This window comes from Argiope bruennichi, chromosome X2 (assembly GCF_947563725.1).
Source record: "Argiope bruennichi chromosome X2, qqArgBrue1.1, whole genome shotgun sequence".
NCBI classification, from domain to species: Eukaryota; Metazoa; Arthropoda; class Arachnida; order Araneae; family Araneidae; genus Argiope; species Argiope bruennichi.
Window position 1 is genome coordinate 41,940,763 of NC_079163.1, and position 72,089 is coordinate 42,012,851.

Here is a 72,089-nt window from a genome sequence, read left to right on the forward strand (position 1 = left end):
TATAACAAGTGCAATTAAAAGTTCTGAACACATGCTTGACCGAAGATAATTCTTTATTAATTTTAATTTGCTGAAAGAGCGCTCAGCACCTGCTATAATTACTGGCAACGTAAAAAAAAGTTTTAACACAGTTAATACATTTAGAAATAACTCCTTATAATTATTATTTAGTATGTATTACAATATGTCTTGTGCATTATTTATATCTATTTCATTCAAAATAAATCCCGTAACAAACAAATTTCCTGGATTAGTTTTTCATCTACATCTTTGTTACATTTCTCTTGTTTGCTACATTTCTTTTTCAAACATTTCTCTAATTAATGTTTTTCTGAAGTTTTTATATCAGTGATTAATTTGAAAACAGAAATAATATTTGGTATACTTTTAAATCCATCTTCTATTTGTGCAATAACAGTTTCAATTGCAGTGTTAAAAAAGTATCACCTAAATTCCTCTACCGGGTTTTTTATAACTTCGTCTTCTGGTAATTCGGAATATAATATTTTCCTTTTTTGAATTCGTTTTACAGGAAAATGTTTTGAAATGTTCAAATTACGTATTAGCACTTTTGCTTCGTCTAAAAATGTATTAAATTTTGTTCTTAAATTTTGGATTTCAGTTTTAATCTTATTGACTAAATTGAAAGCCGAGTCAAGAACAGTTGGTTTTGCTTGAAATAGATTAATGATAGTGTTAATTTTGGACAATATTGCAAACTATGCTATTAAATATAAAATGAATGACATTTCTTGCATTGCATCCAATAAACTTTTAGCTTCGAATACCACTGTATTATCGCTACTTACATCAATAATTTCTTCTAGGGCATTATAAATTTGTTGAAACTGTGTATATGTTACAGTGAAAACCCGAAATCAGTCAAAACGCGAATTCGCTAGGGAAAACGCGTTCTAACTGATTGCGCTAGGGAGAACCCGCTATTCTCTAGTTATTTCAGGTGTTATCAGTTAAAATCATATGAATCTAGATTTCTTGCTTGTAAAATTTTCAAAGTCATCTAGTTTTATTCATTCTGGAACGTATTCGTGCTGTTGATTTAGTGAAGAAAATATGAATGTTCTTTATGCCAAAAATTGGAAGAATAAATTTCTTGGACAACTACAGTTTTTTACATAAAAAAACAATAACATAATATCTTTAAAGATATTACACACGATGCATACAACAATCACTTATCTGAGGTCGAAGAAGCAAAATCTGGCGTAGCAAGACTTCATTTCAGTACCGCAGATTAAAAAGGTTTAACATTCTTGAAATCGGTGGAGTAAAAAATGTTGGTTTCAACAAATGAGCCCATAAAATATTATTTACCAGTTGAAGAAATTTTTGATGCTATCGAATTTGCATGTATGGCCATAGGACATGGGGATAGATACAGACTTAAAATTGAAAATTCAAGAAAATTTGGTAACATAACTACTGATACAATTTTTTTATCGATGTTTGAAACAGGCCAACAGAAAAAAATAAAAAATAGGAAGAGTTTGGTTTCTAAACCTATTATTCATTCAGAAATGAATAGACGTTGCCAAGCGAATTTGATTGACATGCAATCTCAGGCGGATAATGAATTTAGGTTTAATATGGTTATCAGGAACAATTAACAAATTTTGCGTTGTTACGACCACTTCAAAGCAAAGGAATGGAAGAGGCTGCTTTGCAAGTACTTGATATCTTTTTGATATTATGGGCTCCTGCAATCTGATAAGGACAGAGAGTTTGTAAATTTCGTTATAGAGCAGTTATGTACGTATTGGCCAAAATTTAAGATCGTTTATGGGAAACTTCGTCACAGCCAGTCACAGGGTTAGATTGAGAGGGCTAACCAAGACTTAGAAAATATGTTGGCTTCATGTATAAGGGATAATCAAACTATAAAGTGGTCCAATGTTCTTCGTTTTCTTCAATTCATGAAAAGCAGAGCTTTACATTCAGGAATTAAACAATCAACATATAAATCTATGTTTGGGATTGAACTAAGAGGTGAAATGACAACTTCAACCTTGCCATCAGATATTATAACAAATATCGAAGACGAGGCTGAACTTCAGAAAATTTTCCAGGACATTAATGCAGAAGAGCAAGAAACTGAATAGCATAATCAGGGGAAATATGTTTGTTATTAAGTCTACCAACATTTTTCTAATTAGGGAGGAAACGAAAGAAACCTTAATAAAGCAAACCAAACGAATGAAAAAGATCACCGATGTAACACATCCCGAGTTTGATATTGGAGCAAATCCCGTTGTTCCCATTCCAGATGTTGATAGAGTAAAAGTGATTTGTGAAATCTCATCAGGGTAGTGCTTGAAAAAAATTAAAAGGGCCTATACAAAATTAGCACGAAAGATAGAATTCTAAACAAAATGTATTCGAAGTAAGAAATGATATTTAAACTTAATTAGTTCAGTATTTATTCAATAAATATATGATTATTACTTATTTTAACATTACAAGTATTTATACAGTAGACTATAGCTAATCATGGTGCAAGTTTAATACAAAAATTTACTATATTCACTGATTTTCAGATCTTAATTCGATGTATCGCCGCAAATTTTCTTGACTCAATAACGAGTACCGAATCAGGAAATTTCGCTGAGAAAGGCAGCAAGAAAAGGAACTGTAGGAATTGGACAATGGCTCGCCCGCTGTTTTTGTAAAAAAGGTTTTTCTTCAAAGTGATGTTTTTGCTTGAAAAAATGGTTCTCTTTGCAATTCTAAGTGTCACAGCAGTTTGCCATGTCGAAATAAACAATTTGTAATAATGGTACTGTATTAAACAATATTCAAGTAAAGTATTTTTTCTTCGATGATATGTTCTTCCCTTAAATACTATTAGTAAATATAGCTTAATACAATTATTTTGGATTAAATTATATTGTTTAACAAATCAGTTAAAACAGGAATAAAACGGGTTCTCCCTAGCGCAATCAGTTAGAACGCGTTTTCCCTAGTGAATTCGCTTTTTGACTGATTTCGGGTTGTCACTGTAACATATACACTACTTTAACCGAATCTATTTTGGCTTCCCAACGAGTATCATATAATGGTTTAAGAGTAATGTTTAAATGCTTTTGTAGAATTTCCCATCTTTTTGTAGATGCAGAAAATGTTTCATGTTGCTACCGTTGTCGTATGCTTGCCCTCTACAATTCATAATATCTAAATCAAGCTCACTTAATCTTTCCAATAGAGTTTTTGCTAGTCCTTCTCTAGTTACATCAGTTATTTCAATAAACCCTATAAATGACATTTATAGGGTTAGCCTTTTCTCTTCAAAATTTACATACCTAATAATGATTGAAGTTTGTTCCTTATGGAAAATATCAGGAGTACAATCCATTTGGATTCTATAGCAATAATTTGTTCTCGTGACCTTTGTGCTAAATGAGGCACAATTCTATTTTTAGAATTTATTATTTTGTTTAAATGATCCATTAGCACAAAGTCGTATTTACTTAATAATTCGATTAAATTAAAAAAATTACCATTATTAGGCGTACCTATTATTTCCTTGGTTCCTCGAAGTGGAAGATTATTAGACGCTAAAATAGAATCATATCTTCAATTCTTTGAAATAGTAATTTGAGTCGTGCCGTTTCTTACTTATATTAACTTGATTTATTTTATCAATAGTCGAACATAAATTTAGTCGTTTTAGTCATTCTTTCCAAGCAATAAAATGACAACTAGAATGCTCATGATCTTGGATTACAGTCGACCACTTTCTCCTATAGATGGTGTAGTTATATCGATTATAGCCACCTATAAATCGTGTAATTTGGTCATTTCCTCTTCTTTTGGAAAACAGTATACAACAAAAACAAAATGCGGAATCTTGCATTTTTGAATAAATTAACTAGCTGCGAAATTGAGTTTCACTGTTTGGATTTTTTAAAAGAAGTATGTAGTGGAAAATGATCTACCTTCAGCATTTTCAGTTCCTGTGTGTTATACAGATCTGATTTTAACACAAAACATTATAAATTCATCAGCTATAATAAATGGTCATAAACCAGGATCATTTATATTATCTTGATCATATTTGTTATTGTCATTTTCGTCAGTTCCTGATTCGGTCATATTTGTATGAACACACGGTTCTTCAACAAATTTCACCGTTTCAACATTTTCATTGCAAGACTGTGTACTTTGCGTGGAACTTTCTTTTCCAGTTGAAGTTTGAATTGTAACTTCTGAAGTCGAAGCAATTTCTTTGCCAGAATTACTTCGTAACTAAGAAAACAGATCTACTTGTGATTTCATGAAGTTTAAATTTTCTTCTTTTACACCCAGAGAGATATTTCCTTGACATGAACATGGTTACATCTAACAGAAATAATTTATAGAATGAATTTTTAAATTACTATATGCTATACTATACGCTATTACTTAGTAGGTGAAGTTAAGTGACTGTAAATATACTTACCTTATATTTACAATATTTTACACACTTGTACTTGTAATAATAATATAACTATAATATTAACTGTAAACTTCGTATATTTCCAAATCCGTCGACTGCTCCATTTAGACTTCTTCCTTAATTCTTTTCATTCCGGCCGTGGCCTGTGAAGCATTAATGCAATGTGCATTGTTAGGAGTTGATCGTTTAACTCAGCGATTCTCAACATGTGGGGGGCGCCCCCCTAGGGGGGCGCGAGCACACTAGAAGGGGAGCGCGAGAATATCCAAGAGAAAATATTATTTAAAAAAGGATTAACTGACTGAAAGGAAAGCACGCATACACATAGAAAACAAAATACATTTCGACATATTTAAAAACTTATTAAAATAAAACAACCTACTAAATAAAAATTCACTTAATCAAACCATACTAAATTAAAAACAAATTTAATAATTATTAGTGACTTCCTTGGGCCTGCCTTGCAAAGCAAAGTTTTTCGAAGGAAGGCTTAGTATCAGAAATGGAGATCTATTATTTGTCTCCAAAGAAGCCACAACAGAAAATCCAGTTTCTTCAAGGTAGGATGTTGAAAATGGTAATAGAATGCGAAATGCCCTTGTTTTTAGTGCAGAAAAATCATCCTCTACTCCTGCCCAAAATTCAAATACTGATTTATTACTAAATTGTCTTTTAGTTTCGCCATTTGTCGTGAAATCTATGATTTTTTTCTCTCATCAATTGAGAGTCTTTCGGGAGTATAATGAAATGGATCCCTATCCCACTCGTAACTTGCGATCAGTTTGTCGTCAGCAAGAAAATACTTTTTAAAATTATTTGCTAGCATGGCTAAATGATTTTCAATGGTTACAAAAACAACTTTTACATATTCTTCTTCAGCCTTGTAAGTTTTAGTACAATCATCTACATTTGCAAGCATTGTTAGGTTTTTTTTGCTTTAAATTTCTGCTTCACAATTCTAGTTTTCTACAAAGAGCGTTAATCTTATCACTCGTATCCAACATATGTATATTTGCTCCTTGGAGTTGAAGATTCAAGTTATTTAATTTCTCGAATATGTCGACCAAGTAGCTCAATTCCATCACAAATAAACCATCGCGAAAATTCTCGGCCTCCGGTCTGTTTTCTTCTTCCAGGAAAATGGCGATTTCTTCTCTTAATTCATAAACACGTTGCAAAAATTTCCCACATGATAACTATCTTGCCTCGCAATAAAATAGTAACGCTGAATGTACTGAACTCATGTTTTTACAAAGTGCGGAAAAGATTCTCGATTTCAGGGGTCTCATTTTTATATAATTTCCTACGGTTATAACCCTAGTTAACACAATATTCAGACCAGGACTCATTTTTTTTCGAAGCCAAAGCTTCTCTGTGGATCACGCAATGTGTCCAGACGCCCTGAGGCGATTTTTGTTTTACAAGTGCTTGTATACTTTGGAATCTTCCGGACATTAAACGAGGACCACCAGTACATATTCCTACGCAATTTGTCCCTTTTATGTTTGCCTTGTTCATAAAATCATTTAAATTAGTAAATAATGCGAGCTCTGTGGTTTTGAGTTGAGTTCTATTGGTTTGCAGAAAAGTAATTCTTCTACTACTGACATATTATTACAAAATCGAACATAGGCAATTAAATGATCGTCTTTATTACTATCTGTTGCTTCATCAAGCTGTATTGAAAACAATTTGTCACGTAACTTCGAGAAAAGCTAACACTGTGCATCTTCAGCTATATCACCACTTCGACGAGCAACAATATCATTTGAAAGATGTATGGATTGCAATTGTTTTGAAAAATTATCTTCAAACCTAGTTTCTACAATCTCAATTGCTTCTTCTTCTTGCGTACAGCCGACCACCCCGCCACCACTGAACGTAGCAGTATCGACAGGATTTGTTGTGGCCGACTGCTATCTTGAGTATTGTCCATCCTTTCATTGACCGATTTGTCAAACTGACATTCTCCTCTAGGTAATTGGCCACAAAGTGGTCAATTATTGTCCTTCTGCCTTATCTACAAACTCTCAAATAGTTGGTAAAAAACTGACAATTTTTGACATCATGTCCTTCAGAGTTTTAAGATTACCTGGTACCATCAGTACTGTACTTAAGTCATTATTTATAATTTTCAGATTTTTTCTTAACTCCGAAATTTCAATACATTCCTTTAAATAGTGGTAAACAGTACCGATTCCTCCACAAATGCATTTATTGTCCTGCATTCTTCCAAATCTTTGGAAATATGCAGGAAATCTCCCATGTCCTGATATAATTTGAATTATCAGTGGATGGTATCTTCTTATTTTTATTTCTGGATTAGGAATAAAATCGAAAGTTACTCTTCCGTTCTTGGACATATACCATCTGTCAAACCATTGCAGCTTTATTTCTTCTCTTATTTCCCATTTTAAGACACCATTTGATTTGGGGACAACCATATCAACACCCTCTTTCTGTGCCGCCAACTTTGCATATTGATCCGCCTTTTCATTACCATAGATCCCAATATGGGCCTTAACCCAATTCAACTCTATCCACTTGTTAGTTTTTACACTTTTTATCTTTTCTTTTATCGTCCATATTTCCTTATTACAATTGTGAGAAGATTGTATGGCTTGTAGGACTGAGAGAGAATCTGAAAAAATTGAGCACTTCTGTCCGTCCTCCACCCTTTCACAATATTCAATGGCCATCTTTAAAGCTTTCACTTCTGCCTGGAAACTTGTGGCATGGTTCGATAATTTCACAAGACTTTTATCGATCTCTTTCCCATAGTAGTATACTACTATTGCTGCTCCTACTTTATTTTCATCTTTTGAACCATCTTTAAAAATTTCTATTCCATCCATATCTGGGATTTTAACTTGAAAACCGTGAATAAACCATTCTGCAGGATGTTGTTCGAATTTGTCAAAATACATCTCATAATCATTTTTGCTGAAGCATTTGTTTCCTATTTTAACTTTATTACTAGAAGTTCTTATTTGAAATTTAGTGAAAATTTCCGTTGCTCTGAGGTCCATTGGCAAAATTCCCGTTATCACTTGAAGGGCTTCTGTAGAAATGGTTCTATAAGCCCCAGACATAATGATGAGAGGGCGCCGTTGGATTGAATTTAATGTTTCTCTGATTTTCTTTAGATTTAGCCGATGTCCCCATGCTCCGTGCCCGAAAAGAACAAATGGCTCAATGGCCCCAGTGTAGATTCTTCTTAGATGGTATTTCCTTTTTCCATAAAATTTATCCGCAACTGTCACTAGTTTATATGTTAATACATCCACTTTTTTCTTGACCTTATTAAAATGTGACGTAAATGTTAATTTACTGTCCCATGTAACTCCCAAGTACTTAATTTGATTTGACACATTTATGTTGTTATTGCCTATTTTTATGTTAGGCGGATCTGTTAATTTTAAACGTTCTCCAAATGTAATAGGCATTTGAATTGTTTTCCTTTCATTAAACTCAAGTTTATGAATTTTGCCCCATTTTACTAGCCTATGAATTATTTGTTTTCCTTTAATTTCCAGTTCATCTTTTGTTCTTCCCGAGATTATTAGTAGCACATCATCGGCATACGCCTGCATAAAGCAGTTCACTGGAAGATTGATTTTAAATGCAGAATTCATAACCAAGTTCTAGAATAACGGTCCGCTGCACGAGCCCTGTGGCACTCCTCTATCCATTATAAATTCCCAATTATTCTCTCCATCTTGGTAAATACATTTCCTTTCATTTAAGTAATCTTTAATCAATTCAAAAAGATTGCTCGGGCAATTCATTTTTATAAGGGCATATAAAATGCTTTTCCTCCATACGGAATCAAATGCTACAGCTACATCCAAAGATATAACTGTTGTTTTTAGTTTTTGATTCATCGCACCTTTTATTTTACTCCATAGTGCATTTTGTGCTGTTTCACAAGAGTGGTTATATCTAAAACCATGTTGATCATGATGCAGTCTATTTTGTGCCGTTAATAAGTGCTGTACTCTTTGAGTTATCAGTTTATCCAAGATTTTACTTGCTGTGGTTAGCAAACAAATTGGTCTATAGGATTTAGGATCCTCTAAGTCTCTATTCGTTTTAGGAATTAAAATCAGTTTTGCTACCTTCCACTGATTAGGGAACGCACCTAATTCTAGGCACTTGTTGTATAACTCTAAAAGTATGAATGGATTCTTTCTGTTAATTTCAGCAAGCATCTCCATTGGGATGTTGTCTAATCCAGGTGTTTTCTTTTTGGCCATTTTATTAATCGTTGTTCTTATTTCATTTATTGTAAATATTTTATCTTTTTCTTTTGTTTTATATAACTCAATACTTTTCTTCATTTTTTTCTGCTTTTTACTTTCTTGTTGGAATTGTTCCTCTTTGAAAAGGCATCTCACAATAGCTTCTATAATTTCTTTTGTATTATTGGTTTTTGTACCATCCTGTTTTTTGACACCGTGCAAAACTGTTTTCCTTTTCATTTTATCTGCCGCTAATTTATAAGGTAGCTCAAAAGGGTTCATTCTCGTTATTTCGCTACATAACTTTTCAAAGCATTCAATACTTTTCTTTCTTAACATCCCTCTGTATATTGATTCATTCTTTTTATAAATTTGTCTTCTCTTCATTCTCTCTTCAGTGTTTTTACATCGTTGGTATCTATGCCGCAAGGCTCTTGTCAGTTTTCTTTGTTTCTCCAGTTCAGTGTCCCACCAGGGGACCCTGAGGTGATTTGTCTCTTTACTGTTCGATCTTTGGCTAATTCCTTGAATGAATTCTGTAAATTCTTCTACCCATACTTCTAAATCTTTTTTAGTCTTTATCCTTTGCATTGTTTCTCTTATATCAGCATATTTTTCAGCCACTTGAAAACTAATTTTTCGAATTTTCCACTTGCTTAATTTAAATCTTTCTGCTGAAACAGCTTTGTCACCCATATTAATTTGAAAATCCAAAAAGCCATGGTCACTCAAAGTACTTTGGATTACCTTCCAGCCCATCACTTTGTCATGCAGGTCTTTAGTTGATAAGATGACATCAATCCAGCTTCTTCCACGTGCAGATTGGAACGTTGGCAATGAGTTTGGATCATTCCAAATAAAAAGGTTCTTCTTAAAAATGAATTCTATAAACGTGCCGGCTTCATCTTGTGGTCTATGATCGGGAATTTCATTTCCCCACAGTCGACTATGAAGATTGAAATCTCCTCCAATAAGTATGGATGATGTCCCCAACTGTTCAAACAGATTTCCAAGTTCTCTGCAGATTTCTTCTTTATTGTGAGTCGGTGGGAAGTATGCCGATACCATAGTAATTTCACTATTTCCCACTGATAAATTGGCTGCTACTATGTTTTCGCTAGTAAATCTTGTCAAAACAGAAATATCTTGGTTTCTTACTGCTATAATCGCCTTCCCGTAAGGGTGAGAAATTATTCTCCATCCTAGGGGAAGTCCTATTATTTTTCCTTTCATTGTATATGGTTCTTGTAACAAGTAAACATCTGGAATATTGTCCCCAAACAAATTTGGGAGTTCCTTTGTTGCATATTTACCCCGACCTATATTATGTTGAATAACACGCCAAGAGTAATCATTGAAAGGCTTATTATACATAGTTCGTCTGTTTAATCAACTGATCTCTCTCCCTGATAAATACAGGGCAATGCTCCGATGTTGCAATATGATCCGTTCGAATCATAATTTTTGTTCTTTTGCGATATTCTTTACAGTTTCTGCATTCTGGATTTTGCTTTGTGCAATTTTTATAGTTATGCATTTCCAAGCACTTGGAGCAGCTATCTTCTTTTTTGCATACATTTAGATCGAACATGCCCAAATTTGAGACATTTGAAACATCTAAGGGGTTCCACAAATTCTCTAAATCTATACGATCCGAAACCACACTGTAATCTTGCTTTATCTTTAATTATTCGGAACGCTTTGGGGTCCAAACTTATAACCCAGTGAGACGAGCTGCCTCTTCCTTTTTTCCTAAATAGAACCCGCATATTCCCTACTATGTCATTGCTTAGCTTGATTTGATTGAGAAAATCCAATTCCTCCTCCTCCCTGGGTCTCTCACTCTTTTCCACATCATATATAATGATTTGAGGCATTCTTATCTGTGGAGTAGTAGCCTTGCATACATTTTGCAAATTTGTATGACTGTTAATAGCATCTTTTAACTTTGTTACCATTTCCGGTGTTTCAACTTGAATCAGAACTCCATTTCCCATTGCTGGCTTCAAACCCATAATTTTAATTTCCATCCCCTTTGGGCTGATATTCGCTTTTAACGTCTTTCTCATTTTAATCGATGTGTCAATTTCCTCTGTAATTGGTCTAACCACCAGTGTAGGCAGGTTTGCTTTAGGTCTTAGCAATGGTATTGTTTTATTATCGTTTTCATTCGCGTTAATTATTTTTTGTTGAATTTGATTCCTTTCTTCCCCCAACAGCTTTTTAGAGGCTTGGATCCTTTTAATAAACGTTAAACCTGGTTTTAATGGAATTTTTTTTCCCGCTATACCATCACTGTTAAGATTTTTCACCACATTTGCGAATGTTGGTCCATGATTATCATCTGTTGAATTCATTTTGGTTGCTGAAGAATTTGACAAAACTTTCAAAAATAAGTCTCTCAATTCTTCAGCCGCGTTACCTTCAATCCTATATTTACTGATAATATTTTCAAATGTTTCCAATATTCCCAGTGGTCCAAAGGGTTGCTTATTTTCCTCTGGTATTTCGTTTTCACTTGCATCTACATTCTTTGCTTTTTTAGCATTTGCAATACCATCATTTCTTTCTTTCTCTTTGGCTTTAAGAGGAATGCACGGTCTTTTATCTTTAGGGAGATTTTCCCCTGTTTTCATTTTTACATTTTTCTTTTTCCGTTTTGTGGCCATTTGCATTTTGCTGTCCGTCTGCATTGACGGTTCAATTATCTCATTTGAATCAGAATCCGATGATTTTTTAAAGTCTTTATATGTCAATCCTTTAAATCCTTTAATTGGAGTTGGTGTATCGGGGATTATCATTCCCGCTCCTTTTGGCGAGTAAAATAAATTCTCATCATCAGTTAGAATATCGCTATCATCAGCAAAGTGTTCCCTATCCGTCTTGTTTATGTCTGATTCCATTTTTTTCCCCACAAAGTCTAAATTTCTAGTGCAACAGAGAGTAAAGCTTAAGCAAGCTTTTAACGAAATGTTTGGAAAGCTTTCCCAATTTTAAATTTGAATTATAAGAAAAGAATGTAAAAAAACTGTCCAAATAAAATCAATAATTTTTTTTTGCACCAAAAAACTATTAAAAGTGTAACAAGAATTTCTTCTAATTAGATACACTAAAGAGAACTGATATTTTCCAAACAATTTTGTTGTCAACTAATAATCAACACATTTATGGACACTTTCCATAAATTGGAATTTAAAATGGGTAAAAAATCACAAAATAAGAGTCTGCACAATAAAGAAAACTTTCGATACAGAAGAACAATATCCGAGTCCTGCAAATAGTTCATGCACTGAACGCAGATATCGATAGCAGTTTCTAAAATGGTAAACAAACAACAAAATGGCTACCCAAACAAGTGGGCGTTTCGGCCACAACTACACTTCAGAAAGTCAAAAACTTCTAAGATGCTAAAGAATTTTGGAATAAAATTCAAAAACCTGTTACTCCAGGGTTTCAGCTACACTTGATCATCACATTCAACAGAAATTATCCATCATTTTTCATTTTATAGCCATATTTTGAAGAGCACAAGAAAATATCAACCACGCCGATCACTGCCAGTAAGCTTCCTTCCAACGTGTCTTCTCGGAAAACGCTACATGTACAGTGTTGAGGTTCAAAAACATTCCCACTCGCCAGACCATACATGAAATGCATGCCCACCTATTCCTGATAACTGTACATCGCCATACCTTCTGAAATCCACTGTAGAAATGACGATGTGGAATGGTGGAATGGTGGAATTTCTGGAGCACCCGTCTTGAGTACCAAGGCTATCTCCAAGATCCTGGTTAATCCACGGTAGAAATCAATCTCAATTGCTGTTGGCAAAATAAGCTCTTCACCAATGGTGTGAGGTTTTTTACATCTGTCTATTTTATATGAAACTTTGTAAGATGCAATTAAAGCTTTTTTATTGATAGACAAAGTTTCTTTAAAAAATGATTTTTGCTTTTCATATGATTTTAATTCGTAGAATTCTCTGGGTTTGTTGACGTACTCACTATGAAGCGTTTCCAAATGCCGTTTAAGTTTATTAGTGCTGTCTATGTATTAAGTATTAAGTTTATCAAATGCTGTCTGTGGCCAACATTTTTGAGCAAATGATACTCGACGGCCTTTCTTCTTCCTTTACTTCAGTACTGGTAAATCCAAAATGTAAGTATTCTTGAGAATATTTTCTTGATTTTATTTTCGGAACTACGCTCGTCTGTGTTCTTGTTGATGCTTGACTATCGTCTAATGCTCGCTTACTTCAGCTTAAAAATGTATCCAGGAGTCTACATAAATCTGTTGCTGTGAATATTTAATATGGTGAATTGCAATTAACAGGAAAACATATATAACATACACATTCACGATAGATTCGATAGCGATAGAAGGATCGACTCGAATGAGACTAACTGGAATTGAAATTTGTGTTATCGAACATTTTCCTTTTTCCTATGAGAAAACATTTGCATGCTCGAGACGGCATCGGCCGTGTGGATTCCCTTCAACAAATATTACTTATTTCTTTCTCTTTTGTTTAGTTGTGCTTCTGTGTTATTTCTTTTATTATTCGAAAAAATGTATTCCCAGTTCCTAAATTTAGCTCACCCCGTCTAGGTTAATTTTCATTAACGAATTTTTCTACTTTCATATTCTTTTAACGTTATCTCCCTATTTGGCTTTCATTTCAAATATAATATTTAAATTTTCCCCGCTTTCATTCGTTTCATCTGTTCAGATGCTAGATGTGGTTTCTCTCCAACGTTGGCCCGCTTTTACTCTTGTTTTGGCAGTTAGGTAAAAATAATTTAAAAACACAATCCAAAATACTCAATATACATTATTGTTGTATACATTTTATTGTAATCGGGGGGAGCGATGTAAATTATGATTGGAAACTGGGCCGCGAATACTGAAAGGTTGAGAAACACTGGTTTAACTTATCTTCGTTTTACTTTTTGTTTGAACAACTTAATATAAAAAAACATTCAAAGATGCACGCATAAAAAATATTATATTCGATGTAGAGAAAAGTAAATTGCCGATGATTTACAAGTCCTTTTGAACCCAGCCGTAGTCTCGACTTCTGGCCGCCGCTTACGCCCAGAAATCGCGCTGCTCTGTCTTAACATATCTGAAGGAGATTTTCTTATTCATAAATGAACTTTTCCCCTCATTTTATTGGTATCACTGCGATCATTGCTTAATAACGGCGTCAGTCGATCCTCAACCAGCTACGTGGAATCAAACTTGTATACTTTCAGTACACGTAAAAGCTATTATTATTCAGAACACTATTTTAATTTTTAATCATGATGGGGCCCCCTTCAGTCACGGGCAAAATTAAGTGGCTCACAGCATCTAAACGACTGATTTTTAGGATATAATCAACATTTGCGTGAGCAAATCTTTCATGCCAGGTCATTAAATCATTTGGCCTCCCTTCAATTTTAACGGCCTTCTCAACACAAGATGCATATTTCTGTTTAATGTCTGGGTACGCGTAATACCAGCCCTGCTCAAAATTATCCTTAAAAATTAGTTTATTTATTTTTTCCAGTCTTTATTTCTGAACAATCTGTCTTGCCAATTTTTTTCTACTAAAACGATCGGAATAGGGTCTTATATCCCCTTCTTTTTTTATTTTATTATTTTAGCAACAGTAATGTCCTGTGTAGAAAGCTCTTCGTTAAGGTCCACTACGCTGAAGTCCATGTCTACATCGCGAATGATGTACTTAGCTACAATATTCGTGTCTATAATTCAAATACTTACATTAGGATGACTAGTGACAAAATTCGTCACCTTTTCCATTGAACTTAAATGGTGGGTAATGAAAATCAATTTTTTGCCTTTATTCAAAGTAAAAGTGTCATCATTATGGGTAAAACGTTCAAACATGGCATTAATGATTGTAGACTTAATCCAAAGTGACGAACCCATATCACTATCAATGCACAATTTAATGTTGGAGCAGCCTCCACTTGGGGTAGCTTTATATTTTATCGATAACTCAATTCTTAAGATATAATTAATCTTTCCATCCTTTCACTTACTCTGAGACTGTAACTGGTGTCAGCCAGAAACAAAAAGTTCACCAACCAAAACAATGGAAAAGAAAACTAGGAAAACCCTACATTGAATTTTCTTGAACAACATTGCTAATCTCTTCAGCACCTCAAAATAAAAAGAATACCGCTTTGAAGTCATCAGCACAAAAATTGAAAAGCAACACTCGAGACAACAAGAAAAAAAGAAAACTATCAAGGGAAACTCCTAAAACAAAATCTGCACTTCTATCAGACTTCTGAGAAAACAAAAGATAACACAACCGCTAACAAACCAACAACAAAAGCAGCTACAAGAAAATGCACAGCCTTGGCTTCAAGCCGCCTTCCTTTTCATTGTCTATATCCGAGAAACGAAAGGGAGGAAGGAAGGATGGAGGTTTGTTTTCTGACGTATGCTCCTGAACGGGTTCTTAGCTCATGCCGGATTAACAAAATCAAAACACGAATATCACAAGAAATTAAAAATCTGCCAGAATCAAGAAAGAAAGCTAAAATAGCTTTCACTTTATGACAACCCTGAACGGAGAAGACACAAAACCAATCTAAAGACAGTGGAATACAACCCAACTTGGCATGGAGAGCTGCCTCATGTTTACGGCAAGAGAGGACGAAATGTTCATAGGTTTCTGGAACCTGGCAATGGACACAATTTGGTGATTAAATGAGCCTATATTTATAAAGAACTGCATTTACTGGAAGAGTCCTAGGTATTAATCGAAAAATTAAGACCTCATTACGACTAGATAACAGAGAAATAATAATTTTTTCATTACTCGAAAAAGGTAAACAAACCAGGATGCTATTCATTAGTGTTGCCACAAACGGTGTGTCTAAAAGGCGAATTAATAAATAATATTATTTTAAATTCATATGCTATTGATTTGGTGTTAATCAAAGTTTTAATTTTTCTTTTCTTGTAACCATTTCACTGTTAAGTGCAATATAAATGCAAACTATGACATTATAATAACCTTTATTAAATATTTTAAACAATACTGGTAAAACAAATCTCTAATGTCATGAGTCAGGTGACTTGTTATCTACCAATTACAAAGTAAATAAATTTTTGTTATATTGAGAAAAAGCTAAATGTTTATCCACAAATAAATGTTTTTAACATTAGCGTTGCCTTATAGCAGTAGATTTTATAAGAATTTTTTTAGGGTGAAGCTCATAAAAAATATTTAGTTATAATCTGTTGCCAATTATGCAAATACTTAATTTTCTAAGATAATGAATTACTGTTTATAATATTGTTACGAATCTGTGATGCGGCTTCCCAGCATAGTTGGTTCCATAGGAGGTCCCAGAGCTTGGCGACCATTTGGCGATTTAGTGACGAATTTGGCGACTTTGGATCCAAAATAGATTATACCCGAAACATCGAGAATTTTCCCCATCCGTCCAGTAGGAACCGAAGATACGCCTCGAACGTTCCTGATTGGTTGAGAGGCTTCTAGCCCCGCCTCCTGAGACCTATAAAAGGAGCAGCCTGCAGCTGCCGGGTCATCGTGAATTGAGTCGTTGTAGTCGGAAGCGACAAAGAAGAGTAGTCGGGATCGGCGGTGAAGAGTGGTCGGAATCGACAGTGAAGAACTGGCCTTCCAGAGATAAGCGGAGCAGCGACGGAGTCAAGCTAGTGATGAACTAAGCTGTGCGCTGCTGTCTGCAGTAGAGTCTTGTTGTATGCTGCACGTCTCGGCTGAAGATAATCTTCTTCTGTGCTGTATATAGTTGTCGTCTTTGTGCTGTCCTGTGTGTCTTCGTGTAAATAAATATCGTTGTTTCATTTTCTACTGCCGCCTGCTGATTGAGTGTTCTCCACACCATATAACTCCCACTATCCAAACGAACCCCGGGAAATTTCGTAACAATATTGTTACTTTGCTATAAAAGATAATGTAATTTAAAAGGAGTTATGATTTATTATTTAACTACATTTTTATTCAATGCAATTAAGCGAAAATTTCGCTGTAGAAATTTGTAGTTTTATTCTGTGCTATACGGTTCGACATTGATTTTCTGAATAAATTTATTTATTTTTCAATGTTGCAGTGTCGGATAATAGCAGTGTCTATGTGCCTAAGTGATAACTGTAAATATGTTTGAGTAGGGCTTTTGCGAATTTGGCAGGCTTGCCATTCTAACATTATATTCCATTTTTTATCTATGATCATATATAATTTTTATAAATATTTTAACATTATTTTATTTATAGATAGGCATAGTATCTATAAATTGTGCTATGCAAAAATAATTTTAAACTTTACAAGGCAGACTGTTTGGGTGCTCTTACCTTACTGTGGATTGTCGTCAAGAGGTATTGCCAAGTAATAAACAAAGCAAGCGATAGCTCACTGACGTTGGTTACCCATTCGTTTTTTCCCTGCGAGTGTTACAATCCTTTGATCTGTTAAGGTTTTATCATACGGACAAATACTTTCTTCACTTTTGTGAACAGTTTTCTGTTTATGTCCGCAGGTAATTGGTCAAGCAAGATTTTCGTCATCGTGAGCTTTTTCAACCAGCTTGAAAATGTAGATGATAGTGATGGAAATATTATTTGCAAATAAAATTCAACCAATCATGCGAGACTTTTACGGTGACGTAGTTTGCCAAGAATGGCGCGATTGATGCCAATTAGTTTGTAAAAAGTAGTTTGTATATTTCTGCTACTTCTTCTGCATTACTTCGCTGTGAAATTTCACTTTGTGAAAAAAAAATTGCAAAAAAATTCTATGGTCATCTTATAAAGAGACGGCTATCATTGATCTTGTTCACGAGAAGCCGGCTCTTTGGAATCCATTTTATACCCACTATTTAAAAAAAAATATATATAAAAAACCTTGTATGAAGGAATTAAAATCGAGATGACCCGAAGATGTTAACGAAGATGAGGACCTTTTAACATCAGTTTGATGAAATATTCTATGTTTTTCGGTATGATGTTGTGATCAAAAAACGTTTTATGCGAATGCATTTTATGAGAGAACTTTTTAATGCATAAAGAAGGGATTTAATCAATTTAAAATTCTTTTAACTATGTACAAAAAAAAAAAAAAAAAAAAATCTGATAAAAATTTCTGTTTGTATATGCCAAACATATTATAAGCATCTCATCTATTTTGCTGAATTATTTTATCTTGCATTTCTTTTCATCCCAGGTAAAATATTTGAAAAATACGATACACATAAAGGAGGTTTTAAATTATTTAAAAAATTGGGATGCAATTTATTAATTCTATATTGAGCCATATACAGGTTATATAATTGCATAACTCATTAGATTAGACAAGATGATAATGTGGTCAGTTAACTCCTAACTTATCACTTCCTTATTCATTATTGATTATTGTGTTTCACTTATGTAAATGTGTGTTAACATGCAGCAGTACTTTTTCTTACAAATATGGCCTATTATTCATGAAACTAAAAGCAACATTTTAAGAATTTATTCTATATTTACTTACAAGTCAAATTAAACAAAATTAAATTTGGTAATGCGTAAAATAATTTTTTGAGTTAAAGTTATTTGGCTACATAAAATTACATTGTTATGATGCACACACACACAAATTTATATAAAGAAATATATATATATATAATACTAAATTCTTTTTAATTTATTCCAGAAATACTTCGTAAGAAATTCTGTGGGCTGAGGTCCTATTTTCAGCGAGACGACAAAAAATACAAATTACCTTCAGGCTCAGCAGGTCTTGATATTGCACCAAAATGGGTGCATTATCAAAGACTGCTGTTCCTGAAAGATACAATTTTTGTAGGCTTTTCCGAGTCCAATTTGGACGAGTCTTTTACGACTGAAACAGGTTGCTTGGAACCAATGTTATATTTTGCAAAAATGTTTTTAATTCTTATATTATACTTTTATAATTTAGTTAATGAATATCTTATATGTTATTAGTCATGAAAAACTTATATATGTATATTTATTTATAATTAGCCTTAATCATTGACCTTTAATTTTTAAATTTGAATGATGAAAAAAGCTGGCCAAGAAAGTGAATTGGAATAAAATGTACAACTAAATAACACCTAATGTAACTGAATTTTATTAAATACAACATTAGTGATCATATTATCATTAATTTACCAACTATCAATCAATCGATTAATATTAGAGATGGGTTCAGTCACAAAGGAAAGAATGCATCGTATCTCTTGAAGGAGTTGGGTGGTACCTTTATTCTTAACAAGGGCATTTTTATGTATATTTAAATACATCCATTAATTAATAATATTTCATTGTATAGTGAAAATATAATTATTTTTAGATTTCTGTGGAGGAAATTGACGAAAGCTTGGGGCCAGAGTCTTTGAAACAAAATTTAATGTACATACAGGAACAAAATTGTCTAGATTCTTCAGCAAGCACTGAATGCATTAAAAGATCTTCTGCACCAGAAATTTTTAATCAAAGTCCTCCTCCCAAAAGGTAGCGACAAGTAAATGTGGGGGAGGACATATTAAAAATGGTGTCAGTAGAGCTTAAAAAAAAAAAGAAGCGAAGTTACAGAATCTGTTTCCCATGCTGTGGGACAACTTGTTGTCACCACAATATGAGAAACAATTTGCAGGAAGAATTTTTGAATTAATCATGGAATTTGGCAAGAATCAACAGGATCTGTTTTCATGAATAAAAAAAAAAATTATTAATGTTGATGTGAATTGTTTTCTTTTTGTGAAACATATTTGATCAGATTGAATCTTTAATTTATTTAAATAATGGTAGACTCTTTTGATAATAGTAATTTCTTAAATATTTCATTAACAGCTTCTATATAATTTGAAAATTTTAACTCCTATGTTATTGTGGAAGTTAATACGGATTAATACTGTTTCCTAACCTTGAAATTGTTATCATATAGTACATTTGAAAGAATCATAAAATATGAATGATTTTGCTGCTGTTTCCTCTTTTTAATATAAAAAATACTAGTATAATTTTTACTTATTCTATTTAAACTTAATTGCATGCCCGCCCACAAAATCAGTTTTTTTTTTCAATATATTTTTGTTTTAAATTTAATATTGATAGGATAAGATTATGTTGGAATTTATAAAATACTAACACAAATGCAGTATAAAATTTTTTTGCTTGCTATCTTGTGATTATTACTGCAAAAATTAACAACAAAACTGTTACTAAAAATAGTTAAAAAAAACTTTATTGTTAAAAAATTGTTAAAAATTTTAATAAACATTACAACCAGTTGAATGGTATAATAAGTATTTACAATAAATGACAACAAGATCGACACTATTAGGAATTAAAAAGATTTTCAGAGGAAAAATTGCTGGAAAAGCATTTTCAAATTTCAATAAATGTACAACTTGTCTCAGTTTACAAACCTTATTATATTCATTCTATTAAGTACTCTAAAAATTTAATTTGAAGCAGAATTGATTACATTCCAACTAATTCAATAATTTTTTAGCTGAAACTAAATGTGTCAATAGAAGTAGCAATTTATTAATGTAATGGAATTTCATTGCACTGGCTTCATAATTTATCTGCAAATTCCAAGATAATTATTTATAGCAATAATAGTTGTAATTTTTTAAATTCAAACTACCATGGGTTTTTGCATACATTGAAAGCTCACACACACACAAAAAAATTATCCCAGATTTAATAACAAAAACAAAACTGTTACTGAAAATAAGTATAGCAGGTAAAAAAAGCAATAAAAAATAGTTTTATTATTTAGTTAAAAAAAATTTAATAAATGCCAGTTGAATAGTACAATAAATATTTACAATAGACAACAATCCAATTGACACTATTTAGAATGAAAATGACATTCAAAAGAATCATATTGTTACGAAATTTCCCGGGTTCGTTTGGATAGTGGAAGTTATATGGTGTGGAGAACGCTCAATCAGCAGGCGGCAGTAGAAAATAAAACAACGACGTTTATTTACACGAAGACACACAGGACAGCACAGGGACGACAACTATATACAGCATAGAGAAGACAATTATCTTCAACCGAGACGTGCACACAACAAGACTCTACTGCAGACAGTAGCGCAGAGCTTAGTTCAGCACTAGCTTGACTCCGTCGCTGCTCTGCTAATCTCTGGAAGACTCGTTCTTCACCGTCGATTCAGACTACTACTACTCGACTATCACCCCGGCAGCTGCAGGCTGCCTCCTTTTATAGGTCTCAGGAGGCGGGGCTAGAAGCCTCTCAACCAATCAGGAACTTTCGAGGCGTATCTCTGTTCCAATTCTCGATGTTTCGGGTATAATCTATTTTGGCGCCAAAGTCGCCAAATTCGTCGCCAAGTTTGTCGCCAAGCTCTGGGATTTCCGACGCGACACCCGGACTCCGTCCAATACCGATGACTGTAAAACAGTCTTTCTGATGATGGAACCAACTATGCTCGGAAGCAGCATCACAGATTCGTAACAATATCATACATACATAATTTAAAAAATTAATGTAAAAGGCACATGTCTTTCTGCCCTTTTACTGCACCAACTCCATTAAAATATGTACAAAACCTTTTACGTACATCTTTAGCCATTTGCCCAGGGTTACCTCTTCTGTTTGACTATGGAGCAAGGGCTTCAGATGCATAATGCCTCCAATCATCACTTTGAATTTCTTTATCCTCAATTAATTAAATATTAATACTACAGGGTGGTATATAGATATTAGAATTGTTGGAGATTAAAAAACTGTGTAGAGCACAACATGAAAATACTACTTTTGTTGCATTCATTGGAGACTAGACCTTAAAGATAGCAAATGGATGAAATGATCCTTGATCCGAGCCAATGAAATTCACGCAAAATCGGCCTCATCATGACGTCAGAAAGAGATAAAAATACGAGAAAAACAAACAGAAGACTTGGTTGTGAACATTATTAAGTCATAATGGGTATGAGTATACGGTTTTATTAATTCTGGCCCAGCAAAGTAATAGGCTTTAGATTTATCACCCATGTCAACCAAATCATCAATTAATTTTGGCTTAACTGAAATTTTTAGTTTATATAACTGAAAATGTGGATAATTTTTGGCTCCATATCGTAAAGTTTATAATAAATTTTTTTAAGTTTATAAATTTTAACTTAAAATGTTAGGCAATTTTTAAAATAAATGCTGTCATACTTTCAGAAAATGAGTTTAGGAAAGAATAGCAGTAGCAGTAACGGACCAGTAATATATCAAAATGGATTCCCAAATTATTAACAATTACTGAAATCAGAGAGAATATTTAATTTCAAATTTGTGAACTTACTATAAAAAAGAGTGCTTAAAATTTAATACTTTTAAGTATCGTGGCCATAAAAATGAAGCGTCTTTGTGTTTTTTGGCATATACTTTTGTCTGTCTTGTAATTATGCACAGTTTTTATTGAAAGATATGCACATCTTAGTTTTAAATGTGCATTTTTTAAATATTTAGTTCTGTTGTAATAATTTAGTTCTCTTGTTAAATAAAAGTTCTGCTGTAAAATGAAAGATATTTTAATTTGCAAAAAAAAAAAAAAAAAATTGTGTAAATTGCTTTACTAAACTATTAAGTCAAATTTTATAAGATTAGTAATAAAAATAATCTCTGAACTTCTCCAACCTTTCTTAAAATTAACAAATCACCATGTTAATTGGATTGTGTTGACATTAATAAAAAAAAATAATCATGTTCCTATCAAAAATCAGAAAATAAATTTTTAAAAAGATTATTTTAAGTGTATCGAGAAACTTATATATATATATATATATATATATATATATATATATATATATATATATATATATATATATATATATATATATATATATATATATATGCTGTGTGTGTAATGATATTTTAAAATCCAATTTAAACGTAATTAATTTTCTAATTTTTAGCTTAATTTAGCCAATATTAACTTCATTCTAAAATGTTTTCTTATTTCCTAATCCAATTCCACCTTTTTTTATTTAATTAATGCAACCGCAACTCTGTAAAATTGCTGACATCAACAAGTTCTCACACTCAGAGTGAAGGGATAAAAAATTGGATAGCTAAGCAAATTCTTGTTAAAAGATACCTAGATTCCCCTACCTAAATCGACACTTGTAAAGAAATCCCTATCAAAATTTCACAGTATATAATCACAGGGATAAATATTTCATTAACTTTTCCTCTTTTCGCTCGTTGCTTCTGCTTGTACATAAATTGTGCCTCCCAGGATGGAATAAAAGCGAAGTTTAAAAATTACTAATGGATTGAAATAATTTGATTATAAAAACAATGAAAAAAATCTTTACCAAAAAAAGCATTTTTCATATTTTAATTGTAATATTATAATATATGATACGAAAAATTTTAAAAATATTAGTTTCTAATTTTATTCACAATATTAAATGTACCAATTGCTTCTAAAATAATTTTTTTAGATCATAAGAGGGTTTATTAGACTGCTAAAAGGTTAAAAATCATTTTGGGGAAAGAAAAATTTATTTTATCACTTGTTAAGTTATCTTCAACAGCTTGTAACACTATATTGGAAACTTCCTCCATTCAACATTCTGAGCATGATTTTTAACAAATAACTTTTTTGCATTTTTTAAGAAACTTTTTTATAAAATTAAACATTTTAAAAATTTATGCACTTATCATAACAGTATGCACATTGATTCAGATATAAAAAATCATTAATTGAATAAATATTGTTAATTTAATATAATATTATTTCATATATCTTTACAAAATTCATTTAGTAACAAAGAAAATGTGGAATCTTATTGCATAGTTTCTATTTGCCATATTTTTTTTTAAATTTACCTATTCCTTAAATGGAGCACTCAATTTTCACAAATTATAAATATTTTTTTCTAAGAAATAAATCAAAAATCAGATTTCATAAGATAATTTTTATTGAAATTTGATACATAAAAGCACAAATATTTATTTGTTTGAAAAGGTACTTAACAAAAAATGCTATTACTTTGTTACATGACGCAAAATTGAAATTTAAAAAATTTATATCGTGGAACAATATAATCTTCAAATAAAAATATATCAATTATTTATGAGTTTCAAAAATTGTGAACTTTAATCCTAAAACATTAGAAGATGTTAAAAAAAATCAAGATATTCAGAATACTTATTAAATATTTTCTAAATTAATATAAATTGTGAATGTTATTAAATTTAACAAAAACATTCTGAAGTAGTGTTTTGTCTCTGAAAGTTATGAAAGTGTAATGAAACAAATACTGTTCAGTGTTTTTGTGTAATGCATCATGTTATTAATGTCTTTATGAAAAAAAAAAAAAATGGAAAATTATCTTTTGAACATATTAAAATAGGAATATAATAAAAATATTAGATATACATTACGAAAAAATAAATTTCGTTTTTTAAAAATAAATAACATATTGAATTATACTACATTAAAAATTCGACAACTATTCTCAAAATTAGAAGATATAATAAGACTAAAATACTCAGTTTGAATGCACAAAACCAGAAGTAATACATTTATAACTGGCTTGTTAGAATAATAAATAGTTTTCAGCTTAATAAATCAAATATATAATTTTGAGTTTTTACTATTATAAATGAATTTATTTATTAAAATTAATTAATTAAAAAATAACATCTCATTTCAGGAACCAAGTCAAAGTTAATTATGGATTTGATAGGAATAAATTGAAAAACTAATAATAGTGCATTTCTTACTATTTAAAACTATTCACTCTTTTATTACAGTACTAATGTAAAATTTTTATACTCCAAGACAGGTCGGGTTCTCGAACCTGAAACCCTCCAGTCCCAAAGTCGAGGCCACCGCACTCCCATTAGCGAGTCATGTCACTCACTGTCAATTAGAAATGATCGTCATGGGATAACGCATTTCAAATGCGAATATCAGAAAGTCAAGCGGAGAGGTTATCATTAAGCGGAACGGTGACTTCACAATTATGAACACTTTCCTGTGATAGCTCCACTTTCAGTGATATGTGATTCAATAACACGATAATTCTAAGAATAACCGGTTCGTTCACTTTTGAACCCATTCACAGATTTCTGCTTTTCTCTTTATGATTTTAGTTAAGGGAATAGGGCATCCCCTGAAGACACAAAAGAAAAATGTTTTGTATTCTGGCGTTTCCTGTCCTCCCCCGGGAAAGCGGGGATCAGCTGAGACCCCTTCTTTTCTTTGAGAAGTATCGGATGACGCCACGTAATGTTAATACGGGGAGTTGTTCCTTTGCGGTTTTAAGTTGAAGGAAGTCTGTGATTCTTTTTATTCCTTTTCCACTTTCAACATATTTGCCTATTACAGACTTTAAGATTTTACATTAAGATCTCACATAAAATTTTAATCGACTGATTCCTTCGATGTCTTTTTAGTACATTCACCTAAGAATGATCGATCGTATATTAAATTTTAAGCATTATGAATAAAATATCTTTATTTTTCAGTTCCCAAGGTAAAAATATCAATAGCGAGGAACTAGGGATTCATTTTACTTGAAGTCGCAGTTTTTGATATTTCTATCTCATTTCTGCTGTTTTTAATAATGAAGCATTGTCTAGTGTCTATCATGAGGTTTCATGGTACATTAACCAGAGAATGGTCAATTTCATATTATTAAAATGAAAAGAAAATTTCCTTTTTTTAAAAAGTTAATTATTTTCCACGACAGAGGTTTAATATTCTTTTTTTAAATATATTTTGAAAATAAGTTAAAAAATGATATTGTGTAAATATTTCTCATACAAAGTACAAACTTTTATGGGTGTGATTTCATAGATCGTTGTAAAAGAAACCATTCAATTCTCCTATACAATTAGAAACAATCATTAGATGAATGGATTATTTTAAGCTTAACTAATTTTATATTCCTTTTATAGGCTTTTTGCATTCTTAAAAAATATTTTGAAATAATATAATTTTTAAAAATCTAAAATGTATGTTTTAAATCGAATTTTTATGGTTGGATGACGTAATATATTTATGCATTGCTCTGAAATGCGACTCTTTTAAAACTGAATTTCTCTATTTACTACATTGTTTACTACTTTTAAGTGTTACAAATTGGGCAAAGATATTGCTTTCCCCTTCTGCAAACTTTCTGCCCAGTAGGAATGCTAATTAATTCCTAGCCACCCGAAAGCAATGTCAGGACACCGGTTGCTTATCGCGTCAAATTTTCGCTTTGTGAGATGAATAGGTATTTCTTTTTTTCGATTTCTGTGAAAAGTTGAAATTGGCTTGTAGTTTCAAAACGCAGCAAATCTGTGTGGGAATTTGTAATCGTTTTTCAGTTGTATCATATAACACTGCATAAAACTTACGTAAAAAGCAAATGTTTATAATTTTTGCCTTGATAAGAGTCTAGTTGTTACAAATTAAATGTGTCCGATCCTTTGATTTGTTTAAATGATTAAAATTATGAAAACATTTTTATTATATTGAATTGTAAAATTATTTCTCGAAATTAGGGAGAAAAATTTAATTCTTGAAACAAAAAAAACAAACAAAAAAAAATGTATATATTTGTATATTTTTGTTATATGGGGTGAATTTATTTCTTGTTCCGCTATTAAAATACTTGTATCTGTGTTTTGCGTGTGTGCATTTTTAAGAATACGTAGAATTGATTTGATTTCATAGTATCCAAAAAATAGTAATGTTTGAATATTTTCTAACCATTAATGAATTAAAATCTCACTTATTTACTTTGAATTTTTTATTAATTTTTACTATACCACATTTCTTTATAGTAATCACTTATAGTTTGCGAATACTATGTTTGCTTCTCCCTAAAAATAAGATTTTTACAGTATTAAAATGTTTTAAATTTTTTTTTTCACTAATAGTCTTATTCTACTACACTATTCTGTAAGTTTACCGTAGAAAAACTTAGGGATTGAACTTTTTTCACCATTTTTCTATGGATTAAATTTACTGCTGCATTGCCATTAAATGAATCTATATATTCTTTTGTGTACATAAAAATAAAGAAAGACTAATTTGATCTTACAATAAAATAATAACTAAGTAAGAATCTTATACGATGTACAACTGCATTAAAATTCAAATTATAACAAATGGTATTATACAATAAGCAACAAATTTAATAATATTATTTTTATCACTTACTACTTGGAATGAAGTTTTCAAGCAAATAAAAAATCCCTTGTGTCCATCCAAATGTCATTGAAACACATTTTTTAAGAATGCTTTATTAACTTTCTTTTTTGCATAAAATCGTATAATCTCCAGCAATCTTGCATTTTATCTTTATTTTTTTTACATTAAGTCAGCTAAATTATATTTTAAAAGCATTTTGAATTTAAATCTGCAATAATCACAATCAAGATTAGTGAATCAAATATATTTGAAAGCAGTTTTCGAAAGAGATTCTTAAATAATTATCAATTTAAAATTTGGGGAATAATAAAATAAAATTATTCTGATTAAATTTTTTATTTAAAACAAAAACTTGAAAAGATGTAATAAAAAAAACCTGCAAATATCAGAAAGAGTGGTGAAGAAAAAACAAGTCTCCACATGTGTATAGTAATTGCCTATTTAAATGAAATATATTGATTTGATCCTCTTTTTTCAGATAGTTTTTTTTCCCAGAAGTCGAGTCATAAAAGGTGATAAAGGGCAGAGTAAATTAAGGAAGAAGGCGAATAAAGAAAGGACCTCCCAAATACAAAACATCTGCTGATTTTCCGCAAGCCTTTTACCCACACGCTGATTTCAATCAATAAGCATTTTGAAAGCATTGTTTCATATTTAACACACTTCGGAAAACAGAGAGGAGAGTATCTGGACGAAATTTCATTTGAAATGATACTTTTCTAATGCTTTCACGTTTTAAATCTGAATTCTTATAGAAAAATTGGCATATTTTGAAGAAAATTGATTTTAAAAAGTTTTTTTTCTATGATATTTAAGAAGGCATCAATTCTCAAAAAAATGAAATTCATTTAATTTAAAAATTAATTTCAGTTCTTCTCCAAACCAATTTTATGTGCAAACAATAATTTAATGCGGAAATGTTTGTACTCATAAGAAAAGTAAGAATTACACACACATACAATTGTGCATAAACAAAAGGCTTGTCATATTTAAATTAGCATTTTTGATTCAGATTTTAATAGATAGATAGATACACTGTTTAAATATTTTAGAAAATTTTCTAAATTTTTGCATTAAATCTCTGAACTTTTTTAAAATGCTCTCAATCAATAACAAATTATCAGAATGAAATAGCTTTGTCTATAATAGTTAAAGTCTAGAACCTATAATGATTACAGAATTGACTTGGGATCAAACAAAATCATTACCTTTGCTTTTTTTAGAGTAGCAGTGTCCATTATTAATAATTTCATGTTGAGAAAATATTAGTAGATTTTAAGGCAAATTTCCCCTCGCCCCTCTTTTTTTTTTTTTTTTTTTAGAAGCACAATTCTTAATAAAGTATATTCAGAAAATTTGATATTTGGCTCAGTAATTATGTTTCAGGTATACAGTTTTTTAAATCGGAACGCAGTAGTCTCATTTTAAATCATTACATTATACATTTTATTTTTGTTATGAAATTTTTTAAGACATTTTTATCACCTATAAGTTTATAATATAACATTTCAAAGCATTCCATTTGCACAAACTAATTTCCAAATATCTTAGGAATCTATCGTATCATAAAAGAATGTCAAAGCCATTGTTTTGTTTTTAATTTCACAAAATTTTTATTAATTAATATGCAAAACCTATTGCGACCTTTTTTTCCGTACATTGCTGTATAAAAGAAATTTAATTTTTTTTCTTCATTTCAGATTCATTTTGAATTTCTTTGTGAACATTACGAAGTAATAGAAATAATTCTTATGTTTAAAAATTTATATCTTTGTTTAAACTTATAAAAGGAACCAAAAATGATAGAACGAGTAAATTTTATTGCAACCATAGCGCATTTACATATATCATTGGTCGAAGGCGATTTCAGGTTTTTAACAGATGTTCTCTATGAGATTCTAAGTCTCTTGAATGTGATTAATTAGCATTCATTGACATGTCGTTTCGTCAACTAATGCTATCGGAACTCAGAAAGATCTGAAGGATTGAACGGTCACGATTGAACTCGTTGGAAAACATTCAGCCAATGAGATAAAATATTTACCCTTAATAAATAAATAAATAATTCGATATTTACACTTTTTATGATAGCCATCAGGAATGATTTAATTTATTTTATGCTTAAGATATATAAAAAAAATTTTTTTAGCTTTTCTTAGAAAAAAATTTTTTTTTTCCTATTAATTTTTTTTTATTAATCATTTATTGACACTGACTAAATTGGATATTTGAAGAGTAACAATACTTCAGATGAAACTCTTTTCTGTTGTTAAGTTAAATTAAATTAAATTATTGACTGATTTATTATTTTTGTTTGAATAGCTTTCAATTTTTAATAATCTGCATAGGGACAATAAATATAGACAATATCAACATATTTAACTCATCGGATATTTTAAAGTTTTCTTAATACTCTACAAGAACCAAATCTGGGAAATACTTAATTATTGAATTTATATATTAAATTAGGGTAAGTTTTATGTGCTATGCGAAGCATATAAGAGTATCTTACATGCTCAGCTAGATTTTTACACTCTTAATGAAAAAGATAAGCCATAGATAGTATCATTTTTACGAATACCATTATAAAATTATGTTTGAAACAGGAGAAAAAAAAAATCCCGCAAAGACAGGGTTTTTTTTTTTTCTTTTTGAAAATTATGTAGATGCACTGAGATGCATGGGGATCTCAATTGCATTACCATCTTAAAGAGTAAAATACACAAACATAAGAAGGGACTTTTATAAATTATAATCTTAAAAACCTTTATAATTATAATATTTATATTAGCGAAATAGTGCATTAATTGTACTGCCATTTTTTAATAATTCCTAAAAGTATATAGTATTGCGAGACACAAACACCGCATTTAGCTATGTCTTTTACGATACCGATTTTTTTAAATGTTATCTATGGAACATGACAAAAAATTTTGCAATAGACATCTTAAAAAATGCAGAATTTATTTTAAAATAAAAGAATGGTAATTTGAAGCTACTTTAGTTTTAATAATAAATATTTTATGATTAATGAAGTTTTATGATTTTTTAATATAGTTTAAGTGTGTTTCTTTTATTAAAACTTTCTCTGAAAAATAAAATACAATTGCAATAAAAATAATGTATAGATAATATAATCTAGAATATACATGACTGACTAATAAACGAAGTATTTTTTTCTTTGCCAACCATAATATTGATGATACGTAAATAAAAGTATTGATATATACGAACGTGATGCTAGCATTTAGATTTTCTGTTATACATTAAAAAAATTTACATTTGGATGATTTTCTGTGCACGACCCAAAATGTTTTTTAATTTCCATAAAGAGAAATTTATCATTAGCTATTTATTTAAATTATCCCTTTTATTTTAAAAAAAGCTTAAAAATAAGCTATAAATCTGTTTTTAAAAAACTGGGCAATCATTCAGAGCAGCGGAATTCTCATGCTAACCAGGCACAGAAAATTTAATTATGAGAATATCAAATCGTTTCAATCATGGAAAAATCGTAATTATGGTGTTTATATCTATTTAAGGAAATCGCATATGAAATTTGTTTGGAGCAATGAATATCTGCAGAAATTTGTTTTCTGTGGAGACTTCAGAGCGAAAGAAATCTTGTTTTAGTACAATGAGACAAGCCACACATTGTCTCCAGCAAAAGCGATAGGATCGGAAAAGCTCGGACTATGACTCTTTGTGAAATGGGAAATTCTCTGCATATGATCAATAGGTTCTGCCGCCCCCCACAACTATTTGTGAGAGGTCTGTTCCGGGAACGTGCACCAATGTGTAAGGGGCTTTCCCTATGCATGATTGAACTCTTGTTAGAGAGCTTCCATTGGACAGATCGTATCGATTGTTACTCTCTAACGAGATCCAAGACCTGTAATCGGAATATCACCAGTAAGATCGTATCAAGAAATTTGAATCCGCTTTGAAAAGTATTGATCACTGGTATTTGTCACTTTTTGATATTATTTACGTAATAACCGCTCGTAAAATATTCGTCATTCCTACTAAAATCAGATAATTTTTTTTTATTTTAATTATTTGTGTGAGCAGTTATATGTAGCAAATTCCCATAATCTAACAAAACATATTATTATTGATTATATATATAATAATTATATTTAAGCTTATAACCAATAAAACAGTTTGTTAAAATATTAATAAAAGACAATATTATTATATTTCGATCGAAATTATTTTCATAATTTCGAATTAAATTTTGAAAAACTTAAAATGAAAAATAATTTAAAATGCCCGCTTTGTTAAATAAATTTTAAATTATTTAAGGTGATTAAGGTTTCAATTCGCTCTAATAATCAATATTATCATGTACATAGTAAATGTTCCATTCTTCTTTCTAGTCAGGTGATAGTTAATGGCATTTACCATGATCTTTCGTGGCGGAGCAAGAATAGATTTTATTTCGTTTTTTACACAGAAAACAATGAAAGGAGTTGCTTAGAGGGAAAAAAAATAAAATAAAAAAAAAGAGGAAGCCCAAGTCACAAATATTCCTATTACTTTTGTTTTTAGATAACATTAAACAGTTATTTAGACCGTACGACATAATTTCCGATATTAATAAGTTCTGTATGGAGTGCGGTATTCCTCAGGTATCGTTCTAATAATTTAATTACGGTTCAAAATTTCTAGGTCCATGTAAAAACAGACATAGGATAAATTCTAAACGGGATGCCATTTTTACTAAATGAATATGAATCCCTTTTTGAATCACGAAATTTTAATAATCCTATTCTGGTGGAATCGATAATAGTAATCTTTGTGTCATATCTTTCTTTCGAGAATTTCTGATTAAAAATTTATTGAAATTTCAATAGGATGATCCATAACTTACGGCAGCATATATTTAAATTATTCAGTCTAAAATTTGTGATGCCAAGACACCTGGTTTAAAGGTTGAGACCATTCCGAAACTGGGAAATAATTATTTCGCATTTTAATACACTATTTAGTACCATTTGATTCAGGTTTGCTTTTGTTGTATGAAATTATATCAGTTTTGGCGAAAAAGAAATTAGAAAAGTTTGCGATCCTTCTTGATATTTGTACTTATAATTGAATAATCCCACATCTAATGAGTTAAATATCGGTTTTAATTGAAATTAATCAAAAATACAATTATGAAATTTAATTAAAAATAAATTTTTTTCTGGACCAAACTATATTCTGTGTAATTTCTGTAGGCGTTTCAAGGACACTCGTTTTCCCTACTACTCTCTCTTTCTCCTTCTCCGTTGACATGGTTTCGACAAAGCTTTTTTTTTTTTTTTCCCCACGCCAGTACGTTTCAGTAAGAACGTTAAGTTAGAAGTACCTTAACAGATGTGTAAAAAAAAAAAAAAAAAAAAGATTAACTCTGTTATCTGCTTCAGCGTTGCAACGCAGACAACCAGTAACGAGGTAGAAAAAGTGACCTTGAACCGCCTACAGAAAATACATAGACTATAATAAAAGATGCATTGTATATAGAGAAGGCTAATGCCTAAAGGTGACCCTTCAGAAAGTCTTCAGGCCGGATTCATCATTGCTTTCTTTTTGAATTAAACGTAATATTTATTTCTAATTGGATTGAGTGTTCTTAAAATGCGGAGTCATTGAATTCAAGGTGTATTTTTTATTAAGATTATATTAACTTATGTATAGAAATTTTCACGGAGAAATTAATACTTAAAACCTTGCTGTTTTGTGTAATATGGCATTTTTTGTAATAATTTTTTTTTTCAGTTGAAAGGAATGCTACTCGAAAAAAGAAAATGTTCATTGATTACATTTCTTTCCTTCATTATAATAAATATTCTGTTTATTTACTATGTTTCTTTTCATCATTGTAATATTGTAATACTTTAAGTTGGAAATGTTCAATTTTTCTCACCATATTCAGATAATTGAGGATTTTAATTTTACCTAATATTGGACCCAATTGCAACATTATAGACATCGATCGTTTAATTGTCCCTGAATCTGTTGTAAAAATCCATTGACTGTGTGTATTCTCAATGGATGACAGTTATAAATTATACACTGTCGGTCCAAGAATGTTGAACTTTGGACTGATTATTCATACATTATCATGAGAGTAATTTGAAAAATTAGCCAAAATATAAGTTTAAATGATCCTGATATTTAATTCGTTCTGTAAACACAGTTACTAGAAGGATGCTAGTGATTCGAAAAACGATGATTATATTCTTCCACAACCAGGACGGCATACGATTATATACAGAACAAATATTCAACTTATCTAAACTTTCCTTATTACTGAATATATCATTTTTTTTAGAGAGCAAGCAAATAATTTTACTTTCTTAGACGGCTTTCTAGTGCTTCTTCTAGATATATTAAATGTTCAGTTACTCAAGTTTTTTCCACCTTTTTTTTTATAGAATCAAAGGTGCAACTGACGACTAATTAAAGTGAGCAATCTTATGCATTATTAGTGAATTTCTTTGAGGTTATGATAATTGGATGATGTACTACTAGAAAAATAATTGAATGTGACAATTTTTATTTCTTGAATAAATATTTCAGAAACAAACGTTTTCATTGAAATTGGCTATTAGTCCCTCTAAAATTAAAAATGAGCATATCTCTGCAAATTTTGCATATAAAACATGAAACTGTGTGTGGACAGATGAATGAAAGAAACGTAATTTTCTCCTAGAGTTAGTATTTAGGGAAAATAAAACTCGTTTCACTTTTCGTGGGTCATCAGTGAATATATATATATATGTGTGTGTGTGTGTAATGATATTTTAAACTCTTAATTTAAACCAAATTAATTTCCAAAGCTAATCTTAATTTAGCCCATAGTAATTTCATTTTCTTAATTCCTGATCCAATTCTACTTTCGGTTTATTTAATTCCTTTGTAAAAATAATGCGCCATCAGTACTACGTATCAAGTGAAAATGATACTTTCGGTGCCCTTGCCAAAGGTCAACACATGTATTCAGTCGACACATGGCCGGAAATTCCATGTTATATAAGACTAGTGATCATTTGTCTTTCCTACTGCTTTTGTGCCGCGCTGAGCCTTCTTGTAAAATAATCATGCCTGTCTCATGGAGAATAAAACGAAATTAATAATACAACGTCTCGTCTATGTCTTCAAACCTGCCTTCTACTTTCAAGAATTAAAATCTTTACATATTATACTACAAGGATGTCGTATATATTATACGACAAGGATACTTCTTCCCTGTGAAAATTTTTAAAAGAATTAAATCCCAATATGTGAGGCAATTTGATGTTACGGTACGGCTCCTGGATTTTCCGTTACTCTGAAGATGATTCCTTGCTGTCTCTCGCTACGCTTAAGTTCTCCGACACCGATGGTTTCTCCTACGACCACGTAGTTCCACGCAGCCGACGAGATATTATCTTTCGTCCGTATTCCAGAGTTCAGTTCCCGTTGAATTACCCTGCTGCTTATTGTTCCTGTCGCATTAACCTGTGACCTCATCCGACTCAATACCCTTGTGTTTTTGTGCTCCTTGTCATCATAGAGAAGATCCAGTTAATCAGTGCTGAAAATTTCCTCATGTGTGTGTTCATTATATCTTCAAGAAGTTCCAACCTGTGCCATGATTCATTAAAAAGTTATTAGTCTTAAAAAAAAAAAAAAAAGCATCCATCAACTGACTCAACGGATGAAATTCAAAATTTATATTCTGTACTTTTGATTTGATTTTATATTGCATTTTTCTATTATAACATAATTGCAAATAATCTTTTTATATTATTATTCAAAATATCATGAGTTTTAATTTAAAATATTGAGTTTTTGAAATTTTCTCATATTTGTTATTTAAAATTATGCATACAGACCATGTGAACGAAAAATTAACATGCCAAGATCCATATATACTTAATAATTAATGGCACATGATAATTAGACTAAGGTAGTAAATACCTCAGGTGAAATTATTACACTCCTGACAGTTATTAAGCTTCCCTCTATTATCACTGTGTCCAAATACTCGTTTTTTACAAAATACAAATATTTGTTATTACATATATTTTTCCCCAAATATTATAAGAGTATTTTAAGTCTAGAGTTTGTTGTATTTATTCACAAGTGTTTTGTTTGAAATTTTTGAATTTTGCAATTATTATTTCCAAATGATTTATTTGAAATACATGAATCTTGCATTTATTTACATTTCCAAAATTTTTATATAAAACCATTCAATTTTACAAGTAGTATTTTCATTTCCAAGATTTTCATTAGATATTTTTGAATCTTATATTTATTGTTTCAGTTCCAAGTGTTTAATATGAAATATTTCAATTCTGCAAGTATTATTTTCATATCCAAATTTTTTTACCTGAAGTTTTTTTAATCTTGTGTTTTTAATTATAGCTAAAATACTTAATTTAAAATCATAACAATACTGATATTTCATTTGGGTGAAATTATCGCAATATCGATATTATATTTAATAATTTAATACTTTATTTCTAAATTAATAATTTTGTTGAGTCAGAATTCCTAGCACTTAAGAATAATATAGGCAAATATACCATAGACTGTCTTCATTAAATTAAGTTCATCCATTGAGTTTTTACAGAAAAATGGTTAAAACAACTCTGTGTATAATATGATTTAAATTTTAATATTTTGTTATTACTGTTGATTATTAAGGTTTTTATATAATATTTTCATAAATATAATTCTTAGTCTTTTTATGTTTCTAATATAAAATGATGAATGGGATTTCTGTGTTATTGCTTGTATAATGTGAAGGTAAGGGAAACTGAAGTGTCACTTTCAATATACTTTATACTAAGCTTAATACTATATACTTCAATATACTTTTAAAATTAAACTTACTCAGACACCACTGTAAGGCATGGAGGTGTGTGAAAGGGCCCCGATGCACTTCCACTTCTTGCGGTTGGGGGAAAATTGTAATGATATTTTAAACTCTTAATTTAAACTAAATTAATTTCCAAAACTTATTTTAATTTAGCCTATAGTAATTTCATTCTCTTATTTCTTGATCCAATTCTACTTTCGGTTTAATTAATTCCTTTGTAAAAATAATGCGCCAGCAGTACTACGTATCAAGTGAAAATGATACTTTCGGTGCCCTTGCCAAAGGTCAACACATGTATTTAGTCTACACGTGGCCGGAAATCCCATGTTATATAAGACAAGTAATCATTTGCTTCGCCCCTTTTGCCCTTCTGCTTCTGCTTTGAATATATATATATATATATATATATATTCATTGGTCTCCCATAAAATTGCATTTGTTTCTGTGTGTGTATATATATATGTACGGACATGCAAATTTTACAAAAAATCAAAATGTTCAACTGCATTTTGAAAATTTGTCATTTAGAGGAATAAAAAAAATAGTTTATCAATTCTAACTCTGAAGTTCGTCTTGATAAATAAATAATAATAATAATAAAAAGGACTGGGTTGTTTCTAATTTTCAATTCACAAACTTGATTCATGGGTCTGATCTGCCGAGACTGCTTAATCCTATTACGCAATTTCAGCTTTAAAAAGAATGAAAGAATAAAATGATTGAAGTTAAAAGTAAAGAATTATTTTAAAATGCGCCTTTAAAATTATTTAAAATAATTAAAGAAATAGTTTTAAATGTACCTTGCGTAATAAGCGTAATTCGTTCCAGAATATTACTCGAAAGAATGCTGCATCCTCGTCCTATCTAAAAAAATCTATCCAGAGAAAACCATGTAAAATAGAATAATAATAATAATAAATTATAATATAAATTACTATTTTTAATGCATAACTTTTTTTACAAGAAAACTGTCTAAAGACAATTGTCTTAGGATACGCTTCGAAATTTGGCGAAAATGAAGCACAGCATTATCCATAGAATTAATTAGTGTGTAAAGCTACTACCTTATCAGGGCGATAAGACAGTAGCTTTCTGCGTCTCCCTTATTTCACTGGAAGGCTGCAGCTCTGTTGAAGCTATTATTTTTTTCTTTCCAGATCAAATCTCCTCTGCAACTTCTTGCTGCGGTACAGAACACACTTCCATAAGATTTTCCGGAGTTCTTTCTATATTTTTCCGTCAGCTCAGTGATGTCGTTACTACCCATCTTTGGTCACATAATCATGACTTCTATTTTTCAAAAGAAAAAAATTAAATTCGTATGCGTAAAATATAGTATATTTCTTCTTCCTTAATTCAAAATCAGATGTATAGTAAGATACATAAAAATTCCATCTGAATACTATCAAGATTCAGAAGAATATCGGCATTGAAATAAGTTGAATTTCAGTACTTCTCTAAAAGTAGCTAAAAGACGAGAGGTTTTCTATAAAAATCTGTTTAGTTTTGATTTAATAAGAATTAAGAATATTTCTTTTTTTGTTTGCACTATAATCCTGTTTCTTTATTACATTTTGTCGATATCACGAAACAAACTTAATTATTATATCACACATCATAACTAAATCTTTCATTTATTGTTCATTTGGTGTCAAATCGTGCTTGGTTTTTAATTTCGCTAAAATTCAGCTTTATTCCATTGCAACATAAAGATATCTCTCTACATAGATTACATATTTATTTGAAATTGAAATAAAAACTGATGTTCAAAACACATTTTCATTTTTTCAATTATTGAAAAAAATTACTATCTGCATTTTATTTATAGCATGCTAAGTCTAATTTTTATTATTTGGAGGCATTTTTTTTAATTGATAGGTGTTTACTTTTATTTTGTTTTGTTAAATGCTTAGAATGAATTGCTATCTTTTTTAAATGGATTTGATTATTTGTCACATTTTATATGATACCAAGTATCATAAATGATTTACATGAATATTAAATTGGACTTTATGCCATTGATTACTTAAACAATCTGATTGATTTTGCTCCTAGGTCAACATATTGGCCTAATATAATAAAAATCTGTTTAATTTTGATTTACTAAGAATTTGGAATAATTAATTTTTTGCACAATAAGTTTGTTTCCTTGGTACATTTTGACAGATACAACATATCACAGATATTTTACTTAATTATTATATAACGCATTTTCAGTGAATTTCTCGTTAATTCTTCATTTGGTGTCAAATCATGTTTAGTTTTTAATTTCACTAAAATTCAAATTCATTCCATTGCAATATAAAATTTCTCTCTATGCCGATTACATAAGCATTTGATCTTGGAATAAAAACTCATGTTCAATACACATTTTCATTTTCCAATTATTGATTTAAATTACATTGAGATATTTTAGAGATTTTCACAAAAGCAATTAATAATTGTACATTTAAGTAATCAGTTGCAAATGATTATCATTTCCTTTTGTTTATAGCACGAAAATTCTGGGTAGTTTCAGGCTGTGGAAAATGTTTTATATAAAAGTTAAGGTTTGTATATTTTTCTACTAAAAATATTCTCCATTTATAAATTTGATTTTTGGTTATTACTTGTAATTAAATACCAAGGATAATAAATGATTTACAAGAATATTAAAATGGAATTCATACCATTGGTAGCTTAATAATTTGATTGATTTTGCTCCTAGACCAACAAATTGAACTAATATTATAAAAATATTTAGTTTTAATTCAATAAATATGTAATTTTTTTTTCTTTGCACAATAAGCTTGTTTCTTTGCTATATTTTGAATAATACAACATAACAAAATTAACTTGCATAATTATTATTTCACACATCCTTGAAGACCTCATTTATTATTCATATGGTGCCTGAACTTCATTCAGCTTTTAATTTCTGCTTTGAAAATTCAGATTTATTCATTTGCAATAAAGTTTTATCACCATGTACTTTACATGTTCATTTGATCTTGGAATAAAAACTGATGTTCAACACATATTTTAGTTTTCCATTTATTAATATAAATAGCATACTCCCACTGTCTTCAAACAACTGTTTAGTAGTTTTATCAATATTTAAGAAATTATTTTGATTTCATCTTATTTACAGCACAAATGAGTCAACTTTTGATTATTTGGAGGCAAAATTTCTCTTGAAATTATTTATGTTTTATTTTATGTTGTTAAATATTTAGAAAAAAATTCTTCTCTCTTTTAATGGATTTGACTACTTGTTATATTTTATTTCATATCAAGGATCATAAATGATTTACACGAATATAAAATTGGACTTTATATCATTGATATCTAAATAATTTGATTGACTTTGCATCTGGGTCAATAGATTGAACTAATATTTTAAAATTATATTTAGTTTTGATTTACTCTTTGTTGAGATGCAAAAAAAAAAAAAAAAAGTTAAAATAATCTTGTCACATTTTTTGGTCTGTATATTTTTTTATTTTTCTTTCTGTTTAAGATTTTTTTTATTTGATTACAATATTAAGTTAATATTTAAATGAATTCTAATGTAAGGAATTAGAAAACATTAAATGAATTTTAAATTAAATCTCTGTTGATCAATTAAAGTAATCTGTCTTGAAATCTCATGTGATGAACTTAATCGTATGTACGATAGTATTGTTAGAGGATTTTAACTTTGTATACATGCAAAAGTGTTCATTTTAAACAAGTTACTTTTCGTTTTTTTTTTTTTTTTTTTTTTTTTTTTTTCAGTAGGTCCATTCAGTTCCATTGCCAATTTTGTAATGGTGACGCGAAGTGTTGTTTATTTATGTTTAGGTATATCAAGCTTTTCTTTAACAGTTGACATGATAATTCAAGTTCGTGTCGAAAGTTTAAACTAACAAATTTAGTATGACTTACCCTAGTATTTTATCGGCACCAAATATTAATTTGTAGGTATTAAATTAGACTAAAAGTTATCAATTTATATCTTGCTTATCTAACTGAAGAATTAGTACTCAATGTCATTAATGCTGCTACACTTATAACAAAATGGATCCTTTTGAAGGTTAAAGTGATTCAAAAGTCTTGGTGTTATAATTGTTTTGATGATTAGTGTGGCCAAAACAAAATCTTTCATCTGAATTTTGGACTATTAATTGCGATATGATGCATTGCTTATATGAGACTTGAAATGATATCTTCTGGAGCGTCATTCTATTCAAGGTTATTTTCTGTAAATTTCTTGGCTAAACAAGCTGTAAAGTCTTTCCAGATTATATTCGAGTCACTAGGTACCCCTTAGGAAGTATATTCTTTGATTTAGTTTGGTCAAAGTTTGTACTTTGGAATATGTTGGATTGATTTTTAGCGATTGAATGGAGATATTTTTCAAGGATGAATCTTCAGAGTAGTTATCTGTAAGAATCAGACAATTTTCCAGACAATTTCAAGGACTATATCAAGTGCTTTAGTAATGGCTAAAGTTTCTGCAGTAAAAAAGAGATTTAGAAGAGATGTTTGAAATCTAAATTTTTGTATAGAAGAAAAAGAGGCAATTGAAATGTGTTGGGAGTGTTTTTTTAATGTATCAGTAGCAATAATAAACTGATCTGGAAAGAAATTTCGAATGCATTCTTTCAAAAAATTATCATTTTTAATCAAAGGGAAATTATTTTGAAATTTAGAATCCATAAGTAAAATTTCGAAGGGATTAGAGTTAGTTAAGGGGATTTCAGGCTAGGTTTGATTGGAAGATACGTTTTTAAGTTTCTGAGAGTAAACAAAATGATTTTTTTTCTTTGATATTTAATTGAATTACTCGATTATTCTGGGAGTCTCTGTCAGAAGTGAGGAGTGTAAATCATTAGCTATTTGCTTAATGAAGAATTGGGAAACCAGCCGCTTGATTTTTTTCAGAGAGAATTTCCCGTGGAACAATTTTCAGGAGAACGATATTTGGAGTTCATTTTGGGAGACATAGATCAATTCACAGAGCTATTGTTTGGATAGTGATGCATGTTTTAAATTGACTCTCAGAAAACTTAGTGTTTAGGCTACAAGCATAATAAAATATGCTGAAAATTCTGTTATTTGTAATGTTAATAATACCTTTAGTTCTGTGGCCATGTGTTTTGATGCAAATATCTTCAGACTATTTATCTTTTCGAGTGCATGGTTTATAAGAAATACTAAGTTTTGATTCCTTTTATAGAAAATGCATACCAAGAAATTTAATAATTTCATTCCGTTTTAAAGTGAGGAAACGCATGGATACGATGCAATTTTTTCTTGGAAATTCAGCTATGGCACTTTATTCTGAAGTGATTTCTAATTTCTAGTAGTTGCACCACTTTATATGTTTTCCAATGAGTTCTGAATTTTTTTGAAAATAATTTCCCAGGAATGATGGCTATAGAAAACAAAAATATCATCCGCAAAGAGAATACATTCAACCCCTTCCTTTAAGGTTTCATGGAAGTCGTGCATAAAGATGGCAAATAGAATACATGGAAGTCCACCACACTGAGGTAAGTCTCTGATCAGGATTTAGATATCTGTAAAGTTCTGGGAAAGGAAAGTTGGACAACCATTTTGCCATGTTTCCTGTTGCATTAAGTTGTGAGGAATTAAAACGAAGGCCATTAATATTGACGGTACCATAAGCACTTTTAATATCCGATTTACATCCTTTTTTTTTTCTTTGTTGCTCATGAGCTTTTGCGATTTTTGTATGAATGTTGTAAATTGCAGTTTAGATATCTCTGAAGGGTATAAAACCATGCAGGCTACTGCAATTTTTTTTTTATTACAAGTTAAATAATAAGCATAGCATTAAATGAGGATGTGTTCAACGATTTTGCAAAAAACTGAGGTTGGGATGATAGGAAGAAGCCTTGGTTTTGTCTTTGTTTGGTTTGGGAATCGGAATGATTAGAGCATGTTTCCACTGTTAAAGGATGTCAACCGAATCAAATTGATGTTGAAATAATTTCAAAATAGTTTGAAGTTGATTGATCGTTATTGAGATTTTTGAGCCAGATAGTTGGTATGTTGTCAGCTACAGGGGTAGATTTTTTTAGTTTTATAGATTGGTTTCTTAAGTTCCAAAATTTCGATTTTTTGCTCTTAAGGAAGGATTTTATTCTAGAAAAATCCAAGGGAATAGGTTCAATAATTGTATTTTGATAGAAAAGTTAATAGTAAATATTCACTTTTGTGTGCTCGATTACAAATTTAGCGAATGTTTTGTAAAATAATATTGTTGTATTTAGAACTCTGATTTATACGATTCAAAAATTCATTAAGAGTTATAATTTTTATTTTTATTCTATTTATTTATTTATTTTGGATTACGAAATATAGTAAAAAATTTTTCCCAATACTCTCCTTTCGTTTTTTTTTTATGTGAAAACGGAAGCGACTTACAAATTTGTATGTTTCATAAAGGAAAAGAAATGCAAATTCACAAAAATAATTCTGATTGCTTTTTTTCTCTCAAAAATACTTATTGCGCTTTCCATAATTACAGCAAGAAAGATTCTGACATGGATTCCAATTGTGTTTGTGTGTGTGTGTGTGTGTCTGTGTCTGTGTTTTACCATTCAGATGGAGATCAAATTTATTTTATTTCAATATAAATTTTCCAATGATTATACATTATGTTTTATTCATATCAACTCAGAATGAATACAGATTTGAAAAAAAAATTATTTATCATATGTTGAAATAAATTTTAAACTTTCATTATATTCCTATAAATGTTTAGTAATTGTGTGTGTGTGTGTGTGTGTGTATTTTACCATTCAGATGGAATTCAAATTTATTTTATTTCAATATAAATTTTCCAATGATTGTCCATTATGTTTTATTCATATGAACTTGGAATGAATACAGATTTGAAACAAAAATTTTTATTTATCAGTTGTTGAAATAAATTTTATACAGTCATTAAATTCCTATAATTGTTTAGTAATGTTGTGTGTGTGTTTGTTTGTGTGTGTGTGTGTGTGTGTTTCACCATTCAGCTAGAGTTCAAATTTATTTAATTTGAATATAAATTTTCCAATGATTGTCCATTATGTTTTGTTCATATCAACTTGGAATGAATACAGATTTGAAATAAAAAATTTTATTTATCAGTTGTTGAAATATATTTTATACTGTCATTATATTCTTATAATTGTATAGTAATTTTAAGTATATGGAAGAAAATGTTTGCAAATGATTATTACTTCAATTTGTTTAATGCATGAATTCTATCATTTTTATAAGTAGGGGGGGGGGGGGAATTTTCCAATCCTTTACCTTTTTTCTATTTAATTTTGTATTGCTGATTTTTATATCCATTTCTTCTCTTTTTTATAAAGGGCATAAGTATTTGTAAAATTTATGGGGCTGCCAAACATCAGAAATAATTTCCCTGAATATTATATTTGTCTTCATGTCATTCATCCTAAATTTTAAGCTGGATTCTCATTTAAACATGTTTCCTGAAACCACAGACTTGAAATAGTTTACATGAATTTTACACATTCTCAATGAATATTTTCTTTCATTAATTATTTGTTGCCCAGTCTTATTAACTTATTATTTCAACTGAAGTTCAGATATATTTCATTGCAATTTAATGTTTTCTCTCTGTGTAGATTGTATTATATTCAATCCTACTTGGAATGATGGACAATCATTGGAAAATTTATATTCAAATTAAATAAATTTGAACTCTAGGCGAATGGTGAAACACACACACACACACACACACACACACACACACACACACACACACACAAACACACACACAATTACTAAACAATTATAGCAATATAATGACAGTATAAAAGTTATTTCAACAACTGATAAATAATATTTTTTTGTCATATCTGAATTCTATTCAAGTTGGTATGAAAAAAACATAATGGACAATCATTGGAAAATTTATATTCAAATTAAATAAATTTGAACTCCAGCTGAACGGTGAAACACACACACACACACACACACACATACACACACACACACACACACAAACAAACAAAATTACTAAACAATTATAAGAATATTATGAAAGTTTAAAATTTATTTGAACAACTGATAAACAAAAACTTTTATTTAAAATCTGTGTTCATTCGCAGTTGATATGAATAAAACATAATGGACAAGCATTGGAATATTTATATTGAAATAAAATAAATTTGAACTCCAGCTGAATGGTGAAACACACACACACACAATTACTAAACAATTATAAGAATATAAAGAAAATTTAAAATTTATTTCAACATATGATAAATAATTTTTTTTTTCAAATCTGTATTCATTCAGAGTTGATATAAATAAAAAATAATGTACAATCATTGGAAAATTTATATTGAAATAAAATAAATTTGAACTCCGGCTGAATGGTAAAACACAAAAACAGACAGACACACACACACACACACACAAACACACACACAATTACTAAACAATTATAGCAATATAATGATAGTATAAAATTTATTTCAACAACTGATAAATAAAAATTTTTGTTTCAAATCTGTATTCATTCTGAGTTGATATGAATAAAACATAATGTATAATCATTGGAAAATTTATATTGAAATAAAATAAATTTGAACTCCAGCTGAATGGTAAAACACAGACACAGACACACACACACACACACACACACACAAACACACACACAATTACTAAACAATTATAGCAATATAATGACAGTATAAAAGTTATTTCAACAACTGATAAATAATATTTTTTTGTCATATCTGAATTCTATTCAAGTTGGTATGAAAAAAACATAATGGACAATCATTGGAAAATTTATATTCAAATTAAATAAATTTGAACTCCAGCTGAACGGTGAAACACACACACACACACACACACACACACACACACAAACACACACACAAACAAAATTATTAAACAATTATAAGAATATTATGAAAGTTTAAAATTTATTTGAACAACTGATAAACAAAAACTTTTATTTAAAATCTGTATTCATTCGGAGTTGATATGAATAAAACATAATGGACAAGCATTGGAATATTTATATTGAAATAAAATAAATTTGAACTCCAGCTGAATGGTGAAACACACACACACACAATTACTAAACAATTATAAGAATATAAAGAAAATTTAAAATTTATTTCAACATATGATAAATAATTTTTTTTTTCAAATCTGTATTCATTCAGAGTTGATATAAATAAAAAATAATGTACAATCATTGGAAAATTTATATTGAAATAAAATAAATTTGAACTCCGGCTGAATGGTAAAACACAAAAACAGACACACACACACACACACACACACACACACACACACACACAATTACTAAACAATTATAGCAATATAATGATAGTATAAAATTTATTTCCACAACTGATAAATAAAAATTTTTGTTTCAAATCTGTATTCATTCCAAGTTTATATGAATAAAACATAATGGACAATCATTGTAAAATTTATATTGAAATAAAATAAATTTGAATTCTATCTGAATGGTAAAACACACACACACACACACACACACACACACACACACACACACACACACACACACACACACACACACACACACACACACACACACACACACACACACACACACAATAACTAAACAATTATAAGAATATAATGAAAGTATAAAATATATTTTACAACTGATAAATAAAATTTTTTATTTCAAATCTGTATTCATTCCAAGCTGATATGAATAAAACATAATGGACAATCATTGGAAAATTTATATTGAAATAAAATAAATTTGAACTGAAGCTGAATGGTGAAACACACAGACACACAACATTAGTAAACAATTATAGGAATATAATGGCAGTATAAAATTTATTTCAACAACTAATAAATAAATTTTTTTTGTCATATATGAATTCATTTCAAGTTGATATAAATAAAACATAATGGACAATCATTGGAAAATTTATATTGAAATAAAATAAATTTGAACTCCAGCTGAATGGTAAAACACACACACACACACACACACACACACACACACACACACACACACACACACACACAAACTCACACACAACTGGACGCCAAATAAACAGTGAATGAAAGATACTGTATGGAAAATTAATTTAAAATTTAAGTGAAGTGTTTTATCTCTGTGGTATGAAATAAAATACTTAAAATATAGCAAGCTTACTTTTGAGTATCAATGTCATGAAGCTCAATTTCATATATATATAAATTCATTCTGATCTTTGGCGTCAAACAAATTTTAGAAATAATTATGCCCTGAAAATAAAAAAGAAGAAATCAATAAAATAATCGGGAAAACAGAATTAAAAATAAATTATTTATAATTTTACAAATTTTTTAATCTAATTGATAAAAATGAGACTCTTTAACCTATTCAAAAACGAAACAATTATCATTGGGAAAAATTTTCAAATTCTCACACAAATATTAAAGAATAGTGTGAATACAATGACAGTACATATTTTACTGTAATAAATGGAGAATAAAAATTTGTGTTGGAAATGTGTTTTCATTCCAAGTAGGATTGAATATAATACAATCTACACAGAGAGAAAACATTAAATTGCAATGAAATATATCTGAACTTCAGTTGAAATAAAAAGTTAATAAGACTGGCCAACAAATAATTAATGAAAGAAAATATTCATTCAGAATGTGTCATTTAAAATTCATATTTAAATGAGAATCCAGCTTAAAATTTAGGATGAATGACATGAAGACAAATATAATATTCAGGGAAATTATTTCTGATGTTTGGCAGCCCCATAAATTTTACGAAAACTTATGCCCTTTATAAAAAAGAGAAGAAATGCATATAGAAATCAGCAATACAAAATTAAATAGAAAAAAGGTAAAGGATTAGAAAATTAACCCCAGCCCCTACTTATAAAAATGATAGTATTCATGCATTAAACAAATTGAAGTAATAATCATTTGCAAATATTTTCTTCCATATACTCAAAATTACTAAAATATTATAGGAATATAATGACTGTATAAAATTTATTTCAACAACTGATAAATAAAAATTTTTGTTTCAAATCTGTATTCATTCCAAGTTTATATGAATAAAACATAATGGACAATCATTGGAAAATTTATATTGAAATAAAATATATTTGAATTCCATCTGAAAGGTAAAACACACACACACACACACACACACACACACACACACACACACACACACACACACACACACACACACACACACACACACACACACACACACACACACACACACACACACACACACACACACACACACACAATTACGAAACAATTATAGCAATATAATGATAGTATAAAATTTATTTCAACAACTGATAAATAAAATTTTTTGTTTCCAATCTGTATTCATTCGAAGTTTATATGAATAGAACATAATGTATAATCATTGGAAAATTTATATTGAAATAAAATAAATTTGAACTCCAGCTGAATGGTAAAACACAGACACACACACAATTACTAAACAATTATAGCAATATAATGACAGTATAAAGTTTATTTCAACAACTGATAAATAATAATTTTTTGTCATATCTGAATTCTATTCAAGTTGATATGAATAAAACATAATGGACAATAATTGGAAAATTTATATTCAAATTAAAGAAATTTGAACTCCAGCTGAATGGTGAAACACACACACACACACACACACACACACACACACACACACACACACACACACACACACACACACACACACACACACACACAAACAAACACACTCACACACATACAAAATTACTAAACAATTATAAGAATATTATAAGAATATTATGAAAGTTTAAAATTTATTTCAACAACTGATAAATAAAAAACTTTTATTTCAAATCTGCATTCATTCCAAGTTGATATGAATAAAACATAATGGACAAGCATTGGAATATTTATATTGAAATAAAATAAATTTGAACACCGGCTGGATAGTAAAACACAAAACCAGACACATACACACACACACACAAACAAACACACACACACAAACAAACACACACACACACACACACACACAATTACGAAACAATTATAGCAATATAATGATAGTATAAAATTTATTTCAACAACTGATAAATAGAAATTTTTGTTTCCAATCTGTATTCATTCGAAGTTTATATGAATAAAACATAACGGACAATCATTGGAAAATTTATATTGAAATAAAAAAAATTTGAATTCCATCTGAATGGTAAAACACACACACGCACACACACACACACACACACACACACACACACACACACACACACACACACACACACACACACACACACACACACACACACACACAATTACTAAACAATTATAGGAATATAATGAAAGTTTAAAATTTATTTCAACATATGATAAATAATTTTTTTTTCAAATCTCTATTCATTCTGAGTTGATATGAATAGAACATAATGAATAATCATTGGAAAATTTATATTGAAATAAATTAAGTTTGAACTCCAGCTGAATGGTAAGACACAGACACACACACAATTACTAAACAATTATAGCAATATAATGACAGTATAAAGTTTCTTTCAACAACTGATAAATAATATTTTTTTGTCATATCTGAATTCTATTCAAGTTGATATGAATAAAACATAATGGACAATCATTGGAAAATTTATATTCAAATTAAAGAAATTTGAACTCCAGCTGAATGGTGAAACACACACACACACACACACACACACACACACACACACAATTACTAAACAATTATAGCAATATAATGATAGTATAAAATTTATTTCAACAACTGATAAATAAAAATTTTTGTTTCAAATCTGTATTCATTCCAAGTTTATATGAATAAAACATAATGGACAATCATTGGAAAATTTATATTGAAATAAAATAAATTTGAATTCCATCTAAATGGTAAAACACACACACACACACACACACACATACAACATTGCTAAACAATTATAGGAATATAATGACTGTATAAAATTTATTTAAACAATTGATAAATAAAAATTTTTGCTTCAAATCTGTATTTATTCCAAGTTTATATGAATAAAACATAATGGAATCAATTGGAAAATTTATATTGAAATAAAATAAATTTGAATTCCATCTGAATGGTAAAACACACACACACACACACACACACACACACACACACACACACACACACACACACAAACTCACACACAACTGGACACCAAATAAACAGTGAATGAAAGATACTGTATGGAAAATTAATTTAAAATTTAAGTGAAGTGTTTTATCTCTCTGGTATGAAATAAAATACTTAAAATAAAGCAAGCTTACTTTTGAGTATCAATGTCATGAAGCTCAATTTCATATATATATAAATTCATTCTGATCTTTGGCATCAAACAAATTTTAGAAATAATTATGCCCTGAAAATAAAAAAGAAGAAATCAATAAAATAATCAGGAAAACAGAATTAAAAATAAATTATTTATAATTTTACAAATTTTTTAATCTAATTGATAAAAATGAGACTCTTTAACCTATTCAAAAACGAAACAATTATCATTGGGAAAAATTTTCAAATTCTCACACAAATATTAAAGAATAGTGTGAATACAATGAAGGTACATATTTTACTGTAATAAATGGAGAATAGAAATTTGTGTTAGAAATGTGTTTTCATTCCAAGTAGGATTGAATATAATAAAATCTACACAGAGAGAAAACATTAAATTGCAATGAAATATATCTGAACTTCAATTGAAATAAAAAGTTAATAAGACTGGCCAACCAATAATTAATGAAAGAAAATATTCATTCAGAATGTGTCATTTAAAATTCATGTTTAAATGAGAATCCAGCTTAAAATTTAGGATGAATGACATGAAGACAAATATAATATTCAGGGAAATTATTTCTGATGTTTGGCAGCCCCATAAATTTTACGAAAACTTATGCCCTTTATAAAAAAGAGAAGAAATGCATATAGAAATCAGCAATACAAAATTAAATAGAAAAAAGGTAAAGGATTAGAAAATTAACCCCACCCCCTACTTATAAAAATGATAGTATTCATGCATTAAACAAATTGAAGTAATAATCATTTGCAAATATTTTCTTCCATCTACTCAAAATTACTAAACAATTATAGGAATATAATGACTGTATATAATTTCTTTCAACAACTGATAAATAAAAATTTTCGTTTCAAATCTGTATTCATTCCAAATTTATATGAATAAAACATAATGGACAATCATTGGAAAATTTATATTGAAATAAGATATATTTGAATTCATCAGAATGGTAAAACACACACACACACATACACACACACACACTTACTAAACAATTATAAGAATATAATGAAAGTTTAAAATTTATTTCAACAACTGATAAATAATATTTTTTTGTCATATCTGAATTCTATTCAAGTTGATATGAATAAAACATAATGGACAATCATTGGAAAATTTATATTGAAATAAAATAAATTTGGACACCGGCTGGATGGTAAAACACAAAAACAGACAGACAGACACACACACACAAACACACACACACAAACAAACAAACAAACAAACACACACACACACACACACACACACACACACAATTACGAAACAATTATAGCAATATAATGATAGTATAAAATTTATTTCAACAACTGATAAATAAAAATTTTTGTTTCCAATCTGTATTCATTCGAAGTTTATATGAATAGAACATAATGTATAATCATTGGAAAATTTATATTGAAATAAAATAAATTTGAACTCCAGCTGAATGGTAAAACACAGACACACACACAATTACTAAACAATTATAGCAATATAATGACAGTATAAAGTTTATTTCAACAACTCATAAATAATAATTTTTTGTCATATCTGAATTCTATTCAAGTTGATATGAATAAAACATAATGGACAATAATTGGAAAATTTATATTCAAATTAAAGAAATTTGAAGTCCAGCTGAATGGTGAAACACACACACACACACACACACACACACACACACACACACACACACAAACAAACACACTCACACACATACAAAATTACTAAACAATTATAAGAATATTATAAGAATATTATGAAAGTTTAAAATTTATTTCAACAACTGATAAATAAAAACTTTTATTTCAAATCTGCATTCATTCCAAGTTGATATGAATAAAACATAATGGACAAGCATTGGAATATTTATATTGAAATAAAATAAATTTGAACACCGGCTGGATGGTAAAACACAAAACCAGACACATACACACACAAACAAACACACACACACAAACAAACAAACACACACACACACACACGCACACAATTACGAAACAATTATAGCAATATAATGATAGTATAAAATTTATTTCAACAACTGATAAATAAAAATTTTTGTTTCCAATCTGTATTCATTCGAAGTTTATATGAATAAAACATAACGGACAATCATTGGAAAATTTATATTGAAATAAAAAAAATTTGAATTCCATCTGAATGGTAAAACACACACACACACACAGACACACACACACACACACACACACACACACACACACACACACACACACACACACACACACACAATTACTAAACAATTATAGGAATATAATGAAAGTTTAAAATTTATTTCAACATATGATAAATAATTTTTTTTTCAAATCTCTATTCATTCTGAGTTGATATGAATAGAACATAATGAATAATCATTGGAAAATTTATATTCAAATTAAAGAAATTTGAACTCCAGCTGAATGGTGAAACACACACACACACACACACACACACACACACACACACACACACACACACACACACACACACACACACACACACACACACACACACACAAACTCACACACAACTGGACACCAAATAAACAGTGAATGAAAGATACTGTATGGAAAATTAATTTAAAATTTAAGTGAAGTGTTTTATCTCTGTGGTATGAAATAAAATACTTAAAATAAAGCAAGCTTACTTTTGAGTATCAATGTCATGAAGCTCAATTTCATATATATATAAATTCATTCTGATCTTTGGCATCAAACAAATTTTAGAAATAATTATGCCCTGAAAATAAAAAAGAAGAAATCAATAAAATAATCGGGAAAACAGAATTAAAAATAAATTATTTATAATTTTACAAATTTTTTAATCTAATTGATAAAAATGAGACTCTTTAACCTATTCAAAAACGAAACAATTATCATTGGGAAAAATTTTCAAATTCTCACACAAATATTAAAGAATAGTGTGAATACAATGACAGTACATATTTTACTGTAATAAATGGAGAATAAAAATTTGTGTTAGAAATGTGTTTTCATTCCAAGTAGGATTGAATATTATACAATCTACACAGAGAAAAAACATTAAATTGCAATGAAATATATCTGAACTTCAGTTTAAATAAAAAGTTAATAAGACTGGCCAACAAATAATTAATGAAAGAAAATATTCATTCAGAATGTGTCATTTAAAATTCATGTTTAAATGAGAATCCAGCTTAAAATTTAGGATGAATGACATGAAGACAAATATAATATTCAGGGAAATTATTTCTGATGTTTGGCAGCCCCATAAATTTTACGAAAACTTATGCCCTTTATAAAAAAGAGAAGAAATGCATATAGAAATCAGCGATACAAAATTAAATAGAAAAAAGGTAAAGGATTAGAAAATTAACCCCACCCCCTACTTATAAAAATGATAGTATTCATGCATTAAACAAATTGAAGTAATAATCATTTGCAAATATTTTCTTCCATCTACTCAAAATTACTAAACAATTATAGGAATATAATGACTGTATATAATTTATTTCAACAACTGATAAATAAAAATTTTCGTTTCAAATCTGTATTCATTCCAAATTTATATGAATAAAACATAATGGACAATCATTGGAAAATTTATATTGAAATAAGATATATTTGAATTCATCAGAATGGTAAAACACACACATACACATACAGACACACACACTTACTAAACAATTATAAGAATATAATGAAAGTTTAAAATTTATTTCAACAACTGATAAATAATATTTTTTTGTCATATCTGAATTCTATTCAAGTTGATATGAATAAAACATAATGGACAATCATTGGAAAATTTTTTTCAAATTAAATAAATTTGAACTCCAGCTGAATGGTGAAACACACACACACACACACACACACACACACACACACACACACACACACACACACACACACACACACACACACACACACACACACACACACACACACACACACACACACACAAAATTACTAAACAATTATAAGAGTATAATGAAAATTTAAAATTTATTTTAAAATATGATAAATAATTTTTTTTTCAAATCTGTATTCATTCAGAGATGATATAAATAAAAAATAATGTACAATCGTTGGAAAATTTATATTGAAATGAAATAAATTTGAACACCGGCTGGATGGTAAAACACAAAAACAGACACATACACACACACACAAACACACACACACAAACACACACACACATACACACACACACACAATTACTAAACAATTATAGCATTATAATGATAGTATAAAATTTATTTCAACAACTGATAAATAAAAATTTTTGTTTGAAATCTGTATTCATTCCAAGTTTATATGAATTAAACATAATGGACAATAATTGGAAAATTTATATTGAAATAAAAAATATCTGAATTCCAGCTGAATGGTAAAACACACACACACACACACACACATACACACACACACACACAACATTAGTAAACAATTATAGGAATATAATGACAGTATAAAATTTATTTCAACAACTTATAAATAAATTTTTTTTGTCATATATGAATTCATTTCAAGTTGATTTAAATAAAACATAATGGACAATCATTGGAAAATTTATATTGAAATAAAATAAATTTGAACTCCAGCTGAATGGTAAAACACACACACACACACACACACACACACACACACACACACACACACACACACACACACACACACACACACACACACACAGAAACTCACACACAACTGGACACCAAATAAACAGTGAATGAAAGATACTGTATGGATAATTAATTTAAAATTTAAGTGAAGTGTTTTATCTCTGTGGTATGAAATAAAATACTTAAAATAAAGCAAGCTTACTTTTGAGTATCAATGTCATGAAGCTCAATTTCATATATATATAAAATCATTCTGATCATTGGCATCAAACAAATTTTAGAAATAATTATGCCCTGAAAATAAAAAGGAAGAAATCAATAAAATAATCAGGAAAACAGAATTAAAAAAAAATTATTCATAATTTTACAAATTTTTTAATCTAATTAATAAAAATGAGACTCTTTAACCTATTCAAAAACGAAACAATTATCATTGGGAAAAATTTTCAAATTCTCACACAAATATTAAAGAATAGTGTGAATACAATGACAGTACATATTTTACTGTAATAAATGGAGAATAAAAATTTGTGTTAGAAATGTGTTTTCATTCCAAGTTGGATTGAATATAATACAATCTACACAGAGAGAAAACATTAAATTGCAATGAAATATATCTGAACTTCAGTTGAAATAAAAAGTTAATAAGACTGGCCAACAAATAATTAATGAAAGAAAATATTCATTCAGAATGTGTCATTTAAAATTCATGTTTAAATGAGAATCCAGCTTAAAATTTAGGATGAATGACATGAAGACAAATATAATATTCAGGGAAATTATTTCTGATGTTTGGCAGCCCCATAAATTTTACGAAAACTTATGCCCTTTATAAAAAAGAGAAGAAATGCATATAGAAATCAGCAATACAAAATTAAATAGAAAAAAGGTAAAGGATTAGAAAATTAACCCCACCCCGTACTTATAAAAATGATAGTATTCATGCATTAAACAAATTGAAGTAATAATCATTTGCAAATATTTTCTTCCATATACTCAAAATTACTAAACAATTATAAGAATATAATGACAGTATAAAATTTATTTCAACAACTGATCAATAAAATTTTTTTGTTTCAAATCTGTATTTATTCAAAGTTGATAAGAATAAAACATAATGGACAATCATTGGAAAATTTATGTTCAAAGTAAATAAATTTGAACTTTAGCTGAATGGTGAAACACACACACACACACACACACACACACACACACACACACACACACACACACACACACACACACACACACACACACACACACACACACACACACACACAATTACTAAACAATTATAGCAATATAATGATAGTATAAAATTTATTTCAACAACTGATAAATAAAAATTTTTGTTTCAAATCTGTATTCCTTCCAAGTTTATATGAATAAAACATAATGGACAATCATTGGAAAATTTATATTGAAATAAAATAAATTTGAATTCCATCTGCATGGTAAAACACACACACACACACACACACACACACACACACACACACACACACACACACACACACACACACACAATTACTAAACAATTATAGCAATATAATGATAGTATAAAATTTATTTCAACAAGTGATAAATAAAAATTTTTGTTTCAAATCTGTATTCATTCCAAGTTTATATGAATAAAACATAATGGACAATCATTGGAAAATTTATATTGAAATAAAATAAATTTGAATTCCATCTAAATGGTAAAACACACACACACACACACATACAACATTGCTAAACAATTATAGGAATATAATGACTGTATAAAATTTATTTCAACAATTGATAAATAAAAATTTTTGCTTCAAATCTGTATTCATTCCAAGTTTATATGAATAAAACATAATGGAATCAATTGGAAAATTTATATTGAAATAAAATAAATTTGAATTCCATCTGAATGGTAAAACACACACACACACACACACACACACACACACACACACACACACACACACACACACACACACACACACACACACACACACACACACACACACACACACACACACACACACACACACACACACACACACACACACACACACAAACTCACACACAACTGGACACCAAATAAACAGTGAATGAAAGATACTGTATGGAAAATTAATTTAAAATTTAAGTGAAGTGTTTTATCTCTCTGGTATGAAATAAAATACTTAAAATAAAGCAAGCTTACTTTTGAGTATCAATGTCATGAAGCTCAATTTCATATATATATAAATTCATTCTGATCTTTGGCATCAAACAAATTTTAGAAATAATTATGCCCTGAAAATAAAAAAGAAGAAATCAATAAAATAATCAGGAAAACAGAATTAAAAATAAATTATTTATAATTTTACAAATTTTTTAATCTAATTGATAAAAATGAGACTCTTTAACCTATTCAAAAACGAAACAATTATCATTGGGAAAAATTTTCAAATTCTCACACAAATATTAAAGAATAGTGTGAATACAATGAAGGTACATATTTTACTGTAATAAATGGAGAATAGAAATTTGTGTTAGAAATGTGTTTTCATTCCAAGTAGGATTGAATATAATAAAATCTACACAGAGAGAAAACATTAAATTGCAATGAAATATATCTGAACTTCAATTGAAATAAAAAGTTAATAAGACTGGCCAACCAATAATTAATGAAAGAAAATATTCATTCAGAATGTGTCATTTAAAATTCATGTTTAAATGAGAATCCAGCTTAAAATTTAGGATGAATGACATGAAGACAAATATAATATTCAGGGAAATTATTTCTGATGTTTGGCAGCCCCATAAATTTTACGAAAACTTATGCCCTTTATAAAAAAGAGAAGAAATGCATATAGAAATCAGCAATACAAAATTAAATAGAAAAAAGGTAAAGGATTAGAAAATTAACCCCACCCCCTACTTATAAAAATGATAGTATTCATGCATTAAACAAATTGAAGTAATAATCATTTGCAAATATTTTCTTCCATCTACTCAAAATTACTAAACAATTATAGGAATATAATGACTGTATATAATTTCTTTCAACAACTGATAAATAAAAATTTTCGTTTCAAATCTGTATTCATTCCAAATTTATATGAATAAAACATAATGGACAATCATTGGAAAATTTATATTGAAATAAGATATATTTGAATTCATCAGAATGGTAAAACACACACACACACATACACACACACACACTTACTAAACAATTATAAGAATATAATGAAAGTTTAAAATTTATTTCAACAACTGATAAATAATATTTTTTTGTCATATCTGAATTCTATTCAAGTTGATATGAATAAAACATAATGGACAATCATTGGAAAATTTATATTGAAATAAAATAAATTTGGACACCGGCTGGATGGTAAAACACAAAAACAGACAGACAGACACACACACACAAACACACACACACAAACAAACAAACAAACAAACACACACACACACACAAACACACACACACACACACACACACACACACACACACACACACACACACACAATTACGAAACAATTATAGCAATATAATGATAGTATAAAATTTATTTCAACAACTGATAAATAAAAATTTTTGTTTCCAATCTGTATTCATTCGAAGTTTATATGAATAGAACATAATGTATAATCATTGGAAAATTTATATTGAAATAAAATAAATTTGAACTCCAGCTGAATGGTAAAACACAGACACACACACAATTACTAAACAATTATAGCAATATAATGACAGTATAAAGTTTATTTCAACAACTCATAAATAATAATTTTTTGTCATATCTGAATTCTATTCAAGTTGATATGAATAAAACATAATGGACAATAATTGGAAAATTTATATTCAAATTAAAGAAATTTGAACTCCAGCTGAATGGTGAAACACACACTCACACACACACACACACACACACACACACACACACACACACACAAAAAAACAAACACACTCACACACATACAAAATTACTAAACAATTATAAGAATATTATAAGAATATTATGAAAGTTTAAAATTTATTTCAACAACTGATAAATAAAAACTTTTATTTCAAATCTGCATTCATTCCAAGTTGATATGAATAAAACATAATGGACAAGCATTGGAATATTTATATTGAAATAAAATAAATTTGAACACCGGCTGGATGGTAAAACACAAAACCAGACACATACACACACAAACAAACACACACACACAAACAAACAAACACACACACACACGCACACAATTACGAAACAATTATAGCAATATAATGATAGTATAAAATTTATTTCAACAACTGATAAATAAAAATTTTTGTTTCCAATCTGTATTCATTCGAAGTTTATATGAATAAAACATAACGGACAATCATTGGAAAATTTATATTGAAATAAAAAAAATTTGAATTCCATCTGAATGGTAAAACACACACACGCACACACACACACACAGACACACACACACACACACACACACACACACACACACACACACACACACACACACACACACACAATTACTAAACAATTATAGGAATATAATGAAAGTTTAAAATTTATTTCAACATATGATAAATAATTTTTTTTTCAAATCTCTATTCATTCTGAGTTGATATGAATAGAACATAATGAATAATCATTGGAAAATTTATATTGAAATAAATTAAGTTTGAACTCCAGCTGAATGGTAAGACACAGACACACACACAATTACTAAACAATTATAGCAATATAATGACAGTATAAAGTTTCTTTCAACAACTGATAAATAATATTTTTTTGTCATATCTGAATTCTATTCAAGTTGATATGAATAAAACATAATGGACAATTATTGGAAAATTTATATTCAAATTAAAGAAATTTGAACTCCAGCTGAATGGTGAAACACACACACACACACACACACACACACACACACACACACACACACACACACACACACACACACACACACATAATTACTAAACAATTATAGCAATATAATGATAGTATAAAATTTATTTCAAAAACTGATAAATAAAAATTTTTGTTTCAAATCTGTATTCATTCCAAGTTTATATGAATAAAACATAATGGACAATCATTGGAAAATTTATATTGAAATAAAATAAATTTGAATTCCATCTGAATGGTAAAACACACACACACACACACACACACACACACACACACACACACACACACACACACACACACACACACAAACTCACACACAACTGGACACCAAATAAACAGTGAATGAAAGATACTGTATGGAAAATTAATTTAAAATTTAAGTGAAGTGTTTTATCTCTGTGGTATGAAATAAAATACTTAAAATAAAGCAAGCTTACTTTTGAGTATCAATGTCATGAAGCTCAATTTCATATATATATAAATTCATTCTGATCTTTGGCATCAAACAAATTTTAGAAATAATTATGCCCTGAAAATAAAAAAGAAGAAATCAATAAAATAATCGGGAAAACAGAATTAAAAATAAATTATTTATAATTTTACAAATTTTTTAATCTAATTGATAAAAATGAGACTCTTTAACCTATTCAAAAACGAAACAATTATCATTGGGAAAAATTTTCAAATTCTCACACAAATATTAAAGAATAGTGTGAATACAATGACAGTACATATTTTACTGTAATAAATGGAGAATAAAAATTTGTGTTAGAAATGTGTTTTCATTCCAAGTAGGATTGAATATTATACAATCTACACAGAGAGAAAACATTAAATTGCAATGAAATATATCTGAACTTCAGTTTAAATAAAAAGTTAATAAGACTGGCCAACAAATAATTAATGAAAGAAAATATTCATTCAGAATGTGTCATTTAAAATTCATGTTTAAATGAGAATCCAGCTTAAAATTTAGGATGAATGACATGAAGACAAATATAATATTCAGGGAAATTATTTCTGATGTTTGGCAGCCCCATAAATTTTACGAAAACTTATGCCCTTTATAAAAAAGAGAAGAAATGCATATAGAAATCAGCGATACAAAATTAAATAGAAAAAAGGTAAAGGATTAGAAAATTAACCCCACCCCCTACTTATAAAAATGATAGTATTCATGCATTAAACAAATTGAAGTAATAATCATTTGCAAATATTTTCTTCCATCTACTCAAAATTACTAAACAATTATAGGAATATAATGACTGTATATAATTTATTTCAACAACTGATAAATAAAAATTTTCGTTTCAAATCTGTATTCATTCCAAATTTATATGAATAAAACATAATGGACAATCATTGGAAAATTTATATTGAAATAAGATATATTTGAATTCATCAGAATGGTAAAACACACACATACACATACACACACACACACTTACTAAACAATTATAAGAATATAATGAAAGTTTAAAATTTATTTCAACAACTGATAAATAATATTTTTTTGTCATATCTGAATTCTATTCAAGTTGATATGAATAAAACATAATGGACAATCATTGGAAAATTTTTTTCAAATTAAATAAATTTGAACTCCAGCTGAATGGTGAAACACACACACACACACACACACACACACACACACACACACACACACACACACACACACACACACACACACACACACACACACACACATACACACACACAAAATTACTAAACAATTATAAGAGTATAATGAAAATTTAAAATTTATTTTAAAATATGATAAATAATTTTTTTTTCAAATCTGTATTCATTCAGAGATGATATAAATAAAAAATAATGTACAATCGTTGGAAAATTTATATTGAAATGAAATAAATTTGAACACCGGCTGGATGGTAAAACACAAAAACAGACACATACACACACACACAAACACACACACACATACACACACACACACAATTACTAAACAATTATAGCATTATAATGATAGTATAAAATTTATTTCAACAACTGATAAATAAAAATTTTTGTTTGAAATCTGTATTCATTCCAAGTTTATATGAATTAAACATAATGGACAATAATTGGAAAATTTATATTGAAATAAAAAATATCTGAATTCCAGCTGAATGGTAAAACACACACACACACACACACACATACACACACACACACACACACACAACATTAGTAAACAATTATAGGAATATAATGACAGTATAAAATTTATTTCAACAACTTATAAATAAATTTTTTTTGTCATATATGAATTCATTTCAAGTTGATTTAAATAAAACATAATGGACAATCATTGGAAAATTTATATTGAAATAAAATAAATTTGAACTCCAGCTGAATGGTAAAACACACACACACACACACACACACACACACACACACACACACACACACACACACACACACACACACACACACACACACACACACACACACACAGAAACTCACACACAACTGGACACCAAATAAACAGTGAATGAAAGATACTGTATGGAAAATTAATTTAAAATTTAAGTGAAGTGTTTTATCTCTGTGGTATGAAATAAAATACTTAAAATAAAGCAAGCTTACTTTTGAGTATCAATGTCATGAAGCTCAATTTCATATATATATAAAATCATTCTGATCATTGGCATCAAACAAATTTTAGAAATAATTATGCCCTGAAAATAAAAAGGAAGAAATCAATAAAATAATCAGGAAAACAGAATTAAAAAAAAATTATTCATAATTGTACAAATTTTTTAATCTAATTAATAAAAATGAGACTCTTTAACCTATTCAAAAACGAAACAATTATCATTGGGAAAAATTTTCAAATTCTCACACAAATATTAAAGAATAGTGTGAATACAATGACAGTACATATTTTACTGTAATAAATGGAGAATAAAAATTTGTGTTAGAAATGTGTTTTCATTCCAAGTTGGATTGAATATAATACAATCTACACAGAGAGAAAACATTAAATTGCAATGAAATATATCTGAACTTCAGTTGAAATAAAAAGTTAATAAGACTGGCCAACAAATAATTAATGAAAGAAAATATTCATTCAGAATGTGTCATTTAAAATTCATGTTTAAATGAGAATCCAGCTTAAAATTTAGGATGAATGACATGAAGACAAATATAATATTCAGGGAAATTATTTCTGATGTTTGGCAGCCCCATAAATTTTACGAAAACTTATGCCCTTTATAAAAAAGAGAAGAAATGCATATAGAAATCAGCAATACAAAATTAAATAGAAAAAAGGTAAAGGATTAGAAAATTAACCCCACCCCGTACTTATAAAAATGATAGTATTCATGCATTAAACAAATTGAAGTAATAATCATTTGCAAATATTTTCTTCCATATACTCAAAATTACTAAACAATTATAAGAATATAATGACAGTATAAAATTTATTTCAACAACTGATAAATAAAATTTTTTTGTTTCAAATCTGTATTTATTCAAAGTTGATAAGAATAAAACATAATGGACAATCATTGGAAAATTTATGTTCAAAGTAAATAAATTTGAACTTTAGCTGAATGGTGAAACACACACACACACACACACACACACACACACACACACACACACACACACACACACACACACACACACACACACACACACACACACAATTACTAAACAATTATAGCAATATAATGATAGTATAAAATTTATTTCAACAAGTAATAAATAAAAATTTTTGTTTCAAATCTGTATTCATTCCAAGTTTATATGAATAAAACATAATGGACAATCATTGGAAAATTTATATTGAAATAAAATAAATTTGAATTCCATCTAAATGGTAAAACACACACACACACACACATACAACATTGCTAAACAATTATAGGAATATAATGACTGTATAAAATTTATTTCAACAATTGATAAATAAAAATTTTTGCTTCAAATCTGTATTCATTCCAAGTTTATATGAATAAAACATAATGGAATCAATTGGAAAATTTATATTGAAATAAAATAAATTTGAATTCCATCTGAATGGTAAAACACACACACACACACACACACACACACACACACACACACACACACACACACACACACACACACACACACACACACACACAGACACACACACAAACTCACACACAACTGGACACCAAATAAACAGTGAATGAAAGATACTGTATGGAAAATTAATTTAAAATTTAAGTGAAGTGTTTTATCTCTGTGGTATGAAATAAAATACTTAAAATAAAGCAAGCTTACTTTTGAGTATCAATGTCATGAAGCTCAATTTCATATATATATAAATTCATTCTGATCTTTGGCATCAAACAAATTTTAGAAATAATTATGCCCTGAAAATAAAAAAGAAGAAATCAATAAAATAATCGGGAAAACAGAATTAAAAATAAATTATTTATAATTTTACAAATTTTTTAATCTAATTGATAAAAATGAGACTCTTTAACCTATTCAAAAACGAAACAATTATCATTGGGAAAAATTTTCAAATTCTCACACAAATATTAAAGAATAGTGTGAATACAATGACAGTACATATTTTACTGTAATAAATGGAGAATAGAAATTTGTGTTAGAAATGTGTTTTCATTCCAAGTAGGATTGAATATAATAAAATCTACACAGAGAGAAAACATTAAATTGCAATGAAATATATCTGAACTTCAGTTGAAATAAAAAGTTAATAAGACTGGCCAACAAATAATTAATGAAAGAAAATATTCATTCAGAATGTGTCATTTAAAATTCATGTTTAAATGAGAATCCAGCTTAAAATTTAGGATGAATGACATGAAGACAAATATAATATTCAGGGAAATTATTTCTGATGTTTGGCAGCCCCATAAATTTTACGAAAACTTATGCCCTTTATAAAAAAGAGAAGAAATGCATATAGAAATCAGCTATACAAAATTAAATAGAAAAAAGGTAAAGGATTAGAAAATTAACCCCACCCCCTACTTATAAAAATGATAGTATTCATGCATTAAACAAATTGAAGTAATAATCATTTGCAAATATTTTCTTCCATCTACTCAAAATTACTAAACAATTATAGGAATATAATGACTGTATATAATTTATTTCAAAAACTGATAAATAAAAATTTTCGTTTCAAATCTGTATTCATTCCAAATTTATATGAATAAAACATAATGGACAATTATTGGAAAATTTATATTGAAATAAGATATATTTGAATTCATCAGAATGGTAAAACACACACACACACATACACACACACACACTTACTAAACAATTATAAGAATATAATGAAAGTTTAAAATTTATTTCAACAACTGATAAATAATATTTTTTTGTCATATCTGAATTCTATTCAAGTTGATATGAATAAAACATAATGGACAATCATTGGAAATTTTTTTTCAAATTAAATAAATTTGAACTCCAGCTGAATGGTGAAACACACACACACACACACACACACACACACACACACACACACACACACACACACACACACACACACACACACACAAAAAAAAATTACTAAACAATTATAAGAATATTATGAAAGTTTAAAATTTATTTCAACAACTGATAAATAAAAACTTTTATTTCAAATCTGTATTCATTCCAAGTTGATATGAATAAAACATAATGGACAAGCATTGGAATATTTATATTGAAATAAAATAAATTTGAACTCCAGCTGAATGGTGAAACACACACACACACACAATTACTGAACAATTATAAGAATATAATGAAAATTTAAAATTTATTTCAACATATGATGAATAATTTTTTTTTTCAAATCTGTATTCATTCTGAGTTGATATAAATAAAAAATAATGTACAATCATTTGAAAATTTATATTGAAATAAAATAAATTTGAACTCCAGATGAATGGTAAAACAAAGACACAGACACACACACAATTACTAAACAATTACAGCAATATAATGACAGTATAAAATTTATTTCAACAACTGATAAATAATATTTTTTTGTCATATCTGAATTCTATTCAAGTTGATATGAATAAAACATAATGGACAATCATTGGAAAATTTATATTCAAATTAAAGAAATTTGAACTCCAGCTGAATGGTGAAACACACACTCACACACACACACACACACACACACACACACACACACACACACACACACACACACACACACACACACACACACACAAACAAACACACTCACACACATACAAAATTACTAAACAATTATAAGAATATTATAAGAATATTATGAAAGTTTAAAATTTATTTCAACAACTGATAAATAAAAACTTTTATTTCAAATCTGCATTCATTCCAAGTTGATATGAATAATACATAATGGACAAGCATTGGAATATTTATATTGAAATAAAATAAATTTGAACACCGGCTGGATGGTAAAACACAAAACCAGACACATACACACACAAACAAACACACACACACAAACAAACAAACACACACACACACGCACACAATTACGAAACAATTATAGCAATATAATGATAGTATAAAATTTATTTCAACAACTGATAAATAAAAATTTTTGTTTCCAATCTGTATTCATTCGAAGTTTATATGAATAAAACATAACGGACAATCATTGGAAAATTTATATTGAAATAAAAAAAATTTGAATTCCATCTGAATGGTAAAACACACACACGCACACACACACACACAGACACACACACACACACACAATTACTAAACAATTATAGGAATATAATGAAAGTTTAAAATTTATTTCAACATATGATAAATAATTTTTTTTTCAAATCTCTATTCATTCTGAGTTGATATGAATAGAACATAATGAATAATCATTGGAAAATTTATATTGAAATAAATTAAGTTTGAACTCCAGCTGAATGGTAAGACACAGACACACACACAATTACTAAACAATTATAGCAATATAATGACAGTATAAAGTTTCTTTCAACAACTGATAAATAATATTTTTTTGTCATATCTGAATTCTATTCAAGTTGATATGAATAAAACATAATGGACAATTATTGGAAAATTTATATTCAAATTAAAGAAATTTGAACTCCAGCTGAATGGTGAAACACACACACACACACACACACACACACACACACACACACACACACACATAATTACTAAACAATTATAGTAATATAATGATAGTATAAAATTTATTTCAAAAACTGATAAATAAAAATTTTTGTTTCAAATCTGTATTCATTCCAAGTTTATATGAATAAAACATAATGGACAATCATTGGAAAATTTATATTGAAATAAAATAAATTTGAATTCCATCTGAATGGTAAAACACACACACACACACACACACACACACACACACACACACACACACACACACACACACACACACACACACACACACACACACACACACACACACACACACACACAAACTCACACACAACTGGACACCAAATAAACAGTGAATGAAAGATACTGTATGGAAAATTAATTTAAAATTTAAGTGAAGTGTTTTATCTCTGTGGTATTAAATAAAATACTTAAAATAAAGCAAGCTTACTTTTGAGTATCAATGTCATGAAGCTCAATTTCATATATATATAAATTCATTCTGATCTTTGGCATCAAACAAATTTTAGAAATAATTATGCCCTGAAAATAAAAAAGAAGAAATCAATAAAATATTCGGGAAAACAGAATTAAAAATAAATTATTTATAATTTTACAAATTTTTTAATCTAATTGATAAAAATGAGACTCTTTAACCTATTCAAAAACGAAACAATTATCATTGGGAAAAATTTTCAAATTCTCACACAAATATTAAAGAATAGTGTGAATACAATGACAGTACATATTTTACTGTAATAAATGGAGAATAGAAATTTGTGTTAGAAATGTGTTTTCATTCCAAGTAGGATTGAATATAATAAAATCTACACAGAGAGAAAACATTAAATTGCAATGAAATATATCTGAACTTCAGTTGAAATAAAAAGTTAATAAGACTGGCCAACAAATAATTAATGAAAGAAAATATTCATTCAGAATGTGTCATTTAAAATTCATGTTTAAATGAGAATCCAGCTTAAAATTTAGGATGAATGACATGAAGACAAATATAATATTCAGGGAAATTATTTCTGATGTTTGGCAGCCCCATAAATTTTACGAAAACTTATGCCCTTTATAAAAAAGAGAAGAAATGCATATAGAAATCAGCTATACAAAATTAAATAGAAAAAAGGTAAAGGATTAGAAAATTAACCCCACCCCCTACTTATAAAAATGATAGTATTCATGCATTAAACAAATTGAAGTAATAATCATTTGCAAATATTTTCTTCCATCTACTCAAAATTACTAAACAATTATAGGAATATAATGACTGTATATAATTTATTTCAAAAACTGATAAATAAAAATTTTCGTTTCAAATCTGTATTCATTCCAAATTTATATGAATAAAACATAATGGACAATCATTGGAAAATTTATATTGAAATAAGATATATTTGAATTCATCAGAATGGTAAAACACACACACACACATACACACACACACACTTACTAAACAATTATAAGAATATAATGAAAGTTTAAAATTTATTTCAACAACTGATAAATAATATTTTTTTGTCATATCTGAATTCTATTCAAGTTGATATGAATAAAACATAATGGACAATCATTGGAAATTTTTTTTCAAATTAAATAAATTTGAACTCCAGCTGAATGGTGAAACACACACACACACACACACACACACACACACACACACACACACACACACACACACACACACACACAAAAAAAAATTACTAAACAATTATAAGAATATTATGAAAGTTTAAAATTTATTTCAACAACTGATAAATAAAAACTTTTATTTCAAATCTGTATTCATTCCAAGTTGATATGAATAAAACATAATGGACAAGCATTGGAATATTTATATTGAAATAAAATAAATTTGAACTCCAGCTGAATGGTGAAACACACACACACACACAATTACTGAACAATTATAAGAATATAATGAAAATTTAAAATTTATTTCAACATATGATGAATAATTTTTTTTTTCAAATCTGTATTCATTCTGAGTTGATATAAATAAAAAATAATGTACAATCATTTGAAAATTTATATTGAAATAAAATAAATTTGAACTCCAGATGAATGGTAAAACAAAGACACAGACACACACACAATTACTAAACAATTACAGCAATATAATGACAGTATAAAATTTATTTCAACAACTGATAAATAATATTTTTTTGTCATATCTGAATTCTATTCAAGTTGATATGAATAAAACATAATGGACAATCATTGGAAAATTTATATTCAAATTAAAGAAATTTGAACTCCAGCTGAATGGTGAAACACACACTCACACACACACACACACACACACACACACACACACACACACACACACACACACACACACACACACACACACACAAACAAACACACTCACACACATACAAAATTACTAAACAATTATAAGAATATTATAAGAATATTATGAAAGTTTATAATTTATTTCAACAACTGATAAATAAAAACTTTTATTTCAAATCTGCATTCATTCCAAGTTGATATGAATAAAACATAATGGACAAGCATTGGAATATTTATATTGAAATAAAATAAATTTGAACACCGGCTGGATGGTAAAACACAAAACCAGACACATACACACACAAACAAACACACACACACAAACAAACAAACACACACACACACGCACACAATTACGAAACAATTATAGCAATATAATGATAGTATAAAATTTATTTCAACAACTGATAAATAAAAATTTTTGTTTCCAATCTGTATTCATTCGAAGTTTATATGAATAAAACATAACGGACAATCATTGGAAAATTTATATTGAAATAAAAAAAATTTGAATTCCATCTGAATGGTAAAACACACACACGCACACACACACACACAGACACACACACACACACACACACACACAATTACTAAACAATTATAGGAATATAATGAAAGTTTAAAATTTATTTCAACATATGATAAATAATTTTTTTTTCAAATCTCTATTCATTCTGAGTTGATATGAATAGAACATAATGAATAATCATTGGAAAATTTATATTGAAATAAATTAAGTTTGAACTCCAGCTGAATGGTAAGACACAGACACACACACAATTACTAAACAATTATAGCAATATAATGACAGTATAAAGTTTCTTTCAACAACTGATAAATAATATTTTTTTGTCATATCTGAATTCTATTCAAGTTGATATGAATAAAACATAATGGACAATTATTGGAAAATTTATATTCAAATTAAAGAAATTTGAACTCCAGCTGAATGGTGAAACACACACACACACACACACACACACACACACACACACACACACACACACACACACACACACACACACACACACACACACACACACACACACACACACATAATTACTAAACAATTATAGCAATATAATGATAGTATAAAATTTATTTCAAAAACTGATAAATAAAAATTTTTGTTTCAAATCTGTATTCATTCCAAGTTTATATGAATAAAACATAATGGACAATCATTGGAAAATTTATATTGAAATAAAATAAATTTGAATTCCATCTGAATGGTAAAACACACACACACACACACACACACACACACACACACACACACACACACACACACACACACACACACACACACACACACAAACTCACACACAACTGGACACCAAATAAACAGTGAATGAAAGATACTGTATGGAAAATTAATTTAAAATTTAAGTGAAGTGTTTTATCTCTGTGGTATGAAATAAAATACTTAAAATAAAGCAAGCTTACTTTTGAGTATCAATGTCATGAAGCTCAATTTCATATATATATAAATTCATTCTGATCTTTGGCATCAAACAAATTTTAGAAATAATTATGCCCTGAAAATAAAAAAGAAGAAATCAATAAAATAATCGGGAAAACAGAATTAAAAATAAATTATTTATAATTTTACAAATTTTTTAATCTAATTGATAAAAATGAGACTCTTTAACCTATTCAAAAACGAAACAATTATCATTGGGAAAAATTTTCAAATTCTCACACAAATATTAAAGAATAGTGTGAATACAATGACAGTTTATATTTTACTGTAATAAATGGAGAATAAAAATTTGTGTTAGAAATGTGTTTTCATTCCAAGTAGGATTGAATATTATACAATCTACACAGAGAGAAAACATTAAATTGCAATGAAATATATCTGAACTTCAGTTTAAATAAAAAGTTAATAAGACTGGCCAACAAATAATTAATGAAAGAAAATATTCATTCAGAATGTGTCATTTAAAATTCATGTTTAAATGAGAATCCAGCTTAAAATTTAGGATGAATGACATGAAGACAAATATAATATTCAGGGAAATTATTTCTGATGTTTGGCAGCCCCATAAATTTTACGAAAACTTATGCCCTTTATAAAAAAGAGAAGAAATGCATATAGAAATCAGCGATACAAAATTAAATAGAAAAAAGGTAAAGGATTAGAAAATTAACCCCACCCCCTACTTATAAAAATGATAGTATTCATGCATTAAACAAATTGAAGTAATAATCATTTGCAAATATTTTCTTCCATCTACTCAAAATTACTAAACAATTATAGGAATATAATGACTGTATATAATTTATTTCAACAACTGATAAATAAAAATTTTCGTTTCAAATCTGTATTCATTCCAAATTTATATGAATAAAACATAATGGACAATCATTGGAAAATTTATATTGAAATAAGATATATTTGAATTCATCAGAATGGTAAAACACACACATACACATACACACACACACACTTACTAAACAATTATAAGAATATAATGAAAGTTTAAAATTTATTTCAACAACTGATAAATAATATTTTTTTGTCATATCTGAATTCTATTCAAGTTGATATGAATAAAACATAATGGACAATCATTGGAAATTTTTTTTCAAATTAAATAAATTTGAACTCCAGCTGAATGGTGAAACACACACACACACACACACACACACACACACACACACACACACACACACACACACACACACACACACACACACACACACACACACACACACACACACAAAATTACTAAACAATTATAAGAGTATAATGAAAATTTAAAATTTATTTTAAAATATATTAAATAATTTTTTTTTCAAATCTGTATTCATTCAGAGATGATATAAATAAAAAATAATGTACAATCGTTGGAAAATTTATATTGAAATGAAATAAATTTGAACACCGGCTGGATGGTAAAACACAAAAACAGACACATACACACACACACAAACACACACACACATACACACACACACACAATTACTAAACAATTATAGCATTATAATGATAGTATAAAATTTATTTCAACAACTGATAAATAAAAATTTTTGTTTGAAATCTGTATTCATTCCAAGTTTATATGAATTAAACATAATGGACAATAATTGGAAAATTTATATTGAAATAAAAAATATCTGAATTCCAGCTGAATGGTAAAACACACACACACACACACACACATACACACACACACACACACACAACATTAGTAAACAATTATAGGAATATAATGACAGTATAAAATTTATTTCAACAACTTATAAATAAATTTTTTTTGTCATATATGAATTCATTTCAAGTTGATTTAAATAAAACATAATGGACAATCATTGGAAAATTTATATTGAAATAAAATAAATTTGAACTCCAGCTGAATGGTAAAACACACACACACACACACACACACACACACACACACACACACACACACACACACACAGAAACTCACACACAACTGGACACCAAATAAACAGTGAATGAAAGATACTGTATGGAAAATTAATTTAAAATTTAGGTGAAGTGTTTTATCTCTGTGGTATGAAATAAAATACTTAAAATAAAGCAAGCTTACTTTTGAGTATCAATGTCATGAAGCTCAATTTCATATATATATAAAATCATTCTGATCATTGGCATCAAACAAATTTTAGAAATAATTATGCCCTGAAAATAAAAAGGAAGAAATCAATAAAATAATCAGGAAAACAGAATTTGAAAAAAATTATTCATAATTTTACAAATTTTTTAATCTAATTAATTAAAATGAGACTCTTTAACCTATTCAAAAACGAAACAATTATCATTGGGGAAAATTTTCAAATTCTCACACAAATATTAAAGAATAGTGTGAATACAATGACAGTACATATTTTACTGTAATAAATGGAGAATAAAAATTTGTGTTAGAAATGTGTTTTCATTCCAAGTTGGATTGAATATAATACAATCTACACAGAGAGAAAACATTAAATTGCAATGAAATATATCTGAACTTCAGTTGAAATAAAAAGTTAATAAGACTGGCCAACAAATAATTAATGAAAGAAAATATTCATTCAGAATGTGTCATTTAAAATTCATGTTTAAATGAGAATCCAGCTTAAAATTTAGGATGAATGACATGAAGACAAATATAATATTCAGGGAAATTATTTCTGATGTTTGGCAGCCCCATAAATTTTACGAAAACTTATGCCCTT

At 28.7% G+C, this 72,089-nt stretch overlaps 1 long non-coding RNA gene across 1 annotated transcript; it reads right to left on the bottom strand.

Annotated features, from left to right (window-relative positions):
• Positions 1 to 36,667: 36,667 nt before the first annotated feature.
• LOC129961097 (uncharacterized) lies at positions 36,668 to 46,005 on the bottom strand. The gene is made up of 2 exons (XR_008783766.1): positions 45,914 to 46,005; positions 36,668 to 37,032 (listed from the first exon to the last, which is right to left on the bottom strand). It is a non-coding gene; the product is annotated as an uncharacterized LOC129961097 (long non-coding RNA).
• Positions 46,006 to 72,089: the final 26,084 nt, after the last annotated feature.